At 37.3% G+C, this 72089-nt stretch overlaps 1 protein-coding gene across 1 annotated transcript; it reads left to right on the top strand.

The window, feature by feature from the left end:
• Positions 1-11719: 11719 nt before the first annotated feature.
• Positions 11720-68324, top strand: LOC149800160 (excitatory amino acid transporter-like). Its single transcript, XM_089959758.1, has 10 exons — positions 11720-11925; positions 17842-17916; positions 21514-21636; positions 22450-22537; positions 28797-28966; positions 30695-30821; positions 47099-47332; positions 65754-65948; positions 66616-66750; positions 67499-68324. Exons 1-10 carry the CDS (start codon positions 11748-11750, stop codon positions 67677-67679), a joined length of 1506 nt encoding a protein of 501 aa, XP_089815884.1. The 5' UTR covers positions 11720-11747; the 3' UTR covers positions 67680-68324.
• Positions 68325-72089: the final 3765 nt, after the last annotated feature.

The following is a 72089-nucleotide window of genomic DNA, read 5'->3' as shown; positions in this document are numbered from 1 at the left end:
AGAAAAATTAATAATGCAACATGCTCACTCCACTTTTAGGGATTGGGTCAAGGTCACAAGATTACACGAATCATAAGCATCTTACCTTGTGTTTAGATATGTCTTTGAGAGTGTAAGGCCGTATCAAAGTTATGACGAATAAATCAGTGAACTATAATTATGCGCAAGAAAAATGCACACAATTGTGCACCCTACCCAGTCCCAGACATTTAAAAATGACACAGAGACAGGCTTTTCTATTCCCATTTTTTTCACTGCGTCAGGCGGTTTTTCTGTTCGTTGTGTTAGGCGGTTTTCTGAACAAAGTGCCCTTTGTTATGTTGCCAAATGCCCGTTTCATTTCTCACAAAAGTAAACGTGAATTTTCTTTACTATCAACGAACTACATATGAAATGTTGGGTACTGTCACATTTTTCAAATCAAATTTTCCCTTTGAAGTGTAACAACAAAAACAACAGCAGCAGCAATACTACTACTACTAATACTAAAACAGAAACACTTCAAAAAGGCGAATGGGGTCCCAGAGTCAGCTCCTACCACCCACCCACCCCAAAAAAATATTAGAAAACAAAACGATTAGCGTGAAGCAAGTTTTTTGTACAGATAGATGGCTAAAATTACCCCAAGGAAACGGTTGAAATGTAAACTCTCCCCATAACTACATTTCTCGCTCGTTTCCTTTCAAGATATAATAAAATGAGATGATCGTGATTATTATTATTATTATTATTATTACTACTACTACTACTACTATTATTATTAGTATTCTTAAGAGAAATTCTTTTGAGGCACACGTGTGTGTGACAGAGTTAAAATGTTTACTACACGTATGTCCGAAAGTTACCTCGATCCCTTTTAAAAGCAATACAATACACAGCCATAGTGCCATTTAATTTTAACTGAATTTCAACATTGACCAAAATTAACATTGCAATAAAATGTAAAAGGAAGTGAAAAATCTTTGGAAGGTTGAAAGTGTAACATTAAGGAAATGAATGGAAGAAATTTTCTTTGCTTATATGATTGAGAAGGATTGCAGTTAAAAAAAAGTGGGCTTAAATCTTGCAATATGTTTTTTGTGTTTTTTTTTTTTAAATTTATCAGCAATATTTCGAATAACATAATTTCTAAACCATATAAAGTTCGTGTCTTATATCCACGTTTATCGAAAACAAAAGAATAGTGTCCTTAAACGACATAGATCTGGCTGATAAATAATATAACACGTCCAAACTGGAATTCTCGACATAGGAAAACGAACTTCCAACTTCCGCTGTGTAACTCAACATTTTACATCTAAAACCTGGACATAGGAAATCTAAAATCTCGACATACGAAATGAAACTTTCAGCACCGTCAATTTCATTCAACATGTGAAGTTGTAATTTTCGATATACCATATTGAAATTCCAAGCCTGTTTGTGTAATTCAAATGCTAAAAAATAAGAACTAGATACATGGAATCGAATTTTCAACCAATGCTGCGAAATTCAACAAAATTGAAAAAATGAATACGAGGAGTGGGTAAAATACAGCCCGAGGGCCTGAAAGGACCCATGATCTGGTTATAGCTGTCAATATGCGTCATAGGGTGTGGCAGTAAAAGTCACTTATCTGAACCACGCCCTGGAGGATTTACTTATCCCTTGTTTATACTTTACCTTGTTTATCCAAAGGAGACAGCTCCGGTGGCCTAATGGTCAGAGCGTACGCCTCGGATGCGGGAGGTCACGGGTTCGATCCCAGGTCGAGTCATATCAGAGACTTAGAAAAATGGTACTTACAGCTGCCTCGCTAGGCGCTCAGCATTAAGATGTTAGTGTTTTAGGACTGGTCGGTCTGGTGTCAGGTTAATGTGATTGGGTGGGACAGCTTGCTACATGTCTACGGCATGATGATCCAATGCTAGACATCACTATAAGCTGCCACACTGCAGACATCGTAGTGATATGACTGAAAATGTTTTAAAGTTATAAATTACATGACATTTTTCCAACAGGAGGATCGGTCTTGAAAGCGGCATGTTAGGAACCCAATTGATAACCTACACAGCTTCTACTATTGCCCTATTTAAGAAACACGTGTCTAGCAGGAGCCCGTACGTCGTCTTTACGGGCGGAAATATACAGTATTTTTAAGTCTTTCAGGCGCTCAATGGATCACTGTACGGATTGTAATATACAATATTTACAAATTTGTCAGGATACCAATGGATCACCTGAACGGGTTGTACTACATAATATGTACAAATCTGTCAGGCGTCCGGTGGATCAAAACAAATAAATATATACAATAGTTGTAAGAACCCCAGTTCGTCACCTGCACGAGTTGTACTCTGTCATATATACAAGTCTGTTAGGAGTACGATTGGCCATGAATACAGTTTGTACTATGTAGTAAATACAATTCAAAATTTGTATAAATAGGACAGATCTTTTACAATTTTCATTACTTTTTGCAGGGAGGTTTTTAAGATATAATTATGCTATATGTCCAATAAACACGTCGCCTCAGTATTAAATATTGAACAATGCCTTTTTTATAAGTATTAATTTTACATATAATGACAAATATGTAAACTGTTGTTTCTGAAAACTACGGATGACTACGTTAACATTGGTAAAGACAGATTTTATGTGGTCAGGATCCAAACAAAGCTTGTACACAATTTTAATTATGTATTCTTCCATTTTTGAGACATTGTACATTACACCCGTTTCCAAACCTTACAGAGTAACATATACGTCATAATCATTAAAAGGCAGACCATTTCATTTTTTGTGCGAGTTTAGGGGATTTGAGGATTTGGAGAACTTTATAGTTTGTTAAGAAAACAATCCGGCCTTGAGCTAGCTTAAAAATATCGTTTGCTCTGATTTGATCAAAACAGAACTAATTCAATCAATCATATTATAAAACAAATCTTATGAGAAAATAAAATCACGTTTCCCCTCCACCATCAACTCGATTAATTCATGGTAGGTCCCCTAATAACTGTTAAGCTTGGTAACACGTATCACTCACTACGTGGATACAGAAAGTGGTTTTAACACACTAAAAATAATTTAATGGAGTCATTCAAGTGCGAGATAAATCCTGGTTTACAAATGGGTCTCTCTAGAGTGTTGGTCAATAAACTTCATTCACCTCAGCTTGTGTATTATGAAGTACAAACAAGGAATATCGGGTACAGACCCAGGCTTGAATAGGTTAGTAAAACATCATGACTATGCTCTCTCTCTCTCTCTCTCTCTCTCTCTCTCTCTCTCTCTTAATTTATATTTCATCTGGTAACTACGAAATTTCATTTTCTTACATTTTACAGTTTCATGCATATTTTATCTTTAATAGAGATTTTATATATATATATATATATATATATATATATATATATATATATATATATATATAAACGCCACTGAAAACGTTATGGGATATCATGGTCCACTCCATTTTAGATATAAAAAGTATTACTATGTATCTACGTCTCGTAAAGAGTTTTAGAAAGGACTGACTTGTTAGTTCGCCATAAATATTTGACAGTTTTCGATCTTTGTTTTCGTTTCTAGCTTCATAACATACTCTACCTTTCGGAGTAATTATGTAACATTCTTATCTTTAGTTTACCACGATTCATCTCATGCGGAAATGCAGTCGAAAATTAGTACACTGTTTTATCGGGTCTGCCGCGGTTTATCCTCAAGTAACATGTTTAACATGGTCAGCCGGGTTTCGTCTACTATCATATTGCTAAACTTAATGGTTGTTGTTGTTGTTGTTGTTGTTGTTCTAGGGTTTAACGCCATTTTTCAGCGCAATATAGGCTATACATGGCGGCCAGTATAACTGGTGGAGGAAGAACCCCGGAAAACCCAGGGAAGAACCACCGACCCGCGAGAAGCTACTGGCAGGCCTTCCCACATACCCACGCTTGCCGAGTCTTGGACTCGAACCCACGCAGACAGAGGTGAGATGGCAGTGATCCGGAACGGTGAGCGCTTTAGACCACTCGGCCACTCGGGGCCCCTTTGTTAATGGTAGATAAAGCCTAATTAACGAATGTTATACTGATGTTGTCGTATTACCTCTTGCATAGCATAGACCTTGACAAACCACCGCATAATGCGCAGACAAGACAGAGTCTGTCCTGTTTTGATCTAGATAAGGTTGAAAGGAAACACTGTAAACACCGATTTATTAACACAATAATTACCGGGCAGAAGTATTGAACGAAATATGTATGATACTGTATGACAACACTGTCAGACGACAGCTGTCGTTCCATTATTGCGTTTGACGTATACCGACTACCGGTAAACACCTGGTGATTGGATTGATGGTACATATATTGCAGTGCTGTCCAACCTTTTTGGCACCATGGACCACTGAAAAATGTTTTTCTTGAAGCCGAGGGCCGCAGCAGAAAACTGAAATGCAACGACTATATAGCTGCTCGAGCTCTGGCGGGCCATTTAAAATCAGCCCGCGGGCCGCTCGTTGGACAACAATGACGTATTGTGATCGAGTCGCGGCATCAATTGTCGATGATGCTCGGGCATGTTCATTCTACATAAGATTAGAAGCCAGCAATGAACGCATGTATTTTACCCACACAAGCCTTTAAAGACAAGTCAGGGACCTCGCTTCTCGTAGTTTGTCGTGAGTAGTACGTTTGTAAACACGGTATTCACTTTGGATTCTGATGGAGTATTTTAGTTTGTTTTGTTTTATTTTTAACGTAGCTTTAACAATTTTATAATTTATAATTTGAATAAAATGTACATGGGGATGTGGTCTCTATTTATCTGTAGGATTATGAAGATTGACATTAAATTGTTCGATACTCAATTAGTACTTACCTTTTATCACTAGGATGGAATAAGTTGAAGCCGGGGTCATAGATGGACTATTAGTCTACGGCACTCGTCTTTTCAGATCAGTCACATCTCACGGCTGTCCGCGACGGCTCGTGTCTCGGCTCTGCTAACTTGGGCGTTCGTAAAAGCTTTCGGGTAGGTTCTCGTGCAGTGCCGGCCTTAGGCCGATTGGACCGATTTCGGGCCCGCGCTGACAAGGATTCAGCGCTTTAGTAATTTATAAATATTTATCTATAGAGAGAAAGTAGTTTTAAATCAATGGAAGAAAATGTTAAGTTCAGTATCATATAAAATTTGTTTAGAAGTTTATTTCCAAATGCCGTACTCACAGGTGGCCCTACGCATAAATCTGGGGTTGGGGCCGCCAAAATGATCAAAATCGGGCCCAGTATTTGCTAAGGCCGTTACTGTTCCCGTTGGTCAGAGGTTCTTTTCGGTTCGTCCTACGCCACATATATTGTCCGCCATATATATCCTATCGTCATCATGTACTGAAAAATGGCGTTAGATAAACCAAAGTATTTGAAGTCTTTGTGGTCATACATTACGTGTGCTTTGGGAATACAGACTGGCAGTTGTTCCTATTACAATCATGTCGTTCTCATCAATGCATGTAAAAAAGCAAGACCAATTACGAAAGTTGATTCATGCAGAAAATGTTTTCATGTATATTGATATTGTGCTAATATTAATATCTATATATTTTTTTTAAATGGTTTTATTTTGGATATCTATATTTTTGTAACTCCTGTTACGTCATTTTAAAAATCTTCTATTTGTAATTTTTATTTATGGCTGTGAATTGTACAGATTATCTTTTGTTACAATTTGCCTTCTGTACTAGGGTCGTTTAAGGGGCATACAATTAAACATGATCGATAAAAAATGATTATGTACGTTTTGACAATTACTAATAATACTCTTAATAAGACTCGAGTGACGTCATTTGGGTTAATTTCTCATTGTCTGATGGGGTTTAGACGGTTCTACAAAATTCACTTGGTTGGGTAGGTCACATGAAATAGATTTTGAAATGTATTGAGTAGAAAGATCTGTCACGTTGGGTATACTGTGAAACGTAATGGTAATAGATGGTGTGTTGAAGGAGATAACAACAATCATATTCATTCCTTTTTTGGAGTCGTCCTCATTACTTGTGTTTCTCTTGCAAGTCTGCATACGTGTTTTCTTTTATTGTTGTACTTAGATATTATTCGAGAGGACAAACATTTGCTTGTGGAAATAGAAATTGTTCATTATTTGGACTACAATTATATTCTGGATCTATTCTGAATTATTCAAAGGAGCGTTTGACAAGGCTATTTTGACAGTGTCACGATTCTTGGCAGACCAGTACATTTCCGGTTTTTAAATTTATATGGAACTTTTCATTCTTTTGGAAGTTCCATATAACTTTATCAGGATTATTTTAGATTAATTCCAAAACACTATAAGTTTCTCTCACGTTGTTATTTATGACCTTGATAATTCAATTATTTGTTACGCTTTACAAAACATGTTGTTTTGCTTCTTTCTGTGACTTAGTTTATGACGATAGAGTAGTGACAGACATTGATGACTCGTCTGGGACACGAAATTTAGAAATATTTATGAGAAATTAAAATTGTTTTGAACTTTAAATTTGTATTATTTCGGACTTTTTCTGCCCCTGCTCTTTTGATTTTACATAGTGAAACCAATAAGCTTTCACAATGTCACCTAATTTGCAGAACTTTTTTTTAAAATCCTACTTGGAGACGGATAGAGTCCTTGAAAAAGAATGAATTTCTTTAGCTTGCCAGGCAACATATCTTTTGGAGGCAAAGCCAGCTTTGTTAAAACAAGAAAAAACAATATCTTGGTTCAATATTTGGTAGAAAAGAATACTTTGGGTAAAGGTTGTTTGATTTTTTTTATAGTAAGTCCTCATCTGACGCTAACTTGCAAGTTATGGAATTGAAATTAAAACGCAAGAATGAAATGATGTTAAGGCACCTTGAGCATGAAAAAGAGAATAGAGAGACAAATTCAACAAGAAGAACAAGAGATGGGGATGAAATTACAAATGCAGGAGAGAGAGAGAGAGAGAGAGAGAGAAATTCAAAAATAAGTATGACAGATGCGAAATAAATTGCAATATCAGAAAGGGAGAGACACATTTAAAGAGAAGAGTAAGACATTCAAATGAAGTTTCAAAATACAAAAAGAAAAGAAAGTAAAAAATATTCAAATAAGATTAAAAGAATTGGAACTGGCAAGCATAAACCACTCCACTCATGAAAACTCTTTTTTTTATGTTACTCATATAATGTCACTCCTTTTAAAGAAATAGACGAAGATCAATATTATTCACATTTTGAAAATAAAATAGTCTTGAATTTAAAATGGCCAAGAGATCAGTTGACTTTGTTATTGCAGACTGTACTTATTGGCAAATCTCGTGAAGTCTATACTTCACTGTCAACAGATGAAAGTGCTGATTATGGTGCGTGGTCAAGGAATGTAAATTGAAGGGTTATGAGCTGGTACCTCAGGCATATCGACAGTGGTTTCGGAATTGCAAGAAAGAAAATACCCAAACCCATGTCGAGTTTGGTAGGGAAGAAGAACAACTATTTTAAATGTGTTGTGGATCTAAAAAGATTAATAAAGAACATAAAAAGGATCATGAGATCTCCTATGTGTTTCAGAGGTACCTACTTGCTATGTTTTTTTAAACAAACGGGGTCCTTATGAGAAAATGGTGACTTCCCGAGGTACCCGCTGATAACGAGTCAATAAAACCCATTGCAAGATATTACATCAGTTTTATTGGCCGAAAATTTTGAGTGATGTTTCTAAATACTGTAGATCTTACCACACTTGTCAAAAAGTTTGGAAAACATAACCAAAAATACCCCTAAAGCTCATCTACAACCATTTCCTGCGTTTGACGAACCAGATGGTAGAATAATGGTAGACTGTGTAGGTCCCTTCTCTAAGACAGTCAGGCAACCCATACTTGTTGACCATAATGTGTCATCGACAAGGTTTCCAGAGCATATTCCTTTATGGAGTGTTAAGACCAAAACTAACGTCAAAGCTTTAATAAACCTCTTAACACGTTCTGGCCTTCCTAAGTCCATCCAGTCTGATCAAGGTTCACATTTCACGTCAGGGATCTTCCAAAAAGTTATGTATGGATTAGGCATTCAACATGTCAAGTCTTCTGCGTATCACCCTGAAAGCCAAGGGGCGTTGGAAAGATTTCATCAGACTTTAAAAAATATTATAAGGACATAATACCAGAAAATATATGGACGATGTTATTTTTGTTTGCTGTTATGGAGTCAGTTCAAGAGTCCCTTGGATTTAGTCCTTGTGAACTTGTTTTCGGACAAATACTGTTCGTGGACCATTGAAGTTGTTGAAAGATAAACTTATTTTAACAGAAGAATCGGTGTGTGTGTGTGTGTGTGTGTGTGTGTGTGATTTGGATTTTTAATGTAGCTTTAAATTCATTTTAATCATATCGCTACGATGTCTGCAGTGTGATAGTTTATAATGATGTCTAGCACTAAGGCATCATGCCGCAGACATGTAGCATGATGACCCACCCATTCACATTATCGTGACACCAGGCCGGCCATTTCTAACACTAACCAGCCAAGCGAGGCAGAAGTTTGTAACATTTTTATCAATCTTTAGTACAACTCGGCCGGGGTTCGAACCCGCGACTTCCATCATCCGAGGTGGACGCTCTAACCACTTTGTCTATCGGAGCTGTCGAATAATTAGGTATTAATTTGCCTTACACAAACTATCGAAGGCTTGTGAAATGGCAAGAAATAATCTCCATTCTACGCAATCTCAAATGAAATGATGGCATGGCAAAACTAGAAAGAAAGGAAGTTTGTAACCCGGTGATATTGCCCATTCCTCACAGTCCTCTTCATTCTAGGTATTATGGTCCCTATAGAGTTAAAGAAAGTAAGTATCTCTCACATTTTTATTTATGATTTTGATAATTATTTGTTAAGTTGTACTAAACTTGATCGTTTTGATTTTTTCTGTTACTTACTTTATGATCATAGAGTTGTAACATTGCATTCTCCGCCTAATTAACAGCAAACTATGTTGGTTGTTATCCGATATGGCCGCTGATGAACTTCATTCTTACTAAATTACTATCATAGGAGGAGAAAAGGGTTCACACATGTAGGTCATTTTTCATCGATTAAATATAAAATCACGTGCTTTAACGTTTACTTAAGTGTAGCTTCCACACAGGAGTCACTTCTTAACTATCATAAAACACATGCGTTCTTCTCAAACCTATATATGTTTCTCCCATTTTGTTTTAGTTAAGCAAGTATAATGATATCTTAGGTTTCAATAAACAGCTATGGACACGCTGATGGCTTTTAAATTTTAATCAGCAGCTATATTGACGCGGACGGCTTTTATTTTTCAATTAACGTCTTTGGACACACTGACAGCTTGAAATTTATAATCAACAACTATGGACACACTGACGGGTTTTAATTTTTAATTAACAACTATGTACACGATGACCAGTTTTAATTTTTAATTAGCAGCTATGGATACGCCGACGGGCTTAATATTTTAATTAGGCAAAAACATATATGTTTCCTACCGCACAAGTTTTAAAATTAGGGTAGGTATTTTTTTTTTAAATTGCACATATAATAATGATTAGTATAAAGTAATGTACTAACCCTTTTCAAGTACTGGGCTAAACCAGTTCAGGTGATGCACAAATCAGTTTCGGGAATTCTGTTTGATTACTATTATTTTTTTTTGCTCCGTGTGGAAAAACGCTCAAGGGTCGGTAAGAAAATCGGCGACAGTTGGTCGTCCAGACAAACCTATTTTTTTCTTCTTAATACTATGGATACGCTGAAGGCTTTACATTGTAAATTACAACTATGGATACGCTGAAGGCTTTACATTGTAAATTACAACTACGAATACGCTGAAGGCTTTACATTGTAAATTTTACAACTATGGATACAATGAAGGCTTTACATTGTAAATTACAACTATGGATACGCTGAAGGCTTTACGTTGTAAATTACAACTATGGATACACTGAAGGCTTTACATTGTAAATTACAACTATGAATACGCTGAAGGCTTTACATTGTAAATTACAGCTATGGATACGCTAACGGATTTTACATTGTAAATTACAGCTATGGATATCCTGAAGTCTTTACATTATAAATTACAGCTATGGATACGCTAACGGATTTTACATTGTAAATTACAGCTATGGATATCCTGAAGTCTTTACATTTTAAATTACAGCTATGGATACGCTAACGGATTTTACATTGTAAATTACAGCTATGGATACGCTGAAGGCGTTACATTGTAAATTACAACTATGGATACGCTAACGGATTTTGATTTTTAATTAACAGCTATGGAATCTTTGACGGCTTTTAAGTTTAGAAGTATTCCAAATAAATTATTGCTGTAATTGCTTCTGATAGTTTCTCTTGAGTATTTAATTGTAACGGCTCCACTTTCCAACTCATACTTTGCATTACGTCGCGAATAAACACACGTAAGCTAACACGTGACATGCAAATTAATACGAGTGATACATAGGCATTAAAGGTCACGTGAAAGCGGTCCAGTAAATACTACTGAGAATACAACACAGGTCATCCGTCGAGCATTTACCACCCAAGAATATATATATATATATATATATATATATATATATATATATATATATATATATATATATATATATATATATATATATATATATTAGCCGAGTGGTCTAAAGCGCTCACCGTTACGGATCATCTCACCTCTGTATGCGTGGGTTCGAGTCTCGTGCGTGTTCGGCCAATGTGGGTATGTGAGAAAGCTTCCCAGTATGTTCTCGTGGGTCGGCGGTTCTTTCCGGGGTTTTCCCGGGTTCTCCCTCCACCATTTATACTGGCCGCCATATATAGCCTATCTTGTGCTGAAAAATGGCTTTAAACCCTACAACAACTATATATATATATATATATATATATATATATATATATATATATATATATATATATATATATATATATATATATATATATATATATATATAAAACAACTGCTACATGGATTATATCAAATCGGAATTTTTATACTGGTCAGTATATTGAATACCTCCCTCAAACAGATCCATATAACGAATTCATCTATAATACAAGTCAAAATAATGAATTCACTAATGCTGTATTTAAAGAAGAAATTTGAATTTCGCCACCAATCGCTCAAAAGTAATCGTTTCAGCCACGTGGTTCCCCTTTCCTTCATTTTTTATCTTGCCCGGTAAACAACAACATTAAACAGATGTTGGTCCTCCAAAGGATTTATTGCTTCTTCAAATTTTACGCTTTCTACAACGATAGCTACTTTACGTTTGTTGTTGGTTCAACCAGACAATTTGGGCATCGGACAGACGGGAAGATCCTCTTTTCGAATGATGTTACCATGCGTATCGTGACGTGGTAGCGAACATGTTTCTGTGTCTTTGTTTGGTCAATGCATATAGCAAGACCTAATATATAGGAATACATACGTACCGTAAATGGATGATTGGTTTTCACGACACCATGAACACATTTATGACTGGCTCAGGAAAGCCGAAGAGATCGGAGCAAAGTGTCTTTCAAAAGGACATGCCCTGACGGCCAGGACGATTATCGAACATACCACCATCATCTGTGTTTAAAGTTGAAAGGAAAACAAAGCATATATAACTAGTTTATTTAATACGCCTTCATGAGTCCGAGTGTATCCTTAGATTAATTTTCTTCCTTTTCTGTATTGTTTCAGACATAAATTGTATGGGCATTTGATAAATAAATATGGAAAAAGTTACGGAAGCTCGTTCACACCATTGTAATGGCTACCACCAGAAGTGTTTTGGGCATGTGCGGAAGAACTTGCTTCTGATTTTGACGATGTGTGGAGTTGTTCTGGGTTTTGCACTAGGATTTGGAATCAGAGAAACAAAACCTTCCTCCGATCAGTTGATGTGGATTGGTATGTTCCCTTCAGTTTTAACGTTTTAGTTATAATTTCTCCGATTAAAGGAAAAAAACAAACATCACAGCCAGATCATGTTTAACATGTAAAACAATTCTCGAACCTAATCTTATTTTCATGAAGTTTCGTCTATTCACATGTCATATATGCAGATTTTCAATTTTCTTATTGCTGAATAGACAGCCACAGCAAAAGTTTCGAACTATATAATTGACCAATCGGAAAACATTAAGGTCATACTGACTACTTCATGTTCTTTTTTCTTCTAATATTTATATAATTACTCAGTCCAGAAAATAATAATAGTATGGCAGATCGGTAGATGTAAGTGTTCAGAATTTCTCACAAACTGAAAAACAAAGTGCCAAAGGTATTAAGAGCTACAGTTATACACGTTATAAAATGGAAACTACATCTTTGTATCGATGTGCTCGAGTTTGACCACTTGACCGACTTTGCCTCGAGTCCAGATGCGATTGTATTCTATATCTGACTTTGATGTCTTTTTTTGCAATACTTTCTTAGAATTCTGAGATTGCTTTTAATAATGTCATTATTTTATACATGTCATGGCTTAAACTTGGTTGTATTTTTAAGATGTGCTTTGTATGACAGTCAAACAATTATTTACACATATATGGGTTGTTACGTAACACAGAATATACATTATGTGCTCGATATTGCTACACTATTTGGCACATTTATATCATTGAAAGTATTGATAAAGTTGATTGTGTCTTGAAAATTTCTGAGGACTTGAATTTGAATTGACAGTTGTCTAAATTACCATTTCCACTAATTGTGAAGACAACGTTTTGATAAATGCTGCCCTCATGAACGTTCCATTCAATTATTGATGTGAATGATGTTCTGTACAACACTATCTTCATGAGTGTTCCATTCGGTTTGTTTTAATGAGTTTTGCTTCAATACTATCTTCATAAGTGTTCCATTAAATTAATGGTCTTATTGAGGTTCCGTACAGTATTATCTTTATGAGTGTTCCATTCAATTGTTGGTGTTATTGAGGTTCTGTACAGTACTATCTTCATGAGTGTTCCATTGAATTGTTTTAAAGAGGTTCTGTACAGTACTATCTTCATGATTGTTCCATTCAATTATTGGTTTTATTGAGTTTCTGTACAGTACTATATGCATGAATGTTCCATTCAATTGTTTTAATGAGGCTATGTACAACACTATCTTCATGAGCGTTCCATTCGATGGTTTTAATGCTGTTCTGTACAGCACTATCTTCATGAGCGTTCCATTCGATGGTTTTAATGCTGTTCTGTACAGCATTATCTTCATGAGCGTTCCATTCGATGGTTTTAATGCTGTTCTGTACAGCACTATCTTCATGAATGATCCATTCAATTGTTTAAATGAAGTTCTTTACAGTACTATCTTCATGTGTGTTCCATTCAATAATTGCTTTTAATGGATATTTCTAAAGTACTATCTTCACGTGTGTTCAGTTATATTAATGGTTGTAATGGGGTTCTCTACCGTACTACCTTTATGAGTTTTCCATTCAATTGTTTTAATGCTGTTGTCAATAGTACTATCTTCATGAGTGTTCCATTCAATTATTGGTTTTTATGAGGTTTTCTATAGTACTATCTTCATGAGTGTTACATTCAATTAATTTTAAGGATGTTATCTACAGTACTGTCTTCATGAGTTTTACATTCCATTAATTTTTAAGGAGGGTTTCTACAGTACTATCTTCTTGAGTGTTGCATTCAATTAATTTTTAAGGAAGTTCTCTACAGTACTGTTTTCATGAGTTTTACATTCAATTAATTTTTAAGGAGGGTCTTTAAAGTACTGTCTTCATGAGTTTTACATTCAATTAATTTTTAAGGAAGTTCTCTACAGTACTGTCTTCATGAGTTTTACATTCAATTAATTCTTTTAAAGAGGTTCTCTACAGTATTGTCTTGATGAGTGTTACATTGAATTATTTTTTTAAATACATTCTATACAATACTGTCTTCATGATTGTTATATTCAATTAATTTTTAAGGAGGTTCTCTACAGTACTGTCTTCATGAGTTTTACATTCTATTATTTTTTTAAAAAAAGGTTCTCTACAGTACTATCTTCATGAGTGTTACATTCAATAATTTTTAAGGAGGTTCTCAACATAAACTATACAATTAAATCGTATTGCCAAGCTAACTAATGTTAAAACATGTGCAGCTAGCTTTCCAATATTTTCATTTCGGGATGTGGAGGAGGGGGACGGGGGTATTTTTGTACAGTGTTACAGATAAAACCAGTATCGTTTAATCTTAATTTCTTCTCACTCCAGTGGCATTATATAGTCTATTCAAGCGTGACGTTCCACGACTGTTAATTGATTTCTTTGGAGAAAGGAGGCATTTAGAGAAGTCAAATCTTTGTTATATTCTTTGTGATTCATGTCGCTTTTAACTAAATAAAAGCCTACAAATTTAATCAGGTATTGTAAAGTAATCGTGCAGCATGAGAAAATATCGAATAACGTGATGGCATCTATAGAATAGTGTAAAATATTGATATTTTCCCATTCCATTATGTGGCTGATACTTTTTAAATGAAGAAAACCAATGGCAAATATCATGAGATTACCTTTCTCTTGCATAATGTTACGCGACTATGTCTTACAATAAGTAACGCAAGGAGAGTGAAACGTACAATTCAAGTAAAATCAGCCAGTTATGTATTTTCCAAGTTACAAAGTATAAATCTGAGAATACTTACAGCATTATGAATTTAATCCCAAATAATCCTAAATGTCCTATCAAAAGTTCAAACGTATAGAATATTCCACATGCAAACCAATAGTCATGAATGTCCTGATGTACCACAATGTCGCATTCTAGAATGTCTTTAAACGAGTCCTCAAAATGGGTCTAAAATAATTTGTTAGTTTAGAAGTCAACAAGCACTTTAGTAATTCCAATTAATTATATCAACAAATCCCCGAGAATTATATCTGAACACAACTTAAATAATTCCAGAGACTGATTATACAACAAACATTTAACAGGAAGCAATACGTGATTAGAAAACATATATTTATAGAGACACAGAAGAATGTTCTTAAGTTCCCTAGACACCATTCCAATTTGAAACTTTTGTCACTTGTTTTTTGTTTTGAATATTCTGAACTCATAAAGCTATATCAACGTCTTCTTTACAAATTACAATCATGGACAAAAGTTATATATTTAAAGGTCTTATCCACAAACCAATATTATCCCAAAATACAATCTACAGTCATATACAAAATCTAATGCATATATATGCATATATAGAAGCCATTCCAATTTGAAACTTCTGTCACTTGTTTTTTTTTTTTTTGAATATTCTGAACTCATAAAGCTATATCAACGTCTTATTTACAACTTACAATCATGGACAAAAGTTATATATTTAAAGGTCTTATCCACAAACCAATATTTCCCAAAATACAATCTACAGTCATATACAAATTCTAATGCATATATACATATATATATATATATATATATATATATATATATATATATATATATATATATATATATATATATATATATATATATATATATATATATATATATATTGGCGGATACTACTACGAATCGTTTTGTTGACGTATATCTGGTATATCTGCATTTTGACCTCAGTACCTTATTAATATCAAATTTGTGGTATAAACCAAACATTATCAGTTGTATTCTAACGATGGTTCTTAACGCTTATTTTGTCCAGTTCTTGCTTTATTTGTATCAGCAAGGAATAATTTCGCTTATAACTTACTCCATGTAACCATGCGTGAATAATAATCCTTCATTACACATATGTCTGTGGATAGCGAATTTCCACTCTTGGGTTTAGAAATTTGCATCAAACATTCTGCAAAGTCAAATTTACTTGCGCCCAATACAAACCTTAGGACAGAGTATCCTAAATCCTTGACTCTGAAACCAAATTCTGACCCTAGGGTAGAGTATCCTAAATCCTTGATTCTGAAGCCAAATCCAGACCATAGGGTAGAGTATCCTAAATCCTTGATTCTAAAGCCAAATTCTGACCATAGGGTAGAGTATCCTAAATCCTTGATTCTGAAGCCAAACTCTGACCATAGGGTAGAGTATCCTAAATCCTTGATTCTGAAGCCAAATTCTGACCATAGGGTAGAGTATCCTAAATCCTTGATTCTGAAGCCAAATTCAGACTATAGGGTAGAGTATCCTAAATCCTTGATTCTGAAGCCAAATTCAGACTATAGGGTAGAGTTTCCTAAATCCTTGATTCTAAAGCCAAATTCAGACTATAGGGTAGAGTATCCTAAATCCTTGATTCTGAAGCCAAATTCAGACTATAGGGTAGAGTATCCTAAATCCTTGATTCTGAAGCCAAACTCTGACCATAGGGTAGAGTATCCTAAATCCTTGATTCTGAAGCCAAATTCAGACTATAGGGTAGAGTTTCCTAAATCCTTGATTCTAAAGCCAAATTCAGACTATAGGGTAGAGTATCCTAAATCCTTGATTCTGAAGCCAAATTCAGACCATAGGGTAGAGTATCCTAAATCCTTGATTCTGAAGCCAAATTCTGACCATAGGGTAGAGTATCCTAAATCCTTGATTCTGAAGCCAAATTCAGACTATAGGGTAGAGTTTCCTAAATCCTTGATTCTAAAGCCAAATTCAGACTATAGGGTAGAGTATCCTAAATCCTTGATTCTAAAGCCAAATCCAGACCATAGGGTAGAGTATCCTAAATCCTTGATTCTAAAGCCAAATTCAGACTATAGGGTAGAGTATCCTAAATCCTTGACTCTGAAACCAAATTCAGACTATAGGGTAGAGTATCCTAAATCCTTGATTCTGAAGCCAAATTCAGACCATAGGGTAGAGTATCCTAAATCCTTGATTCTGAAGCCAAATTCAGACTATAGGGTAGAGTTTCCTAAATCCTTGATTCTAAAGCCAAATTCAGACCATAGGGTAGAGTATCCTAAATCCTTGATTCTGAAGCCAAATTCAGACCATAGGGTAGAGTATCCTAAATCCTTGATTCTGAAGCCAAATTCAGACTATAGGGTAGAGTATCCTAAATCCTTGATTCTAAAGCCAAATTCAGACCATAGGGTAGAGTATCCTAAATCCTTGATTCTGAAGCCAAATTCAGACTATAGGGTAGAGTTTCCTAAATCCTTGATTCTAAAGCCAAATTCAGACTATAGGGTAGAGTATCCTAAATCCTTGATTCTGAAGCCAAATTCAGACTATAGGGTAGAGTATCCTAAATCCTTGATTCTAAAGCCAAATTCTGACCATAGGGTAGAGTATCCTAAATCCTTGATTCTAAAGCCAAATTCAGACTATAGGGTAGAGTATCCTAAATCCTTGATTCTGAAGCCAAATTCAGACCATAGGGTAGAGTATCCTAAATCCTTGATTCTAAAGCCAAATTCAGACTATAGGGTAGAGTTTCCTGAATCCTTGATTCTGAAGCCAAATCCAGACCATAGGGTAGAGTTTCCTAAATCCTTGATTCTGAAGCCAAACTCTGACCATAGGGTAGAGTATCCTAAATCCTTGACTCTGAAGCCAAATTCAGACCTAGGGTAGAATAGCCTAAATCCTTCAGTCAGATTCTAAATTCTGACCCCAGTGGATGAAAATTTTGTTTCCTTCACCGAGGCATATGAAGTATTTTATTAATCTGTAATAAGTAATGCAGTATTAAATTTGTTGCTAATCTGGTGATTCCAGCAGTATTCGTTAATGCACAGATGACGTGAAACAATCGCTTTTATAAAAAAAAAGAATTTTTATTGCGCAAATAATAATAATAAAAGTAAAGATTCTTCGCTTTCTAGTCATAAACATTATCAGACATTTTAAATAAATACTCTCGTGTTTTCTTTAGGTTTTCTTGGGGACCTGTACCTGCGACTCTTGAAGATGATGATAGTTCCACTGATAGTGTGTAGCGTCATTTCCGGTAAGATGATTCGCATGCGCAAGGGCATGCCAGTACACACACAATTGTGATACGTAATCGTATTCAGTGAAATTTAATATTGATTCAAAATATACGGTACACCATCTCTGTGCAGTTCATCCCCCCCCCGCAAGAAAAAAAAATTATTACTTTGCACATCGTTAATACAAGATCAACATTTAAAAAAAAAAAAAAACATCAGTCAATTATAACCAGTCCGTTGTAATCAGAAAATAGGAAGACAGTGGGATTTTATATAAGCTTCTGAAAAAGATTGAAATATTTCTGTTGCCATCGAGATACATGTAGAGGTTGCTGTAGTAGTAATGGTGGTTGCAGTTATGATGGTGTTAGTTGTGGTTGTAAGAGTTGTGTCATTAATAGTAGTAAGTATTGTCAATAGTAGTAGTTGTAATGAGTCTAACTAGAAAATAGGAAGACAGTGGGATTTCAAATTAGCTTTTGGAACAAATCAAGTAGTGGTATTATTATTATTATTATTATTAGTAGTAGTAGTAGTAGTAGTAGTAGTAATGGTATCAATAGTAGTAGTTGTTGTTGTTCTAGGGTTTGACGCCATTTTTCAGCACAAGATAGGCTATACATGGCGGCCAGTATAACTGGTGGAGGAAGAACCCTGGAAAACCCAGGGAAGAACCACCGACCTACGAGAAGCTACTGGCAGGCTTTCCCACGTACCCACGCTAGCCGAGCCATGGACTTGAACCCACACAGACAGAGGTGAGATGGCAGTGATCCGGAACGGTGAGCGCTTTAGACCACTCGGCCACTCGGGGCCCCAATAGTACTAGTAGTAGTAGCAATATCAGTAGTGATAGTAGTGGTGTTATTATCATTATTATTATTATTATTATTATTATTATTATTATTATTATTATTATTATTATTAATGGTATCAATGGTAGTAGTAGTAGCAGTAGCAGTAGTGATAGTAGTGGTGTTTGTGGTAGTACAACTGGTAGTAATTGTTGTTTCATTAGTAGCAGTAGGTAGCGATAATTATATTTTACTGCATTTGTTCGAGGAATATATGAACGAGTTTTTCTAATAATACTGCACGACCTATCTTCCCATTTAAATGTAGTTAAGCTTTTATTATATACCCAGTTTGTTTTTCCACCTAAGGCTTAATGGTTAACAGAATGCATGACAAGACAAAACGAACACACTGCAAGAAGCAAAGTAATTGAATTTAAGCTGTATTCCAAAATAAATAAACATCCGTAGATTCATCCATACACATTACTATATTAAAATGCATAAACAACCGCCCATCAACCTTTGAATTTCATCACGCCTGATTTTAGTTAAAAAACGTTTTTGTTTTAGTCTACTTAAACTAACATTTAAAGTCATATTTTGTACGAATGAGCTTTGAAATAACTTTTCCGATTGGTCTGGGATAGATAGATTTTTCTCTGTTGACCAACTCAATTTCGCTTCTCTGCTTGTGATGGACTGGAATTATTAGCTGAGTCAATTACGTACGATGTACATGTGATTTGAACAGTGGACTGGCATTGAATCAACCGCACATCTGTTCTGTCATTGATTGTTTGAACAATAATGTGCGAAAAATGTTAATTCCTTTAAATGAAATTATCAAAAGACGCTACGGAATAACACACTCGTTTAGTTTTGAATGAATTAAAGAGAATGTGATTTCTGTTAGGGATGTTGTAGAAATTACTGTAAAATTTGCGGAGTGTATCAAGTTTTGGAACCCATGACATGGGCCATATAATTCGGATTTGCTTAACTAACAGCAAATACGTTTTGAGGAAATTCAAGATGTTCAAATGTAAGTATATTTTATTGCCATTTTTATTTTCACTTAAGTACATGACCTGTATGGCTTCTGTCGCTAGCTTGCATACAAAACAGTGTATCAAGAAACTTACGCTGGCAAATTTGCAAAGCAGCTACTGTGTGACAGCTAGCGGAAATACGACATCTTCGTCGTCTTGGCTCATTGGCTCTGATCCTCCTAATTGTCTACCAAAACCTTCAGTTCCATTTTATTTTCTCGAATGTATTATTTTGACTGACTGGTACAGCGGTTCTTCTCTGATAGATATGTGATATCCCTTGGCCTCATTATGCTGTTTGATGCTACTGTTATAGATCCCAGACAGCACTGGTCATAGTCGGAACCATTCTATTTGCAAAAGGTTACGAATATTGCTCCTAAATAACTCTTCAAATGATAAGAATGGTAGTTTCAATACAGCGTCACTTACAGTTGTTGTGGACATTACGAATATCACGTTTATTTTTTTGCTTCTTTGAAAGTTTCATTCGAGACTCAGTGAACTCGTCCACATCGTTAACTTGATCATTTCTGTTTTCAGATGAACAAAACAGCTTGTTTTGCTCATCCACAAGCAAATATAGTAAACCAAAAGCTCAACCACTGCTACATGAGCGTACATTGTTTGCAAGTAGTTCATATTACACGATACAATTTTAGACATACGTGTCTTGTAATCTGAAGCCGTGAAGTATGGAAAAATATTGCACGATTCTAACAAAGTAAAAGTAACTGAGAAAAAAATAAGCATTAAATAATAGTTGTAGTTCTATTGATTGTGGTACTGTTATCTGTGACGCAGGAGCGCAATTAAAAGCAGTGGTGGCAGCAACAACACTACTACTAAGCACAGTATTAATAACTAGTTTAATTGCCCGTCCTAGGACGGAAGTCATAAAAGTTAATTTTAAAAAACACGTTATCGTTAAAACGCAATGGGAACACTTCTTGAAAAAGTTAATTTCATGTTTAATGTTTTTGTAAAATTTTCATAGAATACAACCCTAGAAGTGCACCATTTATCATGTTCTCGCAAACGACCTTGTGAAGAATTTTGTGATGTACACTGATAATATTTTGATTTTTTGATCGCGATAAGGCCACCGTCTTGTTAATATGTGTCCTAATTGAACTGATTGGAAATGAAATATGCGACAAATATGAAAGAAGTTTATGTTTAAGAAGTACACAGCAGATTAAAAAAGGTACGTCAGTTATTTTTATTTTCGCTTGTCGGTATAAAGAAGTTTTACTATTGTTTATACAACAGAAACTGGATAATCTGCGTAAGACTTATTAATTTATGTTACAATTTTAAAATTTTGTTCTGCTATCAGAATCTAATATGTGTGCTTAATTTTTTGTAGTGAGGTATAAAATAAATAATAAAAAATGTTTTAACACAAAAATATTTTTAAAAAAGTAAAATGACAAATAAAACAAAATGTGTTGAGAGCCAGTATAAAAGAAAGACAGAAGAAACATTTTGTTTCTAAAAACAATTAGAAAATTCAAATTCCTCCTTTTTTGGCGCCCGGGACACAAAAGTCAAAAAAGTATTAAAAATGAAAAAATTGGATGAGCGAGTTTAAAATAAAGTTTGAACATTGAAAACCCAACACAAAAAATAAAATAGAAAAAAATAAAACAAATTTAGATGCCGCTGCCAGTTTGAATTTGCGACCTCTTGTTTGGCAGCCGGGACACATCGGATAAAGACAAACGAGGGTTATTATACACAATATGGTATTTTTTCCTAACAATAGGGACAGCTTCATTGGATCCCAAGTCAAATGGAAAAATCAGTTTGGTTTCCTTCATCTTCATAGTGATAACGAATACCATTGGAAGCATCCTAGGTGTAGCAGCTGGCGCTATTTTCCAACCAGGTAAGAATATGTGTAATAACTCAGGAGTTGGTTGCATTCTTCAGAGGAAGATTGTAATTTCCACACGGTAAATTGTGTTCTACGGAAGACAATTATAATCACCACATAGTAGATTGTGTTTTACAGATAACGATTGTATTTATAAATTTAAAATGGTAGATTGTGTTTTACAAGAAATACTGCACGTTCCACACGGTAGATCGTGTTCTACAAGGAAGATGGAATTTCCTCACGGTATATTGTGTTTTACAGAGGAAGATTGTAATTAGCACACGGTAGACTGTGTTCTACAAGGAAGATGTAATTACCACACGGTGAATTGTGTTTTACAGAGGAAGATTGTAATAAGCACACGGTAGACTGTGTTCTACAAGGAAGATGTAATTACCACACGGTGAATTGTGTTTTACAGAGAAAGATTGTAATAAGCACACCCCAAATACAGAGACAATGCCTAGAAGTCCAAAGTATTCCACATGCCCGTGAGTTAGGATGGTGAGACAGAGTAATATCTTATCGCCATTAGTTCTAAATTAGAATGAATTTGATTATAAACGAAAGGAACGAGAACATTCTCTCAATGTTCGTGAGGCTGAATTGAAAAATGAAACTACATTAAATCCATAAAAACAGGTATTGATATACTGATATACGTCTTTACGTTTTTATCATATATTGTAGTGTCAGAAAAACAACACAAATGTGTCAAGAAAAATCTTTAACTTGCAATGGAAACTGAAATAAAGAATGTTGTTGTCTCGTATTTTAAATACAACGTTTTGCCTAATTTGATTTTTTTCTGGCTTTTACCAGGTAAGGGCAGTAGCTTTCAACAAAGTGAAGACACTATAAATAGTGGGCCAGCGTTAGAAACGCAGGATATAATAGCGGATCTAATAAGGTAATTCCTTTTGTATGTCTTCATGGTCTTTGAACAAGTTGCCATTGAAAAAGTATTTAATGTGGAGAAGAAATTGCTTATTTAGTTTATAGTTGGCAGAATTTTGTCCTTTACACTTTCTCATGCTTTTAAAAGGTTGTCCAACCTGCTGGCAGGCCATGAGTTAATTTTAGAATGGAACGGGAGATGAATAAATAGATCTGATAATAATTAATATATAAATATCTCTCCCTTCCCCCTCCTCTGTCTCTCTCTGTCTCTCTCTCTCTCTCTCTCTCCCTGCGGGTCCGGGGTTGTAGAATTGGCCCGACGTGCCTCGCTACGTGTCGTAAAAGGCGACTAAGTAGAGAGCAACCTGTTTGCCGTGGGTTGCGTTCCGTGTCGGGGGAGGAAAGGATCCTGGTAGATGAGCAGAGGCTTTCCATGCAATACGCTACTTTGGCCTATACTTCTCTTAGACGGGTGGTCGGGATGGGCCTGGTCTCGACAAATCGGCTGGTCACGCCAAGCCCTAGGAAGTCTTTATTTACTCTCTCACCTTCTTTATCTTTCTCCTTGTATCTCTCTTGATACCACCGTAGCCCCTATAGTCTTTTCCTTTACCTTTGCCTTTCTTAAGTCTTAGAAACTTCCTAAAAGGCGGTGGCTTAACGGGTCAATTGGAGGTAATTTTACCGACCCTAGAAATTGGCGACTTCAGGGTCAATCAAAGGTAATTTTATCAACTGAGTATAGCATCTGTGTATCCCTGGCACTTTACAAGTGTCCCCTTGTTGGGCTCCTGGGTGGGTGGGGAGCATGGGTGCTGAATTTTAATTAAGCCAACATGGAAACTTCCAAAACAAATCAAAATAAACGATCCAAAACTCTATCTGACTCTGACGACGAACCATGTAGTGTGGAGTCATTTCCACGCTTCATGGTTATACAGTCTAAAGATGCCACGAAACCGCTTGCATCACTCTCTCCGTTTGTGATCGAGAAAACAATTACAGGATTGATTGGAACACCAAAGAGCATCAAAAAAATGAAATCGGGTTGCCTTCTTGTGGAGTGTGAGCGACGAGGTCAGACAGACAATATCAAGAAAATAAAAGCTTTCTTCGATATTCCAGTGACCTCATTCGCTCACACCACACTCAATACATCCAAAGGTGTAATTCGTTGTCGCGACTTGGCTGGAGTCAGCGACACAGATATCATTGAAGGAATGAAAAATGAAGGTGTCACTGCAGTACGGAGAATACGTATTAAACGTAATAACAACCTACAGGACACCAACACCATTGTACTCACCTTCAACAAGCCAACAGTACCCAAAGTGGTCAAAGTTGGCTTCTTGGAAGTGAAGGTTAAGATCTACATTCCAAACCCCCTTCGATGTTATAAGTGTCAGAAATATGGATACCACGAAGACCGCTGCTCAAAAAGCCAAATATGTGGCCGATGCGGAGACCATTCTCATCAGGAATCTGATTGTAGAGCAACTCCGCATTGTGTCAACTGTGGAAAGGAGCACCATGCCAATTCCAAGGATTGTGATACTTGGAAACAGGAGAAGGAAATACAGAGGGTAAAATACACAGCAAATATTCCCTATCCAGAAGCCAGAAAACTTGTACAGGCCAAAACAGCCCATCCTGGCCCATCCTTCTCTACTGTAGTGAAGAACAATCCTAAAACAACGAAGAACGCTCAAACACAAACAGAAACACCCAATTCAACACCAAGCTCAAACACCCCTCATTACCAAGCACAGAAAAACACGGCATCTACACAAACTACTTTCAATACCCAACCACCACCGAAATCACCTAAAAACAAAAACAAATCTCATGGAAACAGGCAACAAAAGGGGTCAGATGACCCCATCAAACTCTATAACAGGTTTGGAGACAATTATAGCATGGATGCAGAAGAAACTGACCTAGCTCCAGACCTACAAACAAAAAATTCACCCCCGTACTTCCTCCAGAGAAATAATCAAACAAATTCATTCCGCGAAAGGTCTAACCTAGCTCCACAATCTTTAATTTAAATTTATAATGAAAAACACTATCAGACAATGGAATTGTCGAGGACTTAAAGCAAATTATAATGATATTCTCCTTCTTTTAAACAAATATGATCCTGCAGTACTATGCCTTCAGGAAACATTCTTGAAAGAAACGGATAACATTACACTTAAAAATTACAATCTGTTTAACACCTACTCGCAAAATGTTGATAGGGCCTCAGGAGGAGTTTCTGTTGTTTTGAACAATAAAGCCCCTCATAGCGTCATCCCTATCAATACAAATCTACAAGCCATTGCTGTAAGCGTCACTTTACATTGAGTGATTACCTTTTGTTCTATTTATTTACCACCAAACACAAAGGTAGTATCAACCGATTTAGACATACTTGTTCAACAACTTCCCGCACAATTTGTTATACTCGGGGATTTTAATGCCCATAACATTTTATGGGGATCTAACCATATAAGTAACCGAGGCCACAAAATAGAAGACTTTATTTCTAGACACGATTTGTGTCTATGTAACACCAAAACACCGACGTATTTACACCCCGGAACGGGTACATACACATGTATTGATTTGACAATTTGTTCGCCATCACTGCTTTTGTACTATGAATGGAAGGTCGCTGATGACCTTCACAACAGTGATCACTTTCCAATCTCTCTTAACAACACCGACGTTACAATTGACGAAGCAGTTCCACAGTGGAATTTAAAGAAGGCCGACTGGGCCAAATTTGAAACACTTTGTTCGACTAGGCTTAACAGGGATACTGTTTTAAACGACAATAGCCCTTTTCAATATTTCACTTCTGTTTTAATCGACATTGCAAAAGAATCAATTCTCAAGTCCTCACCAAACGGTAAAAGAAGCTCAAAACCATGGTTCACAAAAGAATGTCAAGAGGCCATTAGACAACGCCGAGAAGCACTGAAAAATTTTAATAATCGTCCAACGCCCGAAAATTTAACTAAGTACCGTATGATTCGGGCCAAAGTCCGCCGCACGATTAAAGAAAGCAAAAGAACAAAAAATATGTTTCAACTCTAAATTCTCGTTCCTCTATAAAGAAAGTTTGGGCACCATCCGCAAAATAAATGCAAAGGGAAAATACAATCCCTTTCGACATCTCAAACTAAACAACAAGAATATTACTTCCAAACATGACATAGTTAATACACTGTCAGACAGCTTCTCAAAAAATTCCTCATCCTCTATTTATTCAGAAGCCTTCAGAAGATTAAAAACTCACAAAGAAAAGACACGGTTGAAATTCACATCGAATAACTCAGAAAGTTATAATTAACCGTTTACACTGTTTGAGCTGTTGGAATCTCTGAATAAGGCACACGATACATCCACAGGGCCTGAAGAAATACATTACCAGTTTTTTAAACACCTCCCAGAACCTTCATTAACAGTCCTTCTGGAAATTTTCAATAATTTATGGATTACTGGTAATGTACCAAAAATTTGGAAAGAGGCAACAATAATACCAGTTCCCAAACCCGGTAAAGATAACGCAGATCCTCACAGCTATCGACCAATTGCACTTACAAGCTGTGTGTGCAAAACGATGGAACGAATGATTAATTCTCGGCTTGTCTGGTACTTGGAAACTAACAATTTAATATCTCCTTTCCAAAGTGGCTTTCGATATGGCCGGAGAACCAACGATCATCTGGTTAGACTAGAAACATTCATTCGCGATGCATTTATCAAGAAAGAACACTTAGTAGTGGTTTTCTTTGATTTAGAAAAGTCCTATGACACGAAATGGAAGTACGGGATACTAAATGACCTGCACGATCTAGGTCTGAAAGGCCGTCTGCCCTTTTTCATATCCAACTTTCTCTCAGACAGAGAATTCAAGGTACGAATGGGCTCTACACTCCCAGATCTGCACGAGCAAGAGATGGGTGTGCCCCAGGGCAGTATTTTATCTGTGACACTTTCCAATATCAAAATTAATAGCATCACCAAGTGTTTGACTCCTGGTGTGGATTGCTCGCTAAATGTTGATGATTTTATCATATGTTATCGATCGAAGCATATGCATACAATTGAAAGACAACTTCAGCAAAATATAAACAAGATTCAAAATTGAGCCAGTGCAAACGGTTTCAAATTCTCGAAGTCCAAAACAGTATGCATGCATTTCTGTCAGTTACGAAGACATCACGATGAACCTCACCTCACGCTGGACGGAACACCTATTCCAGTTGTTGAGGAAACCAAATTTTTAGGTATTATCTTTGACAGAAAACTGACTTTTATTCAACACCTAAAGAACTTGAAAGCTAAAAGCTTAAAAGCACTTGACCTACTTAAAGTAGTAGCGCACACTGACTTGGGTGCTGATAGAAAAGTCATACTCAATTTATATAGAACGTTTATACGGTCCAAACTGGACTATGGTTGCGTTGTGTATGGTTCAGCCAGAAAATCATATTTGAAAATGCATGATCCAATTCATCATCAGGGAATAAGACTGGCTCTGGGAGCATTTAAAACATCCCCTTGTGAAAGCCTACTAGCTGAAGCGAACGAACCACCGTATCGCATCGTAGAGAAATGCTTTCCGCACAGTATGCTCTCAAATTAAAATCAAATCCTCTGAATAATGCTTTTTCAGCTGTTTTTCAAACCCAAATACAAAACCTTTTACGAAAATAAACCAAACGCCATACCTTCCTTTGGCATTAGAATATCATCCAGACTTGACAGTACAAAAATAGATCTTTCTAAAATTCAGAAAACGTCCATCTCCGAAACACCACCCTGGCTACTTAAACAGCCAAAAGTACTTTTTACGCTACATGATGGAAAAAAATCCGAGACAAGTCCTTCTGTCTTCCACAACTCTTACCATGAACTCCTCACCGAATTTAAAAACTACACAAGAATTTACACGGATGGATCAAAGGATGAGGAAAGGGCTGCTGCAGCCTTCATTTGTAGAAATCACACAAAGCAAGCTTGCTTACCAAATGGAACATCAATTTTTTCAGCCGAAATCAGAGCAATAGATCTTGCTCTGCAACATATAGAAAACAAAATACAAAACAGCATCATCTTTTCCAACTCATTATCAGTACTTCAGTCACTACACAATAGAAAACTGGAGAATCCATTATTGAAAAACATACTCGTCAAAAATACCGAACTGAGTGTCTCCCACAATATAATATATTGTTGGTTACCTAGCCATATTGGTATTAAAGGTAACGAAAAAGCGGATCGCGCTGCTAAAATGGCCCTTACTCAAGAACCATCTGATTTTAAAATACCGTATACTGATTTTAAACCTTGTATCAGAAAGTCCTTTCGTCAGAAGTGGCAGGCATCATGGAATGATGCCGTGAATAACAAACTTCATGCAATCAAGCCAACTCTAGGAGAATGGACTCCTTCCTACAGAACCATGCGTAGGGAGGAGGTAGTCATTGCAAGAATCCGAATTGGTCATACTTATATTACCCACTCCCACATACTAAAAGGTGAAGACCCATCAGAGTGCATTTATTGCAATGAACCATTCACTGTTAAGCACTTTATGATAGAGTGTTTTGACCTGCAACCTACGCGCGATCGTTATTACATTGTGCATGACATGAAAGAACTTTTTGATACTATAAACATCACTCGTATTATAGAGTTCCTGAAAGCAGTAAATATTTACTCTAAACTCTAACTTTTATGCTATCACCTTGTGCAGTTTTATGCATTATATATACCGTCCCATTTTAATACCTTTTCATCATTTTTCATTAACATAGAACATTTACATCCCCCATTGATCGGGAAGCTTTATTTTGCACCGTTACCATCTTACCGTTTTAATTTCAACCATTTGTTCTTTTATATCGCTGGTCGATATAGGACCTTTTATAATTTTTAAAAGATTATAAAATTAACATTTTGTTTTGGCGCTAAATAGCCTTACAGTGCTGATGCGCCGTTAAAAATAAAATCAATCAAATCATATCTCTCTCTCTCTCTTTCTCTCTCTCTCTCTCTCTCTCTCTCTCTCTCTCTCTCTCTCTCTCTCTCTCTATATATATATATATATATATATATATATATATATATATATATATAAAGATATATATATATATATATATATATATATATATATATATATATATATATATATATATATATATATATATATATATATATATATATATATATATATATATATATATATATATATATATATATATTATGCACTCTAGGGACTTTTTCCCCGACAACTTATTGGAAGCTACATTCCGAAAAACCCAAACCAGGTACAGCACCCTGACTGAGACCGTCGAAAGGAATACTTCAAATGGCACTATACTAGTTGATACTGTGGAAAGGTTGACGAAAAATGTTGGAAAGACAGACAGCGCTAATATAATAGGTATGAGTTCGTAACATGAACGATCTAAGGACGATCCAACTGTCAGTTGCTTTGTCGGAGCTGAGTGTTGTGTAACTGCGGCGAAATATGTTTGAACGGTAATAGGTGATAAGTAATGGTGGCCTGAAGCCATCACCTGAAGTGAGTTACTTATATCCTACTAATACTATTGTATCATATAGTATGCTTACTTACCAGTATGAATCATAGTAATACCATTGTATTATATAGCATGCTTACTTATTAGTATGAATGTGAACGAACGATCTTTTTCTACCTTTTGAATACTTATTTACAACTCCGATCAGACTTTTTGAGAGTAAATTAATGTGTGTTATGCTACCGAGCGTTCTTTCAAACTGAGGTCTCACAAGGCATTCATACCCAAGATTTATAATAGAATACAACCGCAAGCTTCTACGCTATTTTTATAACAAGAGTTTTTGCTAAATCATGCCTAAGATTAAGCAAGCAAGTAAACCCCTTTCGTCTTGCTTATCTTGTCCAACGGCCAGGCCGAGGACAAGGCTAATTTTAACCCAAAAGAGACCATGTTTTGAACTTGAATATTTAATTTACAAAAAGAAAAACCATTGTGGATATTTTTTATAAACTAGATCTTAAATTGGCAACCGACCAATATAACTGTTTTTGCGGCCATAATTTGAAGTAAAAAAAGCATAACATTCTTTTTGTTCAGTCTGAGTTTTGAAGCTGAGGGGAGTGCGGGGATGTTGTATTGTGCGGTTTATGGTTTTTCAAACATAACATTTACCATAGAGCGCTAGTGAGTAAGTCTTAAGGTCTTTTTTTTTTGTCTCAGAAGAAGCGAACGTTTTATTTTTAAAGATAAATTATTAGGGTCAATGATTATAATCTTTACGTATAATTTATTTTATATTAAGCAGAGAATGCGGTTTAAGCTGGTAATGTTTTCATGATAATGTATAAAGTTTCCCACACCGTACGTTTTGTTGATATTAACTCACTTGATAAAGTGAATGGACTATATCTAGAGGTATCTAGTTCGAATACTGTTGGAGTCATTTATCTCTTTAAATGTAACGATCACATTTATTCATTTCTTTGGAAATAAATCATTTTTGGTATTTTAGTATCTCGACCCTTCAGCCAATCAAAGCTTATATCATTTTTCATTCGAGTATGTGCTTCGTCTGGCTTGTTGAAGTTGAGGACTTCGATGAAGGTGAATAAAATCCTTCTACCATGTTAGTTTTATTTCAGAATTTAAATATTTACTCCTAATAAGATGCTGAAGTTTATTCCAGATAACATTTTTGAGAACTTCGTCGATAATAGAATATGGGAATTTTAAAACAAAAATGAATGGTCTGACACGTATAAATCAAGTTCTTTCTCCTAGCGAAAACGAGGTTGTAGCTCGGTGTAGACCACATGTTTAAATAATGTACACTCTCAGACCTGAACAGAGATGTTTAACGTATAGACAAAAACAAGTACACAAGTAAAGATAATGATGGTAATATAAAACGGAATTATGGAAGAAGTGGGAATGGAAATGCCTAGCATTATTTGAGCAGCCTTATCAAATACCTGTACACATTCCAAACTCTTGTAAATACGGACATCACTATATGATAGACTTCGTGTATTGAGAACCTAGGTTCGTGTGAGATATGATGCGAAGATTGGAATGCTTTCTAATAAGCGTTGTCATTTTGTACAGAATCACTTGTGTTTCTGCAGGTCTGATTGTCGCCTGCACTCTTGTTGGCATCGCTGCGTCAACGTTGAAAGAGAAAGGGAAACCACTCTTACACTTCTTCGTCTCGGCATCTGATATAGTTATCGTGATAGTCAGGTGGTTTATGTGGTATGTTATCCTTGACTTGTAGTACATTATTTCAGGCACTTTTTATTTGCATAAGAATACATATGGTGATTACATAAATATTGTAAAACTTGAATCGTTGGCATGTTGCCAAAGAGACTGAATTATTTTTAAAGGCATTGTTCAATTGGAAACGCTACCTCGGAGTAGTTAATATCTGAGTCATGAAGTTTATAATTTATATTGAATGACAAATACACATGGATAAAATATGCTCGTTGACCTTTTTGTGTTGTGATTTAGTAAATTTTAAACACTAATAGAAACATGATCAAGGATTGCCAGTGAAATATTTAAGGACTCGAAAGCATTAAATTATTAGCAGCAGAGGGGGCGAATCGGACATTTTGTCCAATCGTTATTTGGCTTAATTATTACTTTCTGCACTCAACGATCTAGTGTCGTCAGCGCCTGGTAAAAAAAAAACGACGACGTCGTTGGGGGATCGTCGCGTCGTCATTTGGTTTAATTAACACCTTCTGCGCGCCGATCCCCAGCGTCGTCAGCGTCCGGTAAGCACATCGACGACCGCGTCGATGTCATTGCCCCCTCTGCTGCTAAGAGGTTATTTACAATGAAAATTATTTACAACTAACCGAATATTTGGTCAAGTCCGATACGATATCGTGTCCGAGGATCATGTAAATTTATCGTTATGAATCCATGTGGGGTCGACTGAGCATGACTAAAAAAGTTTCGAAAAACATTAAAGTCCATGTCACCGCCGCACCATGTCTGCCAAATATTTCGTAGCGTGTGTGTATCAACGCCGTTGAATACAGCAAGAATATTGCAGTTATCTCTGATTACTTTTGGAATCTGAGTGTATCGTTGAGTGACATATATCACGTCAGTGTTTTTATGCCTGCCTCTGGAAAATATCCTAGCTGGGTTCTTTTGATTGTCTAACATAACATCATCGTACACGACTAGATTGTTAACGTCGCCATCAATATCATCAATACCCGGTGCATCATTGATATCCGTAATAAACTCAATAACATTCTTTTTAGCGATCGCTGATGCATTCTCGTTGAAATCTTTCAACACCTCGTAGCATCGTTGATCATCTACGCTAGGAGCAACCAAATACAACTTATCCCACTTCATCCATCTCATTATTAAATTGAGTAACAATTGCGTCTTGCCGGATCCAGATGGTCCGATGATAATCATCCGGATCGAGTTTGGTAACGCTGCAACATGCTTAACTGGTTCTCTTGTTTTAGTCGCCGAAAAATCAATTATATTCATATCTCTATACATAAATTATGGATCTATATTGTGTGAAGTGTAGAGTGCGTACTGGCACAAATGATATGACAACCGTTACGACAAGAAATAACAGATCGGCGCTTACTGGTAAGTGTGTACAATGCGGTACAAAGAAATTTAGATTTATTTCTATTAGACCCGGAGATGTTTTAAAAAAAAGCGAGGAGGTGACATCGCAGCCAAATTGGCAAAACTCCCCGGAACACCGTGGGCAAAGTATCCAGGAGAAAAACACCTCCCAGGATATAACTACTGTGGCCCCGGAACACGATTAGATATTAGACTCGATGATCAAAATCAGCCCAAACCCGGTGAGTATCCAATAAACGCTATCGATAAGGCGTGTCATGCTCATGATGTTGCTTACAAAAGTAGCGATCTGCAACAGCGTCATATCGCGGATGTAAAATTAATTCACGCGCTAAATGCTATTCCTGATAAATCCGTCAAAGAAAAATTGGCCTCATGGTTGGTAAAATCGGCTATGAAAGGTAAATTAATGATTGGCACTGGTAATTAATAACAATCATCCAAGAAAAACGATGGATTCCATCTATTATTCTCCGAGAGGATACTGGAAGGGGAAGGCCGCAATTGGTAAGCTTGCAAGCGCTGCAAAGGTAACAAAGACCACTGCGGCTAATTGGTTATCCAAACAGGCTATATGGCAAATCTATCTACCACCGCCTAAACAAATCAACTTCTCGCGCTTTGATGTCAGCGTACCTAATGAAGTTCATCAGGCTGATATACTATTTCTGCCGCATGACAACGGTTACAAATACGCGCTAACCGTAGTTGATGTTGCGAGTCGATACAAACAAGCGGAACCGTTGAAAACAAAGTCAGCAACTGAAGTAGCCGATGCGTTTGAGCGGATTTATCGAAGAGGTCCTCTGCGCTGGCCAAATCTATTACAAGTTGATCCTGGTAGTGAATTTCGCGGCGCTGTTTTATCAACGCTGAAACATCATAGCGTCGCGATACGACGAGGTCATACTGCGCTACATCGTGATCAGGCAATTGTTGAACGATTCAATCGGACTCTCGCTGAACGGTTATTTGGATATCAATACGCGAAGGAATTCATCCAAGAAAAACGATCTCGTGAATGGGTTAAAAGGTTGCCAGGTGTAATTGCAGCGTTAAATAACGAGATTACCCGAGTAATCAACATGAAGCCCAGCGACGCGATTAAATACGAGTATATACCCGGAAAATTAAAAATAAATAGCGTTTCTAAGCCGATTCTTGGCGATGTCACTGTTAGATATCTATATGAACCAGGAGAGCTTGAAGGCGGTAAAAAAAGGGCTACCGATCCTATTTGGAGTGTTACCACACATAACATATCAACGATAACACGATCAACTGGTAGACCACCGATCTATAGACTGGATTCAACTGCTCCTCAGCGCGGATTTACACGCGAGCAACTACAAGTGATACCTAACGATACTCAATTACCCCCGCGTGGTCTTAACTAGCGCCGTTGCGTCTATTACACTCAAGACAGGTCAACCTCACATTGTTTTTGACATGACCGAGACTGTTATCGATCCTATCCACGGTAAATTGGCGAGTGTCTTTATCCGAATAACGCCAACTCATTATACAATTGCAACTCGCGCAGTGATTATTCTGTTGTTGTCGTAGCGAGATTATTAATTCGGCATCAATATCAAAACGCCGCTGTTTTTTTTTATCCTGTTGGCGGTAACCCGAGAGTTTTCTATCAATGACGCTTGCATCGATGGTGACTTTGTCGCCGGCTTCGTCGGTGGCTTCGTCAATAACAATTCTTCGAAGCTGATTTATCCTTCGTACTCTGGACACTGCAAGATAGACTAGATTCGACCATTCGATGCGATTATCAACTATCCAAACAATTGTGTCCGTGATGGTTAGTCCCTGCGAGGAATGTATTGTTGTTGCGTATCCTAGCGTCCACGGGGATTTATCAGCACGTAGCGCGTCCTCGACGACGCTGATATCAACGAGCACGATATCATTCAGCACGAGAATTTGTTTTTCTGTCCGACCTGGAATTTCAACTTCAATGTTCTGCCGCCGTGTGTCCGCGGGTCTATAACATAACGGCACTGGACGCGTTGGAAACTTTTCCTTATGCAACGTAAACAACTTCCGCTGAAGTGTGTCTCTGACTATCTTTCTACTCGCTACAATCAAATCGTTTGGTCTCCATGTTTCCCAGAATTCATTTAACGGCGTTTCCGGAATCACCTCGCGAATTATTTCACATTGAATTCTATCCGGCTGTAATCTGATTAATTTCTTAACCTCGCGCAGTTGTTCATCAAGTGCTCGGTAATCAGTATCGGTTTCTTCATAATAGTCCACAAAACCCCTTAACCAATCATGTGGACCCTCGCCGACAAATGGTGGTGGTTGGCCATGGTCCCCACACATGATTACCGCTGTATTCGCGCGCAGCAACCACTCAAGAAACATTTGTAAAGTATCTAACGAAACAGTACATATCTCATCCCAGATGATAATGTCGGGAATAAATTTTTCACCCATTCGATCAGGAGTCCACTCACCGCCGCTGTATCGAAAAAAGCTGTGATAAGTAACGGCGTCAACATTTCGTTGTTTTATCTCTCGCGCTAGTCTATGGGTCGGTGTAAGCACGATTATACTTGCCCGCGTTCGAAATAATTCAATTGCCCGAGTCGTCTTTCCTGACCCGCCACAGCCGCTTAAATAAACCGTCTTGTGTCTACAAATTGGATCAGAACACGATGGTGCATTAGACCATTCTGACAATTTATCACCGCGTAAGTAGTTGTTCTCAACGGTGACATCTGCTGACGGGGAATAATCGCGTCGTATTTCATTTTTAATTCTCCATGTACCCCAACTCTCGTCCGGACTAGTAAACTCGGCTACGTTTCCTTTATACGCTACGTCAACATAAAACGAATCAACGGCTACTCTAACCGCGGTATCGGGGAATCTATTTATCATCGAGAATAAATTGATAGCGGCATATCCCAGCATAGACGCCCTCAAATGTGGATACGCCGGGCTGTCTCCATCGCTGTAGGTAACAACTGTACCCAACCTCGTTCCATTGGACAGGAAAGCTGTTTTGCAGTTCACGTATCTATTTTTTGCCACTGTGTCCTTGATTACGAAATCATATTCTGCGTCATCTATAATCAGCCGTGAGCAATATCGTTTGTAGTCGTGGTTTTTTCCACCTTGTGTGAACTTACCAATTATTCTTCTACCGAGATCTTTTGCCTCGCGGTTTCGTTGGTTAAATATCCTCCTGGACCATTCGATGATATATTCCTCGTCGGCATCAATGTTTTTTCTGGACTCGTCAATTATGCTATCTAGACGCTCCGGTTCTGGTAACCAGACTTCAGTCTGTGCCCGGTATGATATAATCGCGTCACTGACAATCAACGAAACTAGCATGCTACAATCAATCATATACCGTAGCAGCGCTATTGGCAGCCATCTCTTTTCAGCCATGTGTCTACCGATCCAAATATAGCAACAGCGATGGAGTCCTGCCGCGAATTCAAATGATACTATGCGAGCGAATCCGGTTAAATCAAAATCAGGCAGTGGTCCATTAATAGCAACACGAATCATTTCATGACTGGGGTGTCCAAATCGTCTAAAGTACTCAGCGGCGGATCCATACCCGAGAAAACTCGCTGGATAACAGGCAACCATATCAACCGAGATCATAGCGTCGCGGTTGTATTCAGTGTTCCATAGTCCACCGTGATAGTATTCCAAACAACTGGATTGTACATCCGGTAGAAATTCTCTGCGCGTTGGTCTCCACGCATTTTTCCTTGCTGCAACATGAGCTACAACCGATGGAATCGTAAAACAATTTGTTAGCAGTTGTTCATCATGCTCCTCAAATTCTATGGCGGTTTTTTTCATCCTGTTGTGAAATGCTTCAGTGCGATATAATTCACCGTTTGGTCTTACAAACTGATCAAAGGTATCCGCATCGTTTTCAGCGCTGCGAAGTAACCACACTGATACAGGGTCGTTTTTACACAAGTAGGCAATAGCATCAAATAGTTTCCTCTCCGCGAGAAAACCGTCCTTGGAGAATTGTTCTCCCAGGAATTCTTCGGGTATATACTTTACTGTTCTATCCCGTGGAAATATTGTGATCACGGGCGTCCATGCGTGTTCGTTATGATCAATAATTTTGATTGGGGCTCCCTTCGATTTATACTTCGATTCGTATAATACTTCACCGGTTATCGTTGTAACGGTTATTGGAAATCTCAGCGATGTTTCTAATCTCGCTATGTCGCTGATGGTTGCTCCACGCTCTTTTACGGTTAGTTCCCACTGGTTGATTTTGCTACGTCGTAAATCAGTCAATTTGTTTCCTCGACATGCATTTGTAAAATGCTCTATTATTCGTTCTGCTACACAATTTATCCCAGTTGACTGTTTCATCGGTTTCAGTTTTCCGATATCAGGTTTCTTATTTAACGGGTATATTCCATAAACAACTGCTGTTTCAGGATACGCTCGTTCATAGTATGGTTTGTCAATTCCGGTTAACAACCCCGGCTTGGAGTCGCGGCTGACAGTGACTGTTTTCTTGTCGCTGAGAACTGGTTCAAATTTATCACGCATGATCCAATCGCCTGATTCCACCCGGACAATGAATTTTACTCTGAAGAAATACCTTTTACCGTCAAGTTGTGATATTATCGTTGCTGCGCGGTTGTCGTTCATGGTAGCATCAACAACGCCATCAATTCGAAATGTTGACCAACTATGAGATGCACCATCACGTTTGAATTCATCGATACAATCGCGTATTTTATTCAACAGGGTTCTATCGTTTATTAACGCTTTTGGTGTGTCCTTGAGGACTCTATCGAGATTGAACTTAATATTTTTCCGGGGCTTAATTACTGCTAATCTCTCGAACTCATCCATATAATTAAAACAAGTATTTAAATGAAAGAATATAGTATAATGAATAAATGCAAATGGTTGATGATTGGGTCGACAACCCCGTGCAATAAATCATGTAGAGGTGAATTCTGCGGGTATCATTTACAAAGCGTTCGTAATGGTTCTCTTGGCCCCCTCCCGTGCTTGGTTTGCCACGTCGGTGTAAGAGGAAAATCACAGTTGTGTATCAATTGTGGCGGAAAGCGATACAGGGAACTAAAACGCTATTACGATAAACGAATAAAAAACGCCGTCATCAACCCCACCGCAGACTTCGTCATCAAAACTCCTCAGGACTACATTGCAAGGTTTATAATTAAACCAAATAATAAATTAGACAAGTAGTATTATTATACAAATGGACCAAGAGTTCAGACCTCACCCTGTGTTTGTTAATTACGAGGCATCTCGCGACGGTATTGTTAGAAACCGCAGACTGAAGAAGCCGGTTGGTACCGTAAATAATCACGGATACTTGCGATTTAATGCTGGGAAAAAAATCTGTCTTATTCACAGGATGGTGTATGAAGCGTTTAACGGACTGATCAACGACGGTCTCGTTATTGATCACATTGATGGATGTCCTCAAAATAACAGACTGTGTAATCTAAGAGCTGTTACACCGAGTCAAAATTCCAAATTTGGAAAAACAGGAGGGATGAGAAAGGCAAAACCCGTAAAGTCATTTGATACAATAACGCACGAGGAAAAAATATTTCGCTCTATGAATGCGGCTGGTAAATACTTCGATATTTGTAGTAAATCAGTTCTAGATGTTGCGGAGAATATAACTAAAACAGCGATCTCAAAAAAGACGGGTCACAGAATTCGATTTTCATATATAACATCAAAGGGAGATAACTCGTTTTGTGATAGCGTCGCATGACAAGAGTTACGTCCTTGAAGTCCAATTAATGTTGCGATTAATTAATCATTTTACGATGAAAACTAATGAAATACACGCTGTTATCTAACAGCTGTATTCTTTTTTTTAATGTTTTATTTGAGTATTTGGTTCCATTTAAATGCCGTGAAACACCATTAATAAGTATTTAAGGATTCAAACGATTCAAGGGAATTCAAATTAACACACACCTTGTGACTGACGCCGCTGTATTAGTCACTTTATATATAAGATGACTCGTTATAAGCCTGGGGCTTTCGAAAGCCAATTCAACTAATCAAAACTAACCCACGCTCTTGACCCGGGCGTGTGGTTGTCTTTTGTTCACAATCATGCAACCGGGTTAATTTAATTGGGTTGCTTTTGATTGGTTGAATTGGCCGTAGAGTTCCGCCCCGCCGTTTTATGTTTGTGCTGTCTTGTGCCGTCCCATCATCCATCAATCATTTCATTGTAAATATATTCATCCTTAATTAAGTACATGTAGTGATGTCCCCCAAGCATATCTTCTGGGCGGTCTACGATGACGTTTGTCACCCTAGGCCTCCCTCTCGGAGATGTATGCTTTGGGGTTCCAAGATGTGAATGTCCTTAATTAAGTATATGTATATGCCTGTAATCTGCCACAACACTCGAGTGGAGATCTACGGCATTGTACTGTCCATGTATGCCTGCAATCTGCCACAACACTCGAGTGGAGATCTACGGCACTGTACTGTCCATACAAAAAACGGGGTCAAAAATGGCCCCAATAATTTTATTAAAATTTTTGATATTAGAAATAAGATGTTTTATAAGAATAATGAATATCGAAGACATCAATAATATATTAACTGAGATTTCAAAATTAAAAAATCAAGGAATTGAATTATCTGATGGTCTCGACAGTGAAAAAATATTATCCGATTATGAGATTATTAACGAACAGTCGAAACGGGGGCGTTTTACCCTGGCCCGCGAGTATTTTTTTATAAAACGATTACAACATACGATTAATGAGAACCTGTACCACAATGACGCAAATGCATTCATTGGACTATTTACTGCCGTTGAAATAATACGAAAAAAACTCGGACGTGTTTATGAACGACGCCGGGAGATTTCTAGTAAGATCAAAAACATTAGAAGGATTATAGACGAAAACTCCGTGGAGCTCCGGATGGTACACTCGGCGGAAAATTAGAAAATTGCGGATCAATTTACAATAATGGTAGGTGAATCACTTACTACTCGGCTAGCCAGAGAGCGGCTAGCAGCGCTTAAAAAGTTTATACCGTTACGAGACAGAGTGAGAGAGAAACTTCAAACGCGACAACAAATGCAAACCGATTTTACTGTTGGAAGCGAACAGTTATTTGCCCCGGTAACTAAAGCGACTAAGGATGTTACGGCGGCAACTGTACCCGTTCTTGGTGCGCTTGAAAAGATAGCGGCAGAGACAAAACAAACAAAAAGGTCTTTAGAAACACTCCCTGCAAAAATAGCGGCTGCTACAACACGGAGGCCACCACCACTCGCTATAACCGAACCACAAGAACCTTATGTTACAATGGCCGACGAAGAAGAACCAGGCGCCACCGCAAGAGAACCAGAAGAAGAAATACCCGAAGAAACACCAGAAGAAGAAATACCGGAGGAAAAAGAGGGGAATATACCCCGTATTGTACTCAAGAAGAGCACAATAGATCAAATTAGAGGCTTCAGCAACAGGGAAGAATTAATTAATTTTACTGCCAACAATTTTGCTAAGAACATACGAGATAAGAAGCATATCAATAGCGGTTACGAGAAAAATATAAAGTCGTTAAAAGACTGGGCAAGAATAGTGTATTTAGCAAGTAAACATAAAGATGCATTACCACATCGTAGTAAATCCGATTACGACGCATTCCACAAGGAAGTTAAGAGTATAACACCAAAAAAAGGAAAAGGATACCCTGTTGGTAAAGAATCCTACGGCGTTACCTGCCCTAATAGTGTTCTCAGTGATATATCACGGCTGGAAGTACTAATCGGAGGAAAACGAGCCGGAAATAACTCTACGGAAATAATCAATGAGGCCGCTGATATTTGCAAGCGTTTATTTGCAGGCGGTATTATGGACATTAATGCATATCGAACGCTCATAGACGAGCTCGTGGATGATTAATTGGAAAACTGGTGTTTTTAATAAGGATGATCATACACTACAACCATGATAAACCAGTACTCGTCTACGTGGTAAACTCGCGATTGCCTGTTTACCGCGCGTACTATGGAGATGGTCTCGGTAGCACCATTGCGGGGTTATTTACAAGAATGGCTCCAAAAGTAGCGCCGTTAGCCAAACAATTAGGAATGAAGGCTATTGATGTTATTCGTGATAAGGGTATTAGTGCTATTGGAGATGTTGCCGGAAAGGCGCTTTCTGCCGCGCGAGACAAACTAATGTCGTTGGTGAAATCCAGGAGAAAAAAACAGAAACCACCGGTGATGCCATCAACGACAGTGATGCCTGCAAATGTCAGTAAAGTAATAAATAACGCCGTGGAAGAAAAATTAGAGTCGTTGGCGACGACTCAGTCGTTGGCGACGACTCCGTCGTTGGCGACTTCGCCATCCGCCGATGCGGCAACCAACGCGCTCATGAACGCGATAGCGGGGAGTGGTTTAAATTCAAAGAATTTACGACGAAAAAATCGCAATTGAAAACATCAACATGATAAATAATAGAATGTTTGCGCGTACCGCTGATCCCGCGTTTGATATGGATGCCCCAGTGCGCAGGGATGATTCTGTCCGTGATTATCAATATTATTCTTATTATGCAGCGCAACCCGACCTACGATCGCGAATTGAACTTCAGGTCCAAGATACCAGTAAATACTTTCTGCCGTGTGAAGCGTTTATCGAAATTGAGGGAGAACTCGTGACAAATGCCGCCGATAATACACCATACGCAGATGACCATCGTGTTCGAGTTGGCTTCGTCAACAACGGTATCATGGCGTTATTTGAGAGCGCCAGATATCTTATTGACGGGCGAGAAATTGAATCAATAGAACGCGAGGTTGATGTTGCAACGACGATAATTGGGTTGGCGAGATACTCGGATGATTATACAAGATCGGCGGGCCCATCTATGATGTTTGCGAAGGACACCACCAATAACGCTGACCATATTCAGTACATCAACGTGCTGGCGGAAAGAGATACCGCAACTGACCCACAGGCTGAAGCAGCCAATCCAGACCGCAGAGCAAGACCAGGTGCTAATTTTAATATTATAAAAAGCACCAACAATGATTACAATCTAGGATTCGCAGCACGAGTAGGAATGTTGCAAGGACCACGCCGACAGTTTTCATGCGCGATTCCACTCCATCACATATTTGGATTCTGCAGAAATGTCAGAAAAGTTGTCTATGGGGCTAAGCATACAATCGCGCTGACGCGAAGGGGCGATGATAACAATGCAATATGGCGTGCTGCTGGCGTCGCTGCCGGTAAAGTCATTTTAACTAAAATGGCATTGTGGATGCCGGTGCTGACTCCATCAGTTACCACGGAAGCACGATTGTTAGCATTTATGGAACAGGGAGGGAAATCGTTGTTGAGTTGGCTAGCGGTAACAACTGATGCTAAAGAGGATAACGTCGCCGATACGTTTACATGGCACCTGGCATCAAAACAGGGTGTTTCAGCCCCGCGTCATATATTCATAGCGCTACAGAATAGGGAACGATTGGGCAGTCAAGAACGCAGCCATATGATATTTGATCAATTAGGAGTCAGGGATGTTTCGCTGAGAATAAACGGACAACAGGAACCATCCGAGGATATACAGCTTAATTACGGCGACAACCATATCGCACGTGTGTACCATCGATTGCTGTCGTATATGGGTCGTGATCAAAACGTCGACACTGGTTTGCAAATATCACAACTTGATTTTAAAAACCTGTATCCGATTTATTATTTTTCACTGGAACATCTTGATTTAACGAGACAATCCGTCGTTGATATACACTTCCGAGCTCGTATAGCCCCGGGTGGTGTTAATTATAGAGCGGTTGCTGTCATTCTCAGCGATAAATCAATGCTGCTAGAAGGTGTTGGTGGACGAATGAGAATCGTTGATGCGCCAGTGGAAAACATGTAATTGAAAGCACAAAACGCGTTTACAATAAATGTCGTATAGTGTCGTCAGTGTAGAGTTGACTGATGGTCAAGTCAAGAAATTACGATCAAAGTCGGCTAAACAATGCGGAACCACAATAACGCTGAAGCCGTCGCAGATGGCGGGTGGTAATCATAAGATATCGTTGACGGCGCGTCAAATAAAGCATTTCAATGATGCGATGAAGAATAAAAAGGGTGTTCAAATAGATTTTTCGGCCGCAGCAATTAAAAACATGGAAAAGACCGGTGGGATATTTCCGCTGTTAGCTGCGATTCCGGCATTAATTGCCGCGGCCGCACCAGCAGTGGCTAAGGCGGCGGCGTTAGGAGCCGTTGGTACCGCGGCGGGGATGGCATTGAAGAAGGCAACCGGGAAAGGCTACAAAAAAAAACGACCCGTAGCCGGAAAGGGTCTAAGACTACCGGGAACCCCGTATTCATGGTATTCGGGAAAGGGTCTAAGACTACCGGGAACCGTTTATTAACGCAGGAGTCAATGACTCCTGAGTCAATGACTCCCATGTCTAATTTTGATTTAATAGACGCCGCAAACGCGTTAGCGATAAAAAACTTCAGAGGTGTTTTTATGAGGGATCAATTACCGGCGGCCCCAAGGAATACTGAAACCGGTATAATTAACCTCGATGGGTCCTCCGGAGCGGGAACTCATTGGGTTGCATACGCGATTGATCCGCGTGCGATCGTCTATTTTGATTCATACGGGTTAGCCCCGCCGAAAGAGTTTATGCGGTATATCCGGGCGTGTTCAGCCCCGGCGTGTTCAGCCCGGGTTTTTTATTCCACGCTGCCAACACAGCAGTTAAGTGACCCACCGATATGCGGCCGTGAGGTATTGAACGTACTCGCGGCGATTTCATCATCGCGAAAACCACCTCATGTGGTTGTAAACGAATACACTAGTGGGGTCGTAGAGGCCCGGCGGGTTAATTAGAAACGTCGTTTTTTTCTACAATAACGATGATTGATATTTGGGGACGACCGGTTTCGGCGCTGAAAGAATCCACGGAAACGGCCGCCGCCGACATAAAAAAACTAATTGAGGATGAAATCGCTGATATGTTAAATTTAATCAGTGTTGACCCAGGCGAAATAGTTGTATTTCAAGACCGCCAGGGTAAATTGAAATCCGGTAATGTGTCACTGAATGATGTTTTAACACGACAGCGTGATGCCGCCGAGGACACTATCGCGTTATATACCGGCGACGGACGACTCAAACCGGGTGAACATATATCGGCGGTAACATTAGTCAAAGACGGTTTTATAAGGTTGGATAGATCGGTGACCGAACTTGACGCGCAGGTGAAAAAATCTGTCACCGAGGTGAAAAAATCTATCACCGATATACAACTCACTACCGCTAGTTTTTTCGGGACCCCGGCGGTAACCGAACCAAATCTTGCAGCAATAATGGGTGCTATTTTGGATTTTGCAACGCTGTCGGGCCAATTTGTCTCGTTACGGAAAAATGTTAACAGGATCGATGACAACTTTGATAAATTCTTTGGTAAAAAAAATACCAGACCGGATGAGATTACAACAACTATAAATGATATCACTGCGTATGGACAGGAAATAAAAACAATCAAACTTGATGTTGCAGAGAACAGAAATGGTGTAGTAGTACATGAGCGGGAAATAGAAATAATCGGCGCTAATGTTGCACGGGTCATAAATAATGTAGACTCGCATGGACGGAAAATAGAAACAATCAAAACTGATGTTACAACGATCATAAATAATATGGACACGCATACACAAGAAATAGGAATAATCAAAACTGATATTGAAGCGAACAAAAAGAGTGTAGACGCGCATACACAGGAAATAGGAACAATCAAAACTGATGTTGAAGCGAACAAAAAGGGTGTGGACGCGCATACACAGGAAATAGGAACAATCAAAACCGATATTGAAGCGAACAAAAAAAATGTAGACACGTATTGGCGGGGAATAGGATTAATCAAAACTGATGTTGCAGCGAACAAAAAAGGTATAGACGTGCATACATATGAAATAGGAACAATCAAACTTGATGTTGCAGCGAACAAAAAAAGTATGACCGAGAATACACGGGAAATAGAAACAATCAAAACTAATGTTGCAACGAACAAGAATAATATAGACGCGAATTTGCGGAGAATAGAAATAATCAAAACTGATGTTGAAGCGATTAAAGACGGACTACCGAGAATAACAGAGCAACTCGAAACTAATATTGAAGCGAACAAAAAAAATGTAGACGCGTATGGAGGGGAAATAAAAACAATCAAAACTGATGTTGAAGCGATTAAGGACAGACTACCTAGAATGACAGAGCAACTCGAAAAAATGAAAACACCTCATGGGATCATCGGCAGTGGCGTATACACGGTTCAATACGGATCATTCGATTGGACTCCTACGCGTAATGCAATAGATGTCACCGCAATTGTTAAGGGTATTTATCGATTGACATTGATTTCGGCGATGCAGTTCAGTATATCATCGCCGAGTTCATCCGGGTTTAACAATACAATATCAACAATCATCGACAAGGATACAATCGAACGGTTTATAATTAAAGCCGTTGATAGAAATCTAGCCGGGGCAAACATTACATGGTATGTGGAATTTGTAGCGAATCTAAGTAATTAAAAACACTAGTTCTTTTAAAATAAAAATGACCACCAAGGAAATTGAATCAGAGGTATCACCGACGTCACATCAATATCGATTCGATACCGCAAAAGAATTCTCCGCGAACTTGAAAACGCTTTCCGAACAATACCGTGCAAAAATAAAAAAATACCGCCGAAAAATAACCGCCATCGACGCGGTCGTGTACTCGGTGTCGGGTATAGTAGCTGGCGCCGGTGTTATTTTATCCACGGTGACCACGATAACCCCGATCGCTGTTCCAATCGCTGTCTCCGCGATGACAACAGTTGCTGGAGTCGCCAACGCAATCACTAGGAAGATATCATCGTGTTTTCAGAAAAAACTCAACGAGTATACAGTAAAACATCAAATAGTATCCGACGCATACTCGAAATTATCCGGGTTGATCTCGTTATCGATTGATAATTTGTTCGTATCCGATGTTGAATTCTCCACGATGGTCCAGTTATATAGCTCCGCGATGTCAAAAATCGAGGATTTTCAACTGGAAGCCGAAACCACCTGGTTGTTAAAATTAGACACTAAAAACAACGAATAATAATAATGTCGCTGAACCCCGAAGGGTTTCAATTACTTCAGCGGATCGCGGAGAACACCACTCCGGTACAAACAAATATGATATCAATAACGTCAACGAAACCCGAATTCAGTGTGAACTTCCCGTCGCCGGTTCCAGTGAAGGAAATAGCGCTGGCAAAATTGCGAGTATATCACAGTTGGCCTAATATTCGAGCGGAAGCATTTAACGGACAACAACCTAATAACTCGCTGGTTTTTGCACGGAAAAATAAACCCGATGGGACCCCAGACTGGGAGGAGGTTACAATACCAACTGGGTCATACCAAATAGAGCAAATCAATAAAGAATTTCAACGCAGAATAAAATCGATCACAGGAAAGGAATCAAAAATCGCTATTACGGTTCATGAACCGACGTTATCATCGACGATTGAAATAAGCACACCGGGGTATATGGTTGATATTTATAACAGTTCAATAAGAACCATACTAGGATGGCCTAAGAATCCACCCGCGGATTTGCACACAAATGTGCAATCGTATCATGAGATTAATCCCAGTTATCTGAATGATTTGTCTATTATAAGAAACACGTTATTACCCAGCGAGTTTATATTTCAAGACAGGAATACCATGCAATGGTTTTTTCCGTATAAGAAAACTCCTGAATTGTCAGCCAAGGTCACAGTTCGTTTAGATGATATCACTGGTGCGTTTGCCGAGATTAATCGTAATTACCAATCACAACTAGAACAGCTACGGAAAACAAAAGCACGAAAACACGTTGAGGTGTTAAATCAACTTATATCAGACATGGAATATATTAATGAGCGAATCGTTAAGACAATATCCGATAGCAGCGATGATAATAAACAAAAATTCCTAACCGGGTATAATATCACAGAAGCCGATTTACCCGATTTCAAGTTTCCAGGATACAACGCGCCTGAACTAAGAAAGTCTCTTAATGATTTTCTCAGTCCATCAACTTATATCCTCAGACACGATAACGGGGATGATGGTATGCATATTGCTCCATACAACGTAAATATCGCATCGGTGATAGCAATCAATCTAGTGTGTGATGTTATCGAAGGGAGTTACCAGGTAGATACCAATCAATCAAATCAAGCTCAACAGGGATATATCCTTTATTCATTTTCACCAACAGCCCCTCCGGGATTTTTAATCGTTGAGAATCCGATTAATCCGGTCTATATGCGATGCCATGATCGGTTTTTAACGAGAATTAATTTTAAACTCACCGATCAGTCAAATAACCTAATTGATCTACAGGAGGAGGAGTTAGTGATCACTCTGTTTGTAAGATCATTGTAAATAACTTCTTAGCAGCAGAGGGGGCAATGACATCGACGCGGTCGTCGATGTGCTTACCGGACGCTGACGACACTGGGGATCGGCGCGCAGAAGGTGTTAATTAAACCAAATGACGACGCGACGATCCCCCAACGACGTCGTCGTTTTTTTTTTACCAGGCGCTGACGACACTAGATCGTTGAGTGCAGAAAGTAATAATTAAGCCAAATAACGATTGGACAAAATGTCCGATTCGCCCCCTCTGCTGCTTTATTATGATTGTTATTGGCAGCAGTTTCACAACTTTGAAATACATATCCCAAGTAAATAATTCACCTAAATTTTTCCTGAGCAAAATAATTTTTATTTTCAAGACAGGCCTTACACGTTTAATACAGATTGATGTGATTTTATTTTGAACCAGGACCACACCTATAGGCGTGGTAAGTCTGATTGCCGTGGCAATAGCGGGCACTGCAGACATCGTTAGCGTCTTCGGATCCATGGGTATGCTAGTTGCTACGGTTGCGGTTGCCATAGTAATCCAGCAGCTGATTGTCCTGCCAGCCATACTGTTTGCTTTCACAAAGAGAAATCCCTATGCCTTTCTGCTCTCCATAGCGCGACCCTGGGTGATTGGCTTCGCTGCCACAAGCACGTGAGTTGGTATATCTAGAATGTAGCTTAGTAATGCTAGTTGTAGCAGTAGTGATAGTAGTAGTTGTAGTAGTGGTAGCAGTAGTAGTAGTAGTAGTAGTAATAATAATAATAATAATAATAATAATAGTATTAGTAGTAGTGGTAGTTGAGCTAGTATTGGTGGTGGTAGTAGTAGAAAAGTGGTGGTGGTGGTGCTAGTAATAGTAGTGATAGTAGTAGAAGTAATAATAATAGTGTTATTAGTAGTATTAGTGGTAATACTAGAGTGGTGGTAGTAGTAGTAGTTGTTGTTGTTGTAGTGGTAGTAACAGTAGTAGTAAGTAGTGATAGTAGTATTAGTAGTGGTAATAGTAATAGTAGTATTGGTGGTGGTAGTGTTGGTAGCAGTAGTTTTAGTAGTAGTAGTAGTAGTAGTAGTGGTAGTAGTTGTGACAGTAGTAGTGGTAATAATAATAGTAATATTGTTGATGATGACTGTGGTATTAATAGTAGCAGCAGTAGTAATAATGGTAGTAGTACAAGTAGTAGTAATAGTGGTGGCAGCAGCAACAACAGTGCCAGTAGTTGTATTAGTATTGCTAATCATAATAGTAACAGCTGTAGTTGTAGTAGTTCAGTTGTTGAACATAATGGTAGGAGTGATTTGCAAGAAAGTTCCTACGCCTTCATCGTATCCATAGCGATGTCCTGCATGGTTGAATTTGCTGCCACAGCAGCAGAGAGGGTGAACAGACCATAGAATTCCGACAAAACAAATAAAACAAACAAATAAAATCATCTCGTAGAAAGGTCAAGATTTTACAAATGAACTTTTCCTTGAGATGTTTTATTTCTGTAATGGACGATTATACTAATGAAACCTCAGTTCGAAATAGTATCTGAAAAAATAAAGTACTCTACGTGTTTATTTATTTCTTGTTTATTTTTTTGACGACAAACGTTGGTAGGTACCCTCTCTGCTGCTATTAATTTACCACCATACCAAGTTTGATGAATATTTTTCAACGCGTTCTCGCTGTCGTTTTTCCTCATCTGTTTCATCTTCATCTGAATCTTCGGAATTTGTTCTATGTTTCAAGTAATATTCAAGTTCTGATGGTGGTTTTTCTATTTTTGGATTTATGTTCTTTCTGTGTTTATAATATATCATCAAACTTCTGTATCGATCTCCACCGCAATTTTTACAAATCTGATATAATCCTCTAATGCAGTTGTTACAACCAACACAACCTCGTGGACCAGCATGAGGGTTTTTCTTTATAAGATAATTATGTTTCTTGCAATATTCTCCACGGCATTTTTTATTACAATTGTTAGTGGTTCCTTGACGCAGCCACGCACAGTTGTTCATTATATTAATGATATCTGTTTAATTCAATTTAATTTTATCATCACCCCTGTTACCCAAATATTTTATCAATATCCACACGATATCTTGTTCTTGGATCATGTAAATTTATTGTTATAAATCCATGTGGGGTAGCTTGCGCTCGTGAGAAGAAATTTTTGAATTTAATTATATCCATGTCACCACCACACCAAGTTTGATGAATATTTCGCAACGTGTGTGTGTCTACGCCATTAAACACAACTAAAATGTTGCAGTTGTCTCTGATCACCTTCGGAATTTGTGTATATCGTTGAGTAACATAGATCACGTCTGTATTTTTGTGTCTCCCTCGGGAAAATATTCTGGCTGGATTTGATTGTTTATCTAGCATCACATCGTCGTATACAACTAAATTGTTAATAAATCCGTCTATGGAATCTACGGATGGTGCTTCATCAATATCGGTTATAAACTCTATAACATCATTACCTTCATCCAGTAATCGTGCGTTTTCATTGAAATCTTTAAGTACGTCATAACATCGCTGATCATCAACGGATGGTGCTACTAAATATAATTTATCCCATTTCAACCATCTCATTATCAGATTAAGTAATAATTGCGTCTTACCCGATCCAGATGGTCCTATGATAATCATTCTGATGGAGTTCGGTAGCGCAGGATGATGCTTAACTGGCTCTCGCTGCCGAGTTGCTGAGAAATCAATTATATCCATATATATTATAACATGAATTTATATTGTTTACGCTGTAGAGTTAAAACTCCAACTACTGATTTAGCCACAGTTACAACAAAAAATAAAAAACTAGCGTACGGTGGAAAATGTTCTACATGCGGTAGAAAGAAATTTTCGTTTTTACCTAATAAGCGCGGTGGTGATATTGCTAATTTGATGTCAAAGTTTCCAGGTGCTCCATGGGCTAAATACAGTGGAGAAAAACATCTACCAGGATATAATTATTGCGGTCCTGGTACTCGACTCGATATCAGGCTCGATGATCAAGATCAACCAAAACCAGGCGAGGAACCAATAAATGCTATTGATCGAGCTTGTCATGCTCATGATGTAGCTTATAAAAGTCAAAATCTACAAGATAGGCATATTGCAGATGTAAAATTAATTCATTCATTAAATTCTATAAAAAATAAAAATATTAGAGAATCATTAGCTAATTGGTTAGTAAGATCCTCGATGAAAGGTAAATTAGCGATTGGGGCTGGTAATTAATAATGGAATCAATTTATTATTCGCCGAGAGGATACTGGAGAGGCAAGGCAGCAATTGGTAAACTTGCTGATGCAGCAGCGGTTAAACATTCTACTGCTAGCGCGTGGTTGTCCAGGCAGGCAATATGGCAAATTTATCTACCACGTCCTAAACAAATTCAGTACGCGTATTTCGATGTCAGTGTTCCTAATGAAGTTCATCAAGCTGATATTCTGTTTTTACCGCATGATACTGTGCGTGGAAAAACGTACAAATACGCGCTAACCGTAGTTGATGTTGCAAGTAGATATAAAGAGGCAGAGCCGCTATCAGCGAAAACATCATCTGAAGTAGCCGATGCGTTTGAACGAATTTATCAACGAGGACTCGGACCACAAGGGGGTGGACCACGAGGTGGTCTGCGATGGCCACAGCTACTACAGGTTGATCCTGGTAAGGAATTTCTTGGTCCAGTATCATCGCTGATGAAACAACATAATACCAAAATACGACGAGGTCATACTGCAATTCACCGTGATCAAGCAATTGTTGAGCGATTTAATCGAACACTTGCTGAACGGTTATTTGGATATCAATACGCGAGGGAATTTATTCAGGATAAAAGATCTCGCGAATGGGTTGCAAGATTACCAGGCGTGATAGCTGCATTAAATAATGAGATCACACGAACAACCAACATGAAACCCATTAGCGCGGTCACAAAAATAAATATACCAACACAACGAAAAGATGTTGGAAAACAAAAAATATTAGGTGATGTCACAGTCAGATATTTATATGAGCCTGGTGAACTTGAAGGTGGTAAAGCGTGAGCGACTGATCCTATTTGGAGTGTTACCACACACAAAATATCTACCGTGACAAGATCCACTGGGAGAAACGTAGGTGTTTCCAGACCTGCAATCTACAGATTAGATTTGGCCGCTCCTCAGCGTGGATTTACACGTGAACAACTACAAATAATTCCCGCGGATACACAACTACCACCAAAATCACTCCGGTGATTTCGATCACTTAACTAGCACTAGTGCCAGCGCCTCTACGTCGATTACACTCAAGACAGGTTAACATGGTATTTTCTCGTGTATGACCGCGACTATTATCTTTTCTATCTACGGTAAATTGTCTTGAATCATTACTCGAATACCGCCATAACATTATACAATTACAACTGGTGCAATGATTGTTCTGCTGCTGTTTTAACTCAATAATAAATTTAACATCAAGATCAAAGTCACGTTTATTTTTTTTATCAGATTGTTTGTATCCGATTAATTTTTTTCTTATTATATCATCATCGATGATGTTAAATTTATCAACGATTTCAGGAATTATAATTCTACGTAATTGAGATATATTTCTGACCCTCGATACCGCCAAATAAACTAAATTTGACCACTCGATGCGATCGTCTACAATCCAAACTCGTGTATCAGAAATAGTTAATCCCTGAGACGAGTGGATTGTCATAGCGTATCCCAACACCCATGGAGATTTGTCAGCGCGTAATGCATCTTCGACCACACTGATATCAACGGCGACAATATCATTTAATACGAGATTCTGTTTCCTTGACTCTGTCAAGGGTCCTGGAATATCAACATTAATATTCTGTTTTCGTGTATCTGATGGTCTATAACACAACGGAACAGGTAATTCTGAGTGTTTTTCTTTATGTAGTTGAAATAACTGTTGTTGTAAAGCGTCTCTGATTATTTTTCTACTTGCTACGATCAAATCGTTGGGTCTCCATGAGTTCAAAAAATCACTCATTGATGTCTCTGAGATCACTCCACGTATTATTTCACACTGAATTTTGTTTGATTGTAATCTGATTAATTTTTTAAACTCCTTCAAATTTGCATCAAGAGCTCTATGATCATCATCTATTTCTTCATAATAATCAACGAAATTTTTTAACCAATCATGTGGAGATGGTCCAACAAAGGGCGGCGGTTGACCATGATCGCCACACATTATTATGGCGGTATTTTTCGTCAACAACCAATCAAGAAACATTTTTAATGTATCCAATGACACCGTGCATATCTCATCCCAAATAATTATTTTAGGTATATATTTTTCTCCCATCCGTTCAGGAGTCCATGTATCCCCGCGCCACCGAAAGAAACTATGATACGTACACGATTGTACTTGCCGCTGTTTCATCTCACGTGCAAGTCTATGTGTGGGTGTCAGCACGATTATATCTGAATTTCTAAAACCATTAATCGTTCGAGTTGTTTTGCCGCATCCACCAGGTCCATTGAGATATACTGTCTTATATCTGGTTATTGGATCACTCAAAGATGGTGCCTTCGACATTTCTGATATTTTATTACCCTCACGATAAAAATCTCTCACTGGAACATCTGCTGATTCTGTGTAATTGTGTAATAGTTCCTTTTTTATTCTCCACGAACCCCATCGTTCATCATTACTTGTAAATTTCATAACAGGTTCTAAATATTTACTTGAAATATAAAACGAGTCCGTTGCGACTCTGACTGCGGTCTCAGGAAATCTATTAATCATCGATAATAAATTTATGGAAACATAAGCCAACATGGAAGATCTTAGATGAGTATATTGCGGGGATACGTCATTTATGTAACTAACGATCGTACCTAATTTTGTTCCGTCGGATAAATAAACACTCTCTCGATTTACAAACGTATTTTTCGCCGTTGTATCAGCGATTATAAAATCGTACTCGGCATCATCTAGAATTAATCGTGCGTGATGTCTTTTATAATCATATGCACCACCTTGAGTAAATTTTCCTATAATTTTTCTACCGAGATCTTTTGCGGTTTTGAGTTTATTAGGAATATCATCTTCGGAAATATCAGGATATTTTTCCTTAAACTCGCTGATAACTTCAGAATCTGACATGGGCAACCAAACTTTGGTCTGTGCATGATATGATATAATTGCCTCACTGACCACCAACGATGTCAGTATCATACAATCTAGCATATATCGTAACAAAACTATAGGTGCCCAACATTTTTCACAAAAATGTCTGCCAAACCAAACATAACAAATCTTGTGAAGATTTTCGTTAAGCTCGAATGATTCAATACAGGCGAATCCAGTCAGATCAAAATCAGGTAATGGTCCATTAATTGCCACTCGCGTCATCTCGTTTGTTGGGTGACCAAATCTTTCAAAGTACGTAGAACAATCTCCGTATCCCAGAAAACTTCCTGGATAACATGCAACCATATCAACCGAAATAACATCATTGTAATTGTATTTGGTATTCCATAATCCGCCATGTCCATATTCGACGCAACTTGCGCGTACGTCTTCGAGTAAATCAAATCGTGTTGGTTTCCATGAATTTCGTTCTCTGGCGAAATGAGCCGCAACAGATGGAACGGTAAAACAATTAGTTAGTAATTTGTCAGTATTTTCCGCGTGCTTGCACTGTAAAAACGTCGCAAGATTTTTCATCTCGTCATGGAGGGATTCTGTGCGATATATTTCACCGTTCGGTTTGACAAACTGATCAAATTCACCCTCCTCATTACTTTTAAATAACCATACCGATACAGGATCGGTTTTACTTATTTCTTTAATAAAATCAAACATACTATCTGCCCCAGAATTATCTGGGGGGTAAAATCTAACAGTTCGATCACGTGGAAATATTGTTACCGCGTTAGTCCATGCGTGCGCGTTATGATCGATAATATTTATTGGAGCTCCTTTCGATTTATATTTCGACTGGTACAGTACTTCTCCCGTTATTGTCGCCACAGTTATTGGAAATTTTAATATTTTTCCTAACTCAGCAACATCTTTTATTGTAGCACCGGTATCCTTAACTGAATCAGCCCATGAGTTTATTTTTTCACGCCTTTAATCAGTTAATCCATTTCCACGCATCACGTTTGTAAAGTGTTCTATTACTCGTTCGGCTACACAATTTAACCTTGAAAATTTCATCGGCGCTAGTTTATCAACGTTGGGTTTTTTATTTATCTCATAGATTCCATAAATAACCGCCGTTACAGGATATGCTCGCTCATAATACGGTTTGTCAATACCCGTCAGTAGACCCGGTCTGGAATTTTTACTTAATATGATAGTTTTATTATTACCAAGGACAGGATCATATTTGTCACGGATAATCCAACTATCTGTTTCTGTTAATACAATAAATTTTACTCTGAAGAAATATTTTTGATTGCCCTCGTATTCAGCGATGTAGTTAATGATAGTTGCCGCTCGCTTGTCGTTCATTGTGGCGTCCGTGACTTTGTCGACACTGACTTTGCCAGTGTTGCGTATGATCTTGAACGTTGACCATGTATGAGATGCACCATCCGTGTAAAATTCTTTCTTGGCGTCGTGAATTTTCGAGATCAAACTTTTATTTTTCGGATCAACCAGATCTCGCACTGGCAAGTCAGAAGATAATCTGTCAAGGTTGAATTTATATTTAACAGGCCTAGTTTGGGATAATCTCTCAAACTCGTTCATATAATTAAAACAAATATTTAAATAAAGAAAATTATATATATATATACAATGTCCCAATGCAGATGGTTGATGATCGGCTCGGTAAATCGATGCAACAAATCCTGTAGAAAGGAATTTTGTTGGAAGCACTCACAAAACATACGACGAGGAAGTCTAGGACCAATACCATGTCTACGGTGTGGTATTGGAGTGCGAGGAAAGACAGAATTATGTGGGAAGTGCGGCGGGAAACGGTTCAGAGAACTTAAAAGATATTATGACAAAAAAAATAATGGCGGTGAAAACGCTATAAAATCCGTGAGGGATTATATATCAAGATTTCAGACAAACAATGATTTAAACGTATAATATTATTATAATGGAGCAAAATATATTTGTCCCACATCCTGTCATGACAAACTATGAATCAAATATTAATGGTATCATCAGACACTGCAAGTTGAAGAGACAAGTTGGTTATATTAATAATTTTGGTTATCTAATGTTCACATGCGGGGGGGGGGGAAAGAAACATTATCTATGTCATAGATTTACATACGAGTGTCACAAGGGTTTGATCAATGACGGTCTTGTTATTGATCATATTGATGGAAATCCTCAAAACAATAATTTATCCAATTTACAAGCTATCTCTCACAGCGAGAATAATACACGTGGAAATACAGGAAGATGTAAGACAATCGGAAAGAGGGTAGTAATTTCCACAAACATAGAAACCGGCAAAGAAATTATGTTTCAGTCTATGAACGCGGCTGCGAAATATTTTGATATTCACTCGCAATCAGTACAAAGAGCGGCAGAAAATATATATAAAACAGCTTTTTCGAAAAAATATAAACAGAAAATTATCTTTAAGTATCAATAACTATCATCACCACATTATTAACTATCATCACCACATTGAATTAATTTTTTTAATTTATGTCACAGTAGGTCCTCCATACACTACTGAATTTTTGATTATATAAGGGGAGATTACTTTGTAATATATAGTTTTCTTCGTAGATTTTTGGTTTTTTATGATAGTAATTAGTCAGTTTAACTAATTACATCGTAATTAATTACATCGTAATTAATTACTCGTAGAAGTATTATTTATGTTTTTTAAATATTTCCCCATCATACAACATTACGAGAGATCATGATAATGTTATTGATCCGTAGGAAGCTGTGTGTGGGAACAGAAACCGTTGTCATGGTAATCGACCTGCAGGTGTGTGTTCATGCCACTCTATTATTGATTCTCAGTCTGCTTAGGAAAACCGCTACAAATACAGAAACTGTTGTTATTGATTCTCAGTCTGCTTAGGAAAACCGCCGCTTATAAATACAGAAACTATTATTCAGAAACTGTTATAAATACAGAAACTGTTATTATTCAGAAACTGTTATAAATACAGAAACTGTTATTATTCAGAAACCGCTGTTTAATGTAAATATTGGTTCCTTAGCTATATAGCTAGCTATATAGCTAACTATATATTAACTTCCAAAACATATGTTCGTAACAAGGTTTGATAGCTCGATCAGTATGGTATTGGACTGTGACGCTCGCGGTCCAGGATCAAACCCCCATGGCTGACAATTTGTCGGTGGTGTACGCATAATTGCGATTTTTATAATAGTGGGGGGAACCGCAAACCCCCCCCCCCCGCTCAGCAAAATTCACCCACAATATTGACTTGTGGTTGATACCTATTTTTTGTATCACCCACTGGATTAATTATTATGGGTGGGTTTTTGCTGAGCGTACCTTAATTAAGTTATATGTTTGTGCTGTCCTTGAAACATCCCGACGAACTCGAAGGGGTTCTAGGGATATTTTTTTTATTTTAAAGATTCATATATTATAAAATGAACCATGAAAATATCAATGATGTAATTGTCGCTATTAAAAAATTGAAAAAAGATGGAATTAATATATCTGATGAACTTAATCCTGAAAAAATAGTTTCTGACTTTGAGATTTTACAAGAACGTAAAACCATGGGGACACACACACTATCATCTGAATACAGGCTCATGAAACGGATTCAATCGGCAATGTTTCAGTCGCTAGCTACCGTAGAAGATGATCATGTGAAGGAGTTCGTTCCTCTTTCTACCGCCGTAGAAAGAATTAAATCGTTATTATCCCACGAGTATGAGGCAACGAAAACGATTAGTACTCGCATAAGACTATTAAGAAAAATAATGTTAGATCGTGAAACGATCCAGAGTAACCTCGTTACTGGTGAAACGATCCAAAGTAGTAATTTTGAAGATGACTGAGATCTTTGATCAGAAATATTATTTCTGAATTTGATGGGTTAGTAATTTGTTTTTTTTTACTGAAATTTAACAAATTTGTACAAATTTCTTAATTTTGACTACCATTTACCCCATCAAAAGCATAAAATTGTACAAATTTCTTAATTTGAGTACCATTTACCCCATGAAAAACATAAAATTGTACAAATTTCTTAATTTTACAAATTATTTATTTCTGAATTAATTTATTTATTTACTGAATTAATTTATTTTTTTTTTACTAAAATCAAGAAAAATGCACGAATTACTTGATTCTGACGGGGTAGTTGGTAGTCAAAATCAAAGAAAAATGCACGAATTACTTGATTTCTGACGGGGTAGTTGGTAGTCAAAATCAGGAAAATTGAGCAATTTCGTTGTATTTTAGTAAAAAAAAAAAAATCTCAGTAAAAATAATATTATTAATAAATAAAATTAATTTATAATAAATACAATTTATAATAAATAAAATTTATTAGGAACAATTTGACAAGGTTAGAACTTTCTTGATTTTGACGGGGTAGTTGGTAGTCAAAATCAAGTAATTCGTGCATTTTTATGTTTCTGACGGGGTAGTTGGTAGTCAAAATCAAGTAATTCGTGCATTTTTATGTTTCTGACGGGGTAGTTGGTAGTCAAAATCAAGTAATTTGTACAATTTCAGTAAAAATCGGGAAAATTAATAAATCCTATTTTTTTTTTGTGATAGAAATTTTAATTTTACTTTCATCGACCAGCTTTTTTAGTTGCCTAGGCCGATTAATTTGTACCAAACACAAATTTGTGCCAGTAATAATAAAAATTTTTTTATTTATTTTTTTAAGTTGATCGAATTTGAGTCTGATCTCTGTTACAAATGTTCTTCTAACTGTTAAGAAATCCTCGCGTGTAAAAACCCTCCATTACATGAAGATCTACGACAAAAGTCCTTAGACAGAAATCCTTAGGACAGAAATCCTTAAGATTTCACATACAGATTTATTACAAGCTCTTCTTCACGTATGTCAATCAAGCGATTAAGGTGGTCTGTGAGTTTAAAATTGATTCGCGTTAACATATTATTGTGACACCGTAGATACACAGGATTAGTTGGTTCTTGCACGATTAAACTTCCAGGGGGAACTTGTGGTGTGAACGTGTACAGGATGTATCCTTGTTGAGCTTGATTTGATCTTCCGAGATCTATTTGATAGCTGCCATCAATTACGTCACAAACCAGATTGACCGCGACCGTCGGTGTTATATTAACGATCCCCGGAGATACGTGTCTTCCGCCGCCGTGTGGATCATTATCATATCTGAGAACGGTTGGATATGGTGCTAGTTTTTTCCACGCATCGAGTATTTTAGGAAAAAACTCATCAATGACATCACTGACAGATTTTCTTAATTTATCCGGATTATAATCAGGAAACTTAAACGTTACAATGTCAGCTTCGGGTATTTTGTACTTGGCTATGAAGGATTTTTATAATCGCTTGATGACTTAAGAACCATATCTCTAATTCTGTTATAGATAACTTCAGAAGAATTAACTATATAATTTAAAACTTCTATGTACCTAATAATATTATCGCGCGCAGATGTTGAATCAAATAAATACTCTTGAAAACTATCACGTAAATTATTTACTTGTATTTCATGGTCTAAGTTTATTGAAGCAAATATAGAATCAATATTCAAAGCAATAACACGTTCATTAAGATTATACAAAAGAGCTCTAGGATCATATACAGGTGCTCCCCCCCTCCATCCTGGTTTTACTTCTATGTAATCTAGCCATTCTGAACTCATTTTAATATCACGACGAAGACTGGTCTTTGACGTAAAATCACCCCTCGTTGGTTCTGGTGGTCCTACATACACCGGGGGAATTTCAGGCCATCCTAGCACGGATCTGATTGAAGATTTATAAATATCAACTGCATAATCAGGCGAGTTTATTTCAATCGTCGAGGACAGGGTGGGTTCATGAACATTAATTGATATTTTTGATTCTTTTCCTGTTATTGATTTTATTCTCCGCGCAAATTCCTCACTGATCTCTTCAATCTCATAACTGCCGGTTGGTATTCCAACAACAACCCAGTCAGGTGTTCCATCGGGTTTGTTCTTGTTAGTAAATACGAGCGAATTATTTGCTGGTGTACCATTAAATGATTTTGATCTGATATTTGGCCAGCTGTAATATACTCGTAATTGTGCTAGTGCTATTTCTTTTACTGGAATTGCGGTGGGAAAATTAATACTAAATTCAGGATTAATTGAACTTACCGAGATCATCGTTATCTTTGGCGGAGTTGTGTTGGTCACGATCTGCTGGAGTAATTCTGTCATTATTGATACTTGTATCTTTAATACCTTCGTCGTATATTTTGGTTATCATTGAAAATTCGAAATCAGATATAATTCCATCACTGAGACTCGCTGATAACAACGAGGATAATTTCGAGTATGCTACCGTCGCTGTATGTAATTTTATTTTGTAATCGGATAATTTTTCGTTCGTACAAGTACATAATTTTTTTGTGATGATACCAAGCACACCTGCAATAGTTGTTGCTGCTGAAATACAAATAGTTACAGCTACTGGTGCCATCGTTGTCAACGCTGATAATATTACACCGGTTCCAGCAACAACAGCGGATACTGAATAAACAATCACATCAACGATAACCAATCGTCGTCGATATTTTTTTACTTCTACTGTATATTGATCGACTTGATCTTTTAGCGCCGCCTGCCATTCACGCGCTTGATTGTATCTGTATTGTGCACCGTCCATATATATTTTTATGCAGTAACCAATTGAGGTGTTTCAGCTACAAATTCCAAACACCACCAGAAGGATGTTGCGGTTAATGTCCTATCAGCTGCTTCCAGGATAAATATTTCTTTGAATCCGATATTTAATATAACAGATACAACCCCGGAAAACCTGTCTGTGGAATGACGCCATGGAAACGTTGTAAATATTTCAAATTTTGCAGCACTAAACACAGACAGCCTGTACACGCCAGTGGTTGTTGCGGTATATTCGATAGTATTATTCTGTTTTGACCATGTTGCGAATCCCGATGATACCGTGTATACGATGTTTGTGATATGCCCGGGAGATATTTCAGCTGGAATTTTAATCAGATTGGTTTTATTGATAATCTCAGGAATTCCCGCTACGATGTCTAGTTGTGTTCGTTTGATCGTGTCTAGGTTACTTTTGATATCAACGAGTTTTATATCGATGACGGAAGGAGTTCCAAAGAACTTATTTATGGCATCATCGGTTTTCTGAAAATTTCTTCGAAGCCTTGTAAAACCGGTTACGTGAACGTCATACTCGGCCCGCAGCGTGGATAGTTTTCCATCCACGTCGTCGACGTATAGTTTGTTTGCGACGTCGTTGTTAGATTTTGGAGCTGTTACAGTTACTATTTTGTTCCCGTTCATGCTAAGTTCACCTGTCATCGTGTCACCGGTGTTTCTCACGCGATTAGCAACACTTTTTGCAATTTCATCTCTGATGGTTTTAAGTGACATACTTGAATCTCTGATTCTGCCACCGTCAGTAAACACAGGAATATTATCCGTAACTGCACCGAGTACTCGCCGGACTATATCATTCCATTTGATATTGCTGGTTTTTAGTTTACCATATCGATCTTGAAAAATAACAACTTCATCTGGATCAACTCCAGCAAGGTTCATAATATCAGCGAGGTCATCTTTAGTCGCATACTTTGACAGATCAACGTCGGATTTTATTTTCTTACTAGTAGAAGATCTTCCGTAGATGTCAACCATTATAATAAGATCCGTTGTTTAAAACGCCTTACGCGCAACAAATCGGTTGCTTGTATAATCGTGCACGACTTTATGTGGCGGCCTGGATGATTTTGATATAGCGTCGAGTACATTAATTACTTCACGGCCGCATTTTGGCGGATCTGTCATTGTTTGTGTGGGTAGCGTTGAATACCAAACTTTGGAACCTCTGGTTGTTGCGTGGAGTGGTGCGACATACTTGATAAATTCAACAGGTGGAGCTAACCCGTACGAATCAAAATAAACAATTCCACGCGGATCAACCGCGTATGATACCCAATGAGTACCAGGTCCGGAACGTTCATCGAGATTAATAATACCTGTTTCTAGTTTGTTTGGTTGTTTCGGTAATTGATCTCGCATAAAAACACCTCTAAAGGCAGATATTTTTAATTTTTTAGCGGCATTAAGTAAATCAAAATTTGATGCTGGAACGTCTAACGAAGTGATCCTGGAAGCCTTAGGCCTCTCCCCCAACGAGATCCCGGTAATCTTAGACCGCGTCCCTTTTTTTTGTTATATCGTCCACCAGTAACTTTTTCGAAAATTTTTTTACCCGCCGCTCCAGCAACACCTAACGCGGCCGCTTTTGCTACGGCTGGAGCAGCTGCAGCTAGTAATGCCGGAATGGTAGCGAGAAATGAGAATATACCACCCGTTTTAACCATGTCTTTGATGGCGCTCGGGGAGAGATGGAATTGAACTCCAGTTTTTGATTCTAGGGCTTTATTGAAATGTTTAATCTGATTATTTGTCAACGATAATTTGTTCGGACCACCACTAATATGATCTCGTTTTAGTGATATTTTAGTTCCGCATTTGTTGGCGGTTTTTGATTGAAGCTTTTTTACCTGACCCGGGGTCAGAGTAACATTAACATGACTATACGACATTTTTATATAAAATATGTTTTTCTAAATAACACGATTAAAGATTTTCCACCGGTGCATCAACGACCCTCATTCGACCACTACCACCTTCAAGTAACATGGCCTTGTCGCTAAGTATGACCGCGATCGCTCTGTAAAAGGCACCACCAGCTGGTGGGTTAGTAACATGAGCTCGAAAGTGTATATCAACAACAGATTGTTTGGATAAATCAAGATGTTCTAGTGAAAAATAATAAATCGGATATAGACCTGTAAAATCTAGTTGTGATATTTGCAAGCCGGTATCTATATTTTGATCACGTCCCATGAATGACATTAAACGATGATATGCGCGCGCTACATGATTTTGTGCATAATTTAGTTGTATATTTTCTGTTGGTTCTTGATGTCCATTTATCCGTAAAGAAACTTCACTAACTCCAAGGTTATCAAATATCATATGTGATTGTTGTTGATTATTTATCCTAGCATTATTTTGTAGTGCAATAAAAATATGTCGTGGTGCAGAAACACCCTGTTGTGATGCTATATGCCATGTAAATAAACCATTAATATTGCTTTGAGCAGCATCTGTGGTTACTGTTAACCATGATAGCAATGATTTACCACCTTGATCCATAAAAGATAGTAATTTTTGTTCCTCAGTAATAGATGGAGTCATTACTGGCATCCACAATGAAAGTTTTGATATATTTACTTTACCAGCATCAGCAACACCAGCACCTCGCCAGATTGCATCATTATCATCACCTTTTCTTACGAGCACAATTGTGTGTTTAGCTCCAAAGATGACTTTTCTAACATTTCTGCAGAATCCAAAGATATGAGATAATGGAATTGCACACGAAAAATTTCTATCACCTCCCGACAGCGCTGCTTGGCGTGTTGCAAATCCTAAGTTGAAAGTCGTGGTAATATCTTTTATGATTTCAAATTCAGCAGCTGGTCTAGCTTCACGATCGGGGTTGGCAGCTTCTGCCTGTGGATCAACTGCAGTAGCCCTGGGTGTGAGTACCTTGGTATACTGATTATGGTTGGCGTTGTCGGTGATATCTTTAGCGAACATCATTGTTGGACCAGCTGATCTTGTAAAGTCGTCAGAATATCTCGCCAGACCAATTATTGTTGTAGCAACATCAACATCCTTCTGAATTGATTCAATATTTTTTCCATCAATCATGTATGTGGCGCTATCAAACAGTGCCATAATTCCGTTGTTGACAAAACCAACACGTAAATTAGCAGCATATGCCGTATCAGCTGCAACATTCGTCCCAAGTTTACCTTCTACTTCAATAAACGCCTCAGCGGGCAAGAAATATCTACTTGTATCATGAACCTGTAATTCGATTCTCCCCCGCTGATTTGGTAGTCTTGCGTCATAGGAATAAAATTGATAATCACGTACTGACTCGTACTTAAGGACAGGTGCCTCCATATCAAATGCTGGGTCTGATTCGCGCCTGAACATTTTTATTATAGTTACCATTTTTCCAAATGATGATCATCGTCGACGAAGACCACTTCCTGCTATTAAATTTGCTGTTATATTTTTTTCTGCTTCTTCAGATATCGCCGCTAGTTTTTGATTTGCAGCCTGATTTATTATTTTACTTACGTCTGCGGGCATCACCTCAGTACTTGCCAGTTTCACCGGTGGTTGTTGTTTTCGTCGCAATAATCGTGCTAGTCTTTCTTTGATCGCCGAGAACGCCTTACCAGCAACATTGACAATTGCTCCAGGAGCTTTATCACGAACAATATCAATAGCCTTCATCGATAATTGTTTTGCAACAGGTGCTACTTTTGGAGCTATCCTCGTGAATAATCCCCGAATGACATCACCAAGTCCATTTCCGTAAATAACACTATAGATTGGTAATCGTGAGTTTACCGCTCTGACCTGTGTGGGTTTACGATGATTATCATGCACAATCATCTTATTTTATTTACCATTTATCTAACAACTAGTCATCAACGAGCTCATCAATAAGTTCTCGGTAAACGCCGATATCCATGATGCCACCTTGAAATAGTCGCCGACAAATATCAGCTGCTTCATTGGTTATTTCTGGTGAATTATTTCCAGCTCGTTTTCCTCCTATGAGAACTTCTAACCGTGACACGTCATTGATGATATTATCAGGACATAAACCATGTCCTGTTTTAGGTTCATCTTGAGGTGTTTTAAATACTGGTGGTTGCATTACCGGAGTAAGTACTTCAGTGGTGGCCGGGGGTGAGTCACCTTCTCGAAATCCAGGTGGTGTATCTATCGGTGGAAATGTTATTTCCGGTGCAGAAATTTTACGTAAAGGTGGAGGAATTTTCTTCGAGGAGGGTGATTTTTTAAGTGACTCTTTAGCCCTTTTAAGTTCCGACTTCAACCTTTGCTGCGGCGAAGAAGATTGTTGTTGTTCTATTTGTTGCAGAGGTGGAGGAAGCTGATACTGGGAGAACTCTCCTTGTTTTGGTTGTTTCAGTCTCTCTCTATAAAGTCTTTTTACTTCTCTATCAAGACTTTTGTATTCTAGACCTCTAGCTTGTTTTTTTGTTGTAATATACGCGATATATCCATTTAATGAAATTATCATCATTTGTTTTTTCATGACCGGGTTTTAAAATACTAGATTTATTAGATATATTATCTAATATCATCTCAGGTAATTTCTCTCTTTCAATATTTCTAATTTCCTCAACAACTCCTTCGTTAAATTTTGCAATTAATTCTAAGTTTTCTCCTGCTGGTTTGGGTTTGGATGCAAGTTTTTTTCTCACATCGGCGACTTCAGTACGAAGTTCTCCAATACCTTCAAGTATTTCCTCACCAACAGGTGGAGGTTGAGCTGCAGCTATGTCAGTTGGAAGGTCTCGTAAAATCTTCTTTGCCTGTTTAGTTCTTCTTGCTATTTTTTCTGATACCGGAAGAAGATCTTCTTTGATGACAGTTGTAACTTGTTCAGTAGCTGCAGTGACGGGTTTAAATAGTTTTTTAGTTCCTTCTTCAAACTCAAATTTTGCTTCTTGCTGCGCTTGTAAATTTTTTCTAAATGAGTCTTTGACAGGAAGAAATTTTTTAATTGCTTCTAATCGTTCTCGAGCTGTTCTTGCAGTATGAGATTCTGGATGTATCATTTTATTATAACATAATAATTTAATTAATATCAGCAGAAGAGGAGCAGCAGAGAGGGTACCTACCAACGTTGGTCGTCAAAAAAATAAACAAGAAATAAATAAACACGTAGAGTACTTTATTTTTTCAGATACTATTTCGAACTGAGGTTTCATTAGTACAATCGTCCATTACAGAAATAAAACATCTCAAGGAAAAGTTCATTTGTAAAATCTTGACCTTTCTACGAGATGATTTTATTTGTTTGTTTTATTTGTTTTGTCGGAATTCTATGGTCTGTTCACCCTCTCTGCTGCTGCCACAAACACGTTAGTTCTCTATCTGGAATGTTCCGCAGTACTTAGCGGTCGTAGTAGTAGTACCTCCAACATAAATATCATTAGTGGTTGTGGTGGTGGTGGCGGTAATACGTGTACGTTCACAAGGAGAAATCAAAAGGCCTTTCTCATGTCGATAAGAGTGACTCTGGTCCATCGCCTTCGCTGCCACAAGCAATGTTAGTTATGTATCTTGCAAGTTCCATAGTATTTGGTAGTACTGGTAGCAGATGAGGATTGAAGTTGTAATAATAATAATAATAATAATAATAAGAAGAAGAAGAAGAAGAAGACGAACAAGAACAAGAACGAGATAAAGAACATAAGTCGGAAGGGAAAGTAAATTTTTATGGAGATAGATGAGGACAAAGTTGGTATATCTGTGAGGTAAGAATGGTATATATGAATAACCATGGACGATTTCTTCAAGACAATCATTGCTGGTTTTAGAAACAAACAAACAAAATTAGAACATTGACAAGAAAAAATGATAAAGACCCTACTAGTACTAATATATCCAACCATCTTATAATTATATAACTGCTAGGTATCTTACAGCTGCCATCATTTCTAGCTTTGATTCATTCCTCTGTTTGTTCTTAATGTTCTTCATCTTCTCACCGGATTGGTACAGGAATAGTAAGGGAAATAACTCCGATAGCTTTTATGCCTTGGGCGAAAATGAATACTTTTTTTTTTTTGGCTACTGAAATAATGGGAATTGAGTCAGAAAAGCAGACGATTTTAACGGTTATTTCCAATAGAAATTTCAGGTGGTAGAAATTTGAATAAATGAACTTAAAATAATTTATTATTGCCTTTTTTACTGCTTCTTAATTTATCATCCACTTAATTCACTAAAACCTCTGATAAACTGTTCCGTTCGATCTTTACTTAGGGCTGTAGCAATCCCAGAAATGATAGCTTCCTGTGAAGACACAAACAAGATAGATAAGCGAGTGGTTAGATTTGTGATTCCATTTAGTGTAACACTGAGTGCCAATGGATCCGCTCTCTACATGGCAGCAGCATCCATTTTCTGCTACAATCTGTCCGGAGAAGAATTGTCGGCTTTTAATTTCGTCCTTATTGGGTATGTACTCCTTTGTATTACTAATATTGAGATTAATCGGGGTCACGACATAACGTCATGTGACTATGGCATAGTAGACTTTGTAGTTTGATACATGACATTGCATCATATATATATATATATATATATATATATATATATATATATATATATATATATATATATATATATATATATATATATATATATATATATATATATATTAGAGAGAATGAATCATCTACAACGAAAGAAAACCAACAACTCTGCATTTAACTAATTCTGCGATTATGTATCTTGGTCCAGTTGGCCCAGTGGCGAGTGCCCGGGTCTATGTCTGCAAGCGCGTAGATTCGAACCCTACCATCTGATCAGCCAGGGGTTGACTTGCGTGGTATCGCTGTATGTAAGGCGCTTGGCTACAATTGCCCCCACACTAAATAACCCCCATGTTTGACTGCGTCATGTCACACTAAACCCAACTCCCAAACTTTTGCCTCTCTGTTTGTCTTGCACGCGTCCTTGTGTGAACACGTATTCTATTTTCTTTTTATCTCTGTCTATTTGCTTAGTTGATAAACGAATCTATTTTCTTATATCCATCTGATTGTTTATTCCTTGCAGAAAGACGATGTTAATGGTAATAAAACATGCTAATTAAGTGATTGCATTTTCATATCTGTACTAGAATACTGGCGACTGTTGCATCAATGGCTATCCCATCTGTTCCTAGTGCCAGCATTGTGTCTATCGTCATGATCCTAAACTCTCTCGGCTTACCAGTAGACATGGTCTCCCTTCTCATAGCCATGGAGTGGATCTTGTAAGTATTAATATGTCACCCTCTCTCAGCTGATCATTCTCTAAATGGAAATAATGGCGTCCTAGCCATTACGCACCCATTTGATCCTTAATTGTTACACTGTTGTTTGATACCAATATGCAATATGCATTTCAGTGTCTCACCCAAAAGACTAGAAATATTTTATGTATTTTCATTGATGTCCGATTCAGATTCTGACAAATGCTAATTTGTTTTTAAATTTGTTTCAGACTGTGCATACAATCATTTTGAGAGCGTAAAAGTCGGGAGGGGGAGACCTGGGGAGGGAGATGAACGATTTGGTTTTTGAAAATGTTTTGTCCTAAATTTTTTGAATTATTCCTACAACAAATCAAACTGGCTCTTTCAGCCAATTCACACACAACATTCATGTATCTCTGTACATCTGTCATCGTCTGTAGAATTATGAAAATTGCGATGCATTGTCTTAAAACAGCGATTATTTAATATCATGCAATTTTTCATGGAATTTCTTCCATGTGTTATTTATGGGCGGATTTGTGGACGGATGACCCAAATGATTGCAGCCACTGAGTTCATTGGAAGGAAGAACATCCATGAAAACATGTAAACACTTAACATATACTGATGGTTTCAAGTTGGCTACATCAGCAATACGTATGAACTGTTTTTCATGTCTTTATGAATAATGTGGCCTGTTTTCAAGCGTTTTGTTTATTCTGATTCAATTTCCAATTTAAATTAATTCTTTATATCAAATTTACAGGGACCGTCTAAGGGCAACAAGCAGTGTTGTCAGTCACACAATGTGTGCCGCAGTAACCTACAAGTTGTGTAAAGAAAATTTGAGGCAACTTGACATGGAAATGAAAGTAGAAGAGGATACAGAGAGAAGGTGTATTTCTAACCAGGATTACAATAAGGATCTGTTGAATGTAAAGCTGTAATGTTGCACCGGGGGTGGCGGTGTTGTTAGTGGAAAAGGAACATCTGTTCATGATTGGTTGTATTCACTCATGCTTATCTCATTATTTGACATCTTTCGCATCATTAAACAGCGGTTATTGCAACTACTATGGTCCCAAAGAAAAGCATTACTACTTTTTTCAGATTTATCCAGGACATTTGTGCGACCTGAGAAGATTGTTGCTAACATTAGGAAGAAAACAACACGCAAGTCCAAACAGAATATAAAATGTTAATTGAGTTCAGCCTCGTGTTTTTTGAGCGTGATAACAATAAATCAATACAAAGATATCTGGTTCCGCAAATGGTAATTTCAAATACAAATTGTAATAATTTCATTCAAATGTAACTGACTCATTTTCAGCTTTTGTGGAACATGTGACTTAAAATGACTTGTTAAGTAACGTAAATATTTTACAACACATTGTGCAAATTGAATGCAACGTTTCCAATGGTTTGTACAGCCTGTGATATTTAATTGCATGTTGGACTTCGTCAGTGTTTTTGCATAATGTAAGTTCGTATTATTTTACAGCCTTGTTCTTTTCACTCATATTCTCATACCGTCTTAAAATTATATCTTGTGTGTAGTCACTATTTTGGAGAAATAAAAAATGAGAGCTCCGCGACCTGTATTTCTTTTGATTGCGTCATCTGTACATATAACTTTTCTTGTGTTGGTACAGTTACAGGTAACCATGAAGGAACGTTCATGTTCGAGTCAACTCACCTTTGCAATTTCAGTTTCATATATGAACATTAGATGTGGGAAACACACACACACACACACACACACACACACACACACACACACATATATATATATATATATATATATATATATATATATATATATATATATATATATATATATATATATATATATATATATATTTCGCTGAATACATGCTTCCCATCATCTCTCTCTCTCTCTCTCTCTCTCTCTCTCTCTCTCTCTCTATATATATATATATATATATATATATATATATATATATTAAAACAAATTCTGTATCTTAATAGTGTTAAGAAGAATAGTATTGAAAAACGTGCGTATTGGTTTCTAATTTAAGTATTATCTTCCACCCTTTCTTTTTCTGTGTTCTTCCATTTACGGTTGACGTGCTTCTGTGTGAATGCCCCTTTTCTCAACACAAGGGACATACTGATATTTTATTTATGATATGTCATTTAAGGATACTTCTCCCGCCATCCAGACATCGTACACATTCTCATGCATTACGTTTTGTATCGCTGTCGAATGTATGCTTGACCATCTTTTCCATCCCGTATCCCAAAGTTATTACCGTGTTTTTATACTCCGTTTTAAATCGTATATTTTTTTAAAACAAGTTCCTTAATTAATTAGTCATAGACATTAGGCTTATCTTCCTTCCATAAAACGTTGTGATCCCTTTTTTTTATAAATGACAGTGTGTGGCTCCCTCTCTAATTTCATATCAACAAGATTTTCATTTTTGCATGATATATATTTTAACTCAGATGCGTTCCAAAATCGCTGAATTATTTTTCCAAATGTAACAAAGAGATATCATCTGAAATAAACTTTATTCAGCCATCTGCATGCTGCAGCATCATCAGTCACTTTAATAGGTTTCGGATTGTAACTGTCTTTAGATTTTGGTTATTTTGTATTTTGTTGTACTTAGCACTTCTGTGGTTATTACATGACGAATCATTGACAGGGAACATCCCTGTCCCATTGAGCGCTCGATAGTAAATTTATACCTTTGCTCTATTTATTTGTATTCAGGATTTAATTTTCTTGTGTAATATTGTCGCCCATTGTCGGATTGTTTTTTCTCACCAAGTCCAAACTTAAGTAAGACTTTACCAATATAGCTTTTTTCTATCATATCGAAGTATTTTCCTTGGTCGTAAAGGAATACATCCCACCTTATTTCCGCGTATTCCATTACGCTTGCTATAGTATATGTATTGCTCTGTATATTTATCCCCCCTTTCCCTACCGATCTGATTTGTATGAATTATATTGCTCAATAATGATTTAATTCTGTTCGCAAGAATCTTACTGACGATTTTATAATTCGTATTTAGAAGTGATATCAGAATCCAGGCCCGTGCATCCCTTTCATTTCCTTCTCATTTGTAGATGAGATTAATCATTGCTTTCTCTCGTTGTCGTTGTCATTTCGATATGTAGAAGGACGTAATCGAAAACAAATGATAATATTGGTATCAAAAGTTTTATGTTACTTGATTAGGCTCTAATAAATGGTAACAAAAGAAAGAGTGACAAAAACAAGCTTTGAACAATTTAACAAATAAGTTATTTACCTGAAGAAGAAAAAAGCAATGTAGAAATGAAAAAATCAGAAATTACTTTTTTAAGAATCAAATCCAAAAATAATCCAAGAATAATCCACGAATTAAATTTTAGAAGTCCTAGTAATGAAATGTTCCAATGAATTCAAGTTCGAGTCCCGATGAAAATATTCAAAATGGAAGGCGATGACGTATGTAGTAGCCTTTATATTACGGATGTGTCTACAGTTCTTTGATGATTCACAAAAATATTCTGGTGTTTGAATTTCTGAATAAAATGTAAAGAAATGTCTTTGTCCAATACTTCTGTATCAGCACTCGAATATTTATAGGAAAAAGATTTATTATTTAAAATCCAAATAATTTGAATAAAAATTAAAATATAACTCCAAGCTGGTTAAAATAAAACGAACACCTTACTTCCCAGTGTTTAGAAACCCGACTGAGAAATATCTCTCTCAACATCACTATTAAATCTAACCACTGCGCAATTTCGGAAAACCCAGAATTACGAAATAGAGGCTGTTCACATTCTAAAGTCGCATGCTCCCAGTATGACCTTGATAAAAGCCAATCATTTTACTCCGAGAATAAAATAAAAATAGAAAGTTGTTTACTTGTCTCAGTGATTTCTGAATCAAGGTAGAGAACTAAAACAAAAATAGAATCAATATTTCTATTATTAGATGTTTATGAAAAGATTCAGATCAAAGTGCATTTTCTGGAACATATCAAATTCGTAGTAAACAAAATTACATTACTTTGACATGTAATGAAATTAAAATAAAAAGATTTTGAAACTTACAAACAACCAAATATAAATTAAACCAAATATACATCACACAAGTTCCCCATAAAGAAAATGAAAGATTTATATCTTAAAGCTTTCTTTTTACCATAGATTAATCATACATGTTGTTAAAAAGAACTTTTATTAATTATGCAAAGTGTGCAAGAAATAATACGTTTTTATACACGGGAAAGTGCACCTGCTATTAAATTATGTTTCCCCTTGATGTGCCTGATGTCAGTATCATATTCCTGTAACAACAAACTCAGCCTTGGTAGTCTTTGGTTTTTATTTTATTTTTTAAAGTAAGAGGGTTGTGGTCACTAAACACGATAATCGAGGAAGGAGCTGAACTAATGTAAACTTCAAAATGTTGTAATGCCAGCGTTAAAGCCAAACGTTTCTTCTAGATTGTTGAATAATTTCATTGGTACTTATTTAATTTCCTAGAAAAATAGCTCCCTGGATGATCAATACCATTTTCGTTTCCTTGAATCAAAACTGCTCCAACCCCAACATCACTTGCATCGACAGACAATTTAAATGATTGCCTGAAATTTTGAGCTGTAATAACTATCGTGCTTTTAAGTACGGCTTTTAATATATCAAAAGCCTCCTGACATTTTTCAGCCCAAATGAACTTGTTTTTCTGACTCAATAAATTTGTCAGGGGTTCGGTAATTATAGAAAAATTGGAACAAAATTTACGATAGTATCCAGCCATGCCAAAAAAGCGCATCTGTTACTATTTATTAACAGGCACATGAAATTCAGAAATAGCCTTGAACTTAGCATCTATAGGTTCAACTTATCCATGTCCCACGATATGTCCTAAAAATTACACTAGCACAGCAGAGGTCACTTTTGGATAAATTAATTGTCAAACTGTGAGTCTGTCAAAGAATTTCCGAATTGTTGCTAAATGTTCTTTACAAGTGTCGTTGTAGTTGACGACATCATCAATGTAAATATGACAATTGTCTAGACCAGAGGTAATCATACTCATAAGACGTTGAAAAGTACTTGGCGACCCGTTTATCCAAAACGGCATCACTTTATATTGGTAAAGTCCGTATGGAGTCACAAATGCCGAGATTTTCTTTGCTCTTTTTCTATAGTGGAATTTGCCAAAATCTGTACAGTAGGTCAAATTTAGTGACATACTTGGCATTCTCGATCTTATCAACATAGTATTGGTAACGGAAATAAATCTGTTTTTGTCACACTATTCACCTTCCTATAATCAGTGACCATACGGAAAGTTTCATCTGGTTTTAGAACAAGTATGCATGGT

The sequence above is a fragment of the Sinohyriopsis cumingii genome, chromosome 5 (genome assembly GCF_028554795.1).
Source record: "Sinohyriopsis cumingii isolate HCF-2022 chromosome 5, ASM2855479v2, whole genome shotgun sequence".
NCBI lineage: Eukaryota > Metazoa > Mollusca > Bivalvia > Unionida > Unionidae > Sinohyriopsis > Sinohyriopsis cumingii.
This window is presented reverse-complemented; position numbering and strand designations above follow the sequence as displayed.

What these genes read in the sequence shown, in the direction of transcription:
- LOC149800160 (XM_089959758.1), top strand. Translation starts at nt 11,748, where the DNA reads ATGGAAAAAGTTACGGAAGCTCGTTCACACCATTGTAATGGCTACCAC. An exon ending in TGGCGCTATTTTCCAACCAG is followed by an intron (nt 21,637 to 22,449) that starts GTAAGAATATGT and finishes GGCTTTTACCAG; the next exon opens with GTAAGGGCAGTAGCTTTCAA. An exon ending in ATAGTCAGGTGGTTTATGTG is followed by an intron (nt 30,822 to 47,098) that starts GTATGTTATCCT and finishes ATTTTGAACCAG; the next exon opens with GACCACACCTATAGGCGTGG.